The 72,089-nt window shown below is 43.6% G+C and overlaps 3 protein-coding genes and 1 long non-coding RNA gene across 9 annotated transcripts in view; 1 reads left to right on the forward strand and 3 right to left on the reverse strand.

Annotated features, from left to right (window-relative positions):
- Positions 1-5,252: 5,252 nt before the first annotated feature.
- Positions 5,253-8,234, reverse strand: LOC128116329 (olfactory receptor 10AD1-like). Its single transcript, XM_052747505.1, has one exon. The coding sequence runs from the start codon at positions 7,906-7,908 to the stop codon at positions 7,072-7,074; it is 837 nt and encodes a 278-aa protein (XP_052603465.1). The 5' UTR covers positions 7,909-8,234; the 3' UTR covers positions 5,253-7,071.
- Positions 8,235-9,354: 1,120 nt separating this feature from the next.
- Positions 9,355-19,062, reverse strand: LOC128116330 (uncharacterized). Its single transcript, XR_008220432.1, has 3 exons — positions 18,943-19,062; positions 13,587-13,707; positions 9,355-12,205 (listed from the first exon to the last, which is right to left on the reverse strand). It is a non-coding gene; the product is annotated as an uncharacterized LOC128116330 (long non-coding RNA).
- A 36,397-nt stretch (positions 19,063-55,459) lies between these two features.
- On the forward strand, positions 55,460-56,455 carry LOC128116182 (testis-specific H1 histone). Its single transcript, XM_052747384.1, has one exon. The coding sequence runs from the start codon at positions 55,460-55,462 to the stop codon at positions 56,453-56,455; it is 996 nt and encodes a 331-aa protein (XP_052603344.1).
- A 10,231-nt stretch (positions 56,456-66,686) lies between these two features.
- Positions 66,687-72,089, reverse strand: part of Znf641 (zinc finger protein 641) — a 10,323-nt gene continuing 4,920 nt past the window's right edge. For all 6 annotated transcript variants that reach the window (XM_052748829.1, XM_052748825.1, XM_052748827.1 and 3 more), the window contains 2 exons: positions 71,582-71,695; positions 66,687-70,758 (listed from right to left, as the gene is read on the reverse strand). In XM_052748829.1, coding sequence (XP_052604789.1) covers positions 70,004-70,758; positions 71,582-71,695 — 869 coding nt within the window. In that variant the 3' untranslated portion in view covers positions 66,687-70,003. The remainder of the gene's footprint in view (positions 70,759-71,581; positions 71,696-72,089) is intronic.

The raw sequence follows: 72,089 nt of genomic DNA on the forward strand, positions 1-72,089 counted from the left end.
GATATAATTGAGGGTTATCTGAGAAGAGGAAACTCAGCTGAGAAGAACCCTTCATCAGATTGCCTGAACAAGTCTGTATGGCATTTTTTGATTAGTAATTGATATGGGAGGGCCCTATCCTCTGTGGACAGTGCCATCCCTGGGAAGGGGTCCTGGGATGTATAAGAAAGCAGGCTGAGCAAGCCATGGGGAGCAAGCCAGTAAGCAATGTTCCTCCATGGATTCTGCTTCAGTTCCTGTTTCCAGGTTCCTGCCCTGGCTTCACCTTATGATAGAATGTGACCTATAAGCCAAATAAGCCCTTTCCTCCTTAAGTTGCTTTTCCTTATGATGTTTTGTTATAGCAGCAGAAAGCAAACTAATACATATAGACACTCAAATATCTCAGAAACAAGCTCATCAAAGCTCTTTAAAATGTTCAAGAACATCTTGAGTTGAAAGACGTGTCAACTGGTACAAGTAAGGAGCTCATTGCTCATGTTTCTACAACTTCTGTCAACCTTTCACTCACAGAATTCCAACCCAAACATGCAGCAAGATTCCAACCATTCCCCATGACAGTCCTTTCCTAGGAAATGCTGACTCAAGTAAGTTGTGGTTTGTCTAAAGGTTGCAGTGTTGAAATGTCACTTCCTTCCTTCTATCCACACCCACCTCCGACACTCCACCCCCCATCCATCCACCCATCTATCCATCCATCCATCCTTCCATCCATCTGTCTGTCTATCTATCTATGTGTTTTTTAAGACAGAGCCTCATGTAGCCAGCCTGGCCACACACTTGCTGTGTAACCAAGGATGAATTTGAACTCTGGATCCTTTGGCCTTTACTCCCGAAGTGCTGAGAGTATAGGCATGGAGCACCAGGTTTATGCTGTGCTAAACATTGAACCCTTATAGATACATACCATACATACTTCTGCATACTAGACAAGCTCTCTGTCAGCTTGGCTCTATCCCCAGCTCCCAAACATCACTTCTCACAGCAGATCTATTCGGTGTGTTTGGGGATGAAAGTGTAGTTATGTCAGAACAAGAATTGTTCAGAATGTGGTCTGACTCTAGTCCAAAGAACTGTTTGGATATATGTTCTGAAGTAAGTCTCCACATAGTTCCATTCATTTAGATTTTTATGGTTAGTGCCATTTTATAATTTTGAAATGCAGTTTTTTCTATGAAGAGTTTCCATTTTCATTAAAATCATTCCAATGTGATTTACATTTTGCATACTATTTAAAATGTTATCTCACTTATATTTAGAACCAAAAGCTGCATGGATGGAAAAAGAGGACAGAATAATGGTTACCAGAGACTAGAGAGAGAGAAAGAGAGGGAGAGCTAGGGAGAAGTTGCTCAATAGGCCCAAAGATACATGTAGCTGGAGGGATAAATGCTAGTCCCTAGTCCTAGTCCAAGGCAGGATGCACAAAGCCAGTAATATTGTATTCTATATTCCAAACTAGATAAATGAGAAATTTTAGAATGATTTCATCATTAAGAAATGATAGGGCTGGAGAGATGGCTCAGAGGTTAAGACCACTGACTGTTTTTCCAGAGGTCCTGAGTTCAATTCCCAGCAACCACATGGTGGCTCACAACCATCTGTAATGAGATCTGGCTCCCTCTTCTGGTCATACATGCTGTATACATAATAAATAAATAAATCTTAAAAAAAAAAAAAAAGAAATGATAGAACTGCATGGTGGTGATAGAGTAATCACTAGGATTTGATCATTGCATAATATGTACATGTATCAAATCATTACACATAAATATAATTATTATTAATCAAAACAATAAAAATGGCTCAGATAGTGTGGTGCACGCCTTTAATCCCAGCACTTGAGAAGCAGAGACAGGCAGACCTCTGTGAGTTCTAGGCCAGGCAGGGCAATATAGTGAGACTGTGTCTAAAAAAAATCCTTAAAATGTATATTTTCTACTTTTTTTAAAATAGTGATCAATTGGATTTTTGTGTGTTAATTTGTATCCAACAACATTTTGAACACCACTAATTTTAATGAACTGCATTTTAAGTTTCTTTCTGAAGATGATCATATTATCCATGAACAAAGACAGCCTTGAGACACAAAAGCCCCCTGTGAGGGCAAGGTGACCAGAGACAAGGTATTTTTACCACATGTTAGTGGAGGTGGGCACTGAATTGGTGGTAAGCCAGGATAGGGCACATGGGCACAAGGAGCCTCACCATGAGATGGCAGAGGCAGGATCTTCTGGGGGTGATCCAGCAGGCATGCCCTAGGTCTGGAGAGGTGGGATGTAGAACGGAGCAATGTCAAGTTCCAAGGTTCACAGGGGTGTGGAATTGCTGTGTTGACACATGAGGAATATACAGGCTTGACCTCACAGGACCACTGAGCCTACCAGCTTTCTACTCTGCTTGAGCAAAGTGCCCCAAAGGACAACGCTCAGTGTGTGAAAGCAGGAAGAGCCCACTGAAAGAAAAAACTTAAAACAATGTCCCTCCCGTGGGTTACCACTATGTATGTGTGACCGGGTTGGTGGGAGTGCAGGCATGGGTCTGTTTATTGGCTTGTAAGTATAATTTGGCTATAATTTTCTTTGTTTTTGTCTATTTTGCTAACACTTTAGTATGTTCATTTCTATTCTTAAGTGCTTGTTTTTCTCTCTTGAACTTTATATTATATTAAATGTAACTTTTTTCAATATTTTAAAATGAGTTCATTCTTTCATAATTTCATGGAGGTATATGATACAGTCTAATCACATTCACCCTCTCACCCTCTTACCCTCTTCTCCCACTCCCACACCACGCACTAAGTCCACGCCCCACTATTATCTGTCTGTTTTGTGGCCCACTAAGTTTAATCGGAGCTGCCCACCGGGGCATGGGTGTGAAGCTCTCCACTGAAGCATGGGTAGCTCACCAGTGGCTAGACCACTGAAGACAATGACTTCCCACTTTCCACAGCAGTCGTCAACTACCGACAGCTCTCAAGAAATAGCTGCTCATGAATGCAACAAACATACTTAGAAGCCATCCCATGGCCCTCCTCTCCATAGTCTGGCTGACATCCATTTCACATCTTTTGAGCCTTGGAAGGCAACATGGATGTTCTATGGAAGGATGAGTAACCACCAATCATGTACACTTAGTACCTTGAGCAGCTGTGTGTCTCTGCATCAACTACTATTTTCAAATAACTGCTTACAGCTCTGCTTAATATTACTGCCATCTCACCGAATAGCCCTGTGACTGTACCTCACCTTCCTACACCTGCAAAAGGTTTTTCATCCACCTCCATTTCCTATACCACCCTGATACTAATCACTAGTCCCACTGAGTTTTTTTTCCCCCTTTTTGGTTCTACTTATACCCACAACAGCTAATATGCTAGCACACAAAATACTACTAGTATTTTATATTGTACTGTACTCCCTAAAATAATTTGTACTTAAGTCGTGATTGTTTTGTGGGTGACTATTATTCTGTGTTCATGGTGAGTTAACTCCTGGATACTGACTACTGTTACAGAATGAAGCTGACTTTTAGAGGAAAGCCTGGCACCCCTGTGGTGATTTGAAAGAAATGGCCCCCAGTGGGAGTGGCACCATTAGGAGGTGTGGCCTTGTTGGAGGAAGTGTGTCACTGTGGGGGTGGGCTTGAGGTCTCCCATGCTCAAGCTACACCTAGTGACACAGTTCACTTCCTGTTGCCTGCACAAGATGTAGACTTCTCAGCTGCTTCTCCAGCACCATGTCTGCCTGCACGCCACCATGTTTCCCACCATGATGATAATGGACTAAACCTCTGAACTGTAAGCCACCCAAGTTAAATGTTTCCTTTATAAGAGTTGCTGTGGTCATCGTGTCTCTTCACAGCCATTGAAACCCTGACTAAGACAGCGTAGGACACCAATCTAATAGAGGAAAATAGCACTTCAACCATACCCTGAACATTGCAATACCTCCATTGAAAGACAACTTAAATAAATAAAAAACACCCACAACCATCAATCTAACACCAGATATAAAGGCCCCAATGCAGAAACAAAACTAGGACAACATATGTCTTTGAAAAATCACTCCTGTAAATATGGCCTCCGATGAAAGGGACTTAGACAAAATTCCAGACAAAGAATTCAAATAGCCGGGCGGTGGTGGCGCACGCCTTTAATCCCAGCACTCGGGAGGCAGAGCCAGGCGGATCTCTGTGAGTTCGAGGCCAGCCTGGGTTACCAAGTGAGTCCCAGGAAAGGCGCAAAGCTACACAGAGAAACCCTGTCTCGAAAAACCAAAAAAAAAAAAAAAAAAAAAAAAAAAAAGAATTCAAATAAATGATTACAAATATGTTCAAAGATCCCAAAGAGGAAATGAAAATATTCCAAGAGAGATTTCAAATTCTGAAAGCCACAGCTGCTCATGTAAGCCACAACACCCGGAAGTGTCTGCCGTAATTGAAGGCGAAACAAAAACGTTCCAGGACAAAATCGGGCTAAGTGGATTCATACCCACCAAGCCAGCTCTACAAAGGATGTAAGAAATACTTCAGACTGAAGAGAAGAGCAAACACATTTAGTGATGTGTTTTAGCATTTCAAGATGCTCCAGAGAAAAGAATGCCAGAGTAGTTTAAGCAAACGAGAATGAAGCAAAACCCACAAAATTAACAGAATGACAGGAATTAACGCGTACCTCTTAATAACCACTGAATATCAATGGGCTCAATTCCCTAATAAAAATGATCAAACTGACATATTGGATTAGAAATGAAGTTCTCTCCTTCTACTGCCTCCAAGAAACACAGTGCATCATCAAAGACAGATACCACCTTAGGGTGAAAGGATAGAAAAAGATATTCCAAGCTAGTGGAACTAGGAAGCCATCAGGCATCACTGTTCTAATACCTGATGAAAAAGACTTCACACAAAAAGTTCTCAGAAGAGATAAAACAGGGTCATTTAACACTAAACAATGAAACAATCTATGAAGAGGGTGTTACAGTTCTAAACGAGGGGCTCACCAAGCACCAATGCACCCAGGTTCATAAAAACATATACTACTAGCCGGGAGGTGGTGGCGCACGCCTTTAATCCCAGCACTCGGGAGGCAGAGGCAGGCAGATCTCTGTGAGTTCGAGGCCAGCCTGGTCTACAGAGTGAGTTCCAGGAACGGCGCAAAACTACAGAGAAACCCTGTCTCGAAAAACCAAAAAAAGAAAAAAAAAACATATACTACTAGACATGAAACTGCAGTTTAATCCCAACACAGTTATAGTTGTGTGACAGATGTAGGGACCGTCCTTTGGTTCTGGTCTTCCTGAAGGAGTAAAATCAGGCAACAGACAGGTCAAGCAGTGTAGTGAGTAAAGCTAAGGAGGGCGCTCTAAAGAAGGGTTCGTGTGGACTGTCCTACCAAGGGAGCAGCCTAGTAGGTCTGCATTGCTGATTTGGGAGCAAGGGACAGCAGCTGCTCCCATGGTACAGACCAGGAGTCAGAGCCCAAGATCTAAACCAGGACTGAGTATTGCCTTTACCACCATAGCCTTGGCCTCCCACTTCACTGTCTAAAAGCTCCAGAACCTTCCAAATAGTACCGCAAGTTGGGGACCAAGTGTTCAAAATGGGAGCCTGTAGGGGAACATCCCAGAGAGAAAGTATAATGAAGCCTTTAACTTATGGGCCTTTATGGACATCTAGGAGCCTAACTATAGCAATGTTCAAAATCAGACTTTTTTCTTGATTGTTTGGTAATGTTACAATTATATGCCTGTCTCAATATTTATAGGAATAGTTAAACTACACATTTAAATTTGTGCTTATAGATCATTCGTGTTTCCTATTTCTTCTTCAATCATGTCCAACCTTAAGGGGAATGGGAAGGGGACAGAGATATCTGTGACTCTGGGATCAAGGTTGCAGAACCTGGGTAATCAAAGGAGCCAAGATCAAATGGGTTCACACACTGTCTCTCCATCCTCCTGCATCCTTCCAGCAACTCTTCTTAGGCAAGGAAGGTATTGTGCAAGGAAGGCATTGTATAAGGAAGGCATTGTGCAAGGGAGGCATTGGGCAAGGGAGGCATTGGGCAAGGGAGGCATTGGGCAAGGGAGGCATTGTGCAAGGGAGGCATTGGGCAAGGGAGGCATTGTGCAAGGGAGGCATTGTGCAAGGAAGGCAAGTGTGTTCACTGAGATGGTTAATAAAGGTCCAGCTACCGGGACCCAGCTTACGAGGAAAATAAGGGTATTAAACAGTACAACCTATGGCCAGGATGGTGAGAGAAACTTCAGATAGAGCCGGGCCTGGTAGCTCGTGCACGTATCTTCTCTGTTAGGAAGCTGGGGCAAGGGGGTAAAAACAACATGTGACAACGTGTTAAAGCAGCCCTGCTCTATTGTTGAACGACTTAAGTTCCTCAAAGGCTCCCTGACCCTGGGACCTTTTGTGATACAGAGGGAACTCCCAGGTTATGATCACAAGCAAGACAAGCTGGTGCTTTTGGGCTTTGAGTCTAGTTCTATTCTCCCTCTTAAACATTAGTCTAGAATTCTGTGCCTCCTCTTGCTGGGTTTGGCAAGTAATAAAATTCCACTGATTGATTCCCCTTTTTCTCTATAAATTCCTCTTTTTCTCTTAAAGAATTTGTGGGCCACCACACAGGGATAGGACTCTGCATACCTCACACAATATTTCTCCAACCCACTGCCTCCACACTTTGATTTTCAAACTATTCTCTTCCCTAAGCAAAAGCTCTCCCTAAGCAAATCATTTTGGTTTTTACACCAATTGCTTTATCTTGAGAAGCATGCCTGCCTCTCCTCAGTTAGTGACACACACCCTAGTGTACTGCATTTGTCCCTCCAATCACAAAAACACATTACCAAGAGAAACCAGAGAGGCTCAGTCTGTGCTAGAAGTCAACTCAAGACATGAGCCTTAGGCATCAGGAGAAATGACTTCAAGGTCTGAGTCTGGTGCCAAGGAAGGCATGAATGTCCTTTCATAGGCCCTCCAGTGTTGGGGAGTAAAGAGTGGAAAAGGGACAAGCCTCTATTTACAGTAGGTTGAATCCCTCCAGGGAATTTCAGGCTAGACAGACTCTGCCTGGGCCAGGTTGCCTCTCCCAAGGGCCCTCCCCATGGCCCCCTTCATTTCCTTGTTGCGGAAGCTGTAGATGATGGGGTTGCACATGGGCGTGATGATGGTGTAGAGGAGGGAGAAAGGCTTGTCTTTGTCAGGCCCATGGGTGCTGCGGGGATTCATGTAAGAGAACATGGCTGAGGTGTAGAAGAAGATGACCACAGTCAGGTGAGAGGCACAAGTGGAGAAGGTCTTCCCCCTGCCTGAGGAGGAGGCTCTGCTGAGGATGGAGGTCAGGATGCGGGCATAGGAGGTGACAATGAGCACCATGGGGCTGAGCAGCACCACGATGGCATCAAGAAAGATCACCTTCAGGCTGAACTTAGGGTCCCCACAGGAGAGAGTAATCACTATGGGGGCCTCACAGAAGAAGTTTTCTATGTGGTTTTCTCTGCAGAACGGGCCCCGAAATGTCATGTAATCAAGAAGGATGCCATTGACCATCCCAAAGATCCAAGAAGTTAGCACCAGCCTGACACACACCTGCCGACTTATGATCTGGGCATAGTTCAGTGGGTGGCAGATTGCAACATAACGGTCATAGGCCATGAAAGCCAAGAGGATGCACTCGGCCACACCCACACCAAAGACCAGATACATCTGAGTCAAACAGGAGGCAAAGGAGACCGTGTGGTCCTTGGTCACCAGATGGATCAACATCTGTGGGATGGTGGTGGTGATGAAGCAGATGTCCAGGAAAGACAGGTGTCCGAGGAAGAAGTACATGGGGCTGTTGAGCCTGGGGTCAGTCCAGGTGATGAAGATGATGAGGCCATTCATGGCCATGGCGAGGCTGTAGAGAGCCAGGAAGAGGCTGAAGAGCAAAGCTCGGGTAGAAGGGGAGCTCTGCTCAAAGCCCACGAGGATGAACTCGGTCACTGTGCTGCTATTCTTCTGTAGGTCCACCCTTTGGAGTCTGCTTTGAGAGGGAAGGAAGGAAGGACGGGTAAGTGAACAGAGTATAGGAGTGATCTACTTTGATTTTCTGTTGCTGTGAAAATAAACAATGACTAAAAGCAACCCAGTGCCATGGAATAATCCTGTACACTGTGAATATGTATTGATCTCATTGTTAATAAAAAAGATGATTAGCCAGCAGCCAGGCAGGAAGTATAGGTGGGACAACCAAACTAAGAATGCTGGGAAGAGGAAAGGTGGAGTCCAAGGAGTCACCAACCAGGCACATAAAGAGTCAGACACATAAAATGGGATAGAGGTAAAAGTCATGAGCCTCAGGGCAGCATAGATGAATAGAAAGGGGTTAAGTTGTAAGAACTAGTTAGTAACAAGCCTGAGCTATCGGCTGAGCATTTACAATTAATATTAAGTTTTTGTGCTGGTTATTTGGGAAGCAAATAACTTCTGCCTACAACCTGGGAAGGCAAAGGTTTATTTTGGCCCTAGGTTAAAGTCCATCATTAAAGGAAACCAAGGCAGAAACTCAAGTCAGGAACCCATAGACAAGAACTGAAGCAGAGACCCTGGAAGAACATTGCATACTGCCTTTCTCTCCTTGGCTTTGTTCGGCCACCTTTTTTAATACAGTCCAAGCACATACTCCCAAACACGGCACTGTCCATGGGCTTGGCCCTCCTGCATCGAGTATCAGTTAGGACAATGCCCCACAGGTATACCCACAGGGCAATCTGATGGAAGCAATTCCTCAACTGAGATTCCTTCTTCCCTGGTATGTTTAGGTTTGTGTTAAAGACTAGCCAGTATAAGAAGCTATTTGGATAACCTACTTCCATAAGTATAGACTAGGGGTAAATAAACAAAAAGGGTAGCAAATTATAATTACACTAAATTCTATTAAAGGCACAGAAAATGTCAGGGCTATTGTAGACTGCAATACTGTGACTATCAACCATGGATTGATTGATTGTAGGATTTTGTCCTGAAATACCATCTTCAATCTCTCCTACTTATATACAGAGAGAAGTTCAAGACTCACAGCACAATTGAAGAGAGATTAAGGATTACCTTCAGCTCCCATATCAATATAGGCAAGAGCTCCACCCCACACTATCAACATCTCACAGCCTAGTGGAGCATCTGATGATTGCCGAGCCGACACTAACACACCATGGGCACCAACATCAACAGCTTACATTTCAGTTCTCTCTTGTTTGCTTTTGATGCTGTATATTCTGGGCATTGGAGAAATAGTGAGAAGCTGACCCCTAGAATATCCAGCCTAATTTTACTCACCCACTAATCTTCTGGTTGTCTGCTTACTCCCCTGCCCAGCCAACTACCTGACTGATATTTCCATAGTTTTCTGGTTTGTCGAAGTGGTCTTAAATTGGTGGAATTGTGTTTAGAGACAAACAGGATGGCACAGTGTAGCTAGAGTTTTCCTGCCTGGCCCACAGTCAGGACAAATCTCTCTCACCCACCAGTCCCAAGCCGCTCAAACCCGATCAAGTAAACACAGAGACTTATATTGGTTACAAACTGTATGGCCGTGGCAGGCTTCTTGCTAACTGTTCTTAAAGCTTAAATTAATCCATTTCTATAAATCTATGCCTTGCCACATATAATTTATTACATATAATTTGGGAATTTGGGCGTAGCTTCTCTTACTACTTCCTGTTGGAGGGGGGCGCTGTATCTTATGGGGAAACAAAGAAAATTTTAGGATTATGGAATAGTCCATGAGGCTGTATCGTCTGAGCCAGATGCCTTCAAACCGTTCTGGATGTTGGATCATCTGGGCCATGGTGTCATCGGAGACCTTTCAGGGGGTCTTGGCTGGTCAAACCTGATGTATCTTAATCTGGAACAAATCTATAGCCTCTGGCTTTCTGTGGAAACAAAAGAGACTCTTTTCCAAAGCAACACATCCTTATATCCAAATTTTGAAGTCAAGGTATCTTTAAAATATATATATTGGTTTAACTCAACAGCTTTTACAATCAAATGTTTTTCTGCAGTTAAAAATCCCAAAGACAACACAATCCAGATTTTCTGTGTAATATCCATTTTTACGTGGCTTATTTTTTATACTACCTTTATTGTCTCTTTAAAGACATTATTTTTTAAAACTATGTATTTGTTTCTATAACTGTATATATCACCTTTTTTGTCTCTTTCAAGCCTACGTATATTTTACACACATTGTAAACTATTACATCTGAATCTGTCTTATTGTGAATCTATTGCCTTAAACTGCAGCAGCTGTGGCTGCTGGCTCCGCCCACCTCAGCTTCCCAACATGGCTGTGGTTTACCGCCAGCTCTGGGAGCTATCGTGGGTCTATGCTTTTATCCAAGCAGCAAGTAGCCCAGAAACCCTTTTTTGTTTTGTACTAGCAAAGGCTAAATCCACCATGTAGCTTAATGTGCCACTTGCAGAGGCCTCATTCCCGCCATACTGCAGGTTGAGCATGCACTCTAGGAACCCACCAGTAGCTCAAACTGGTAGCTGCCGCTCATTTGAGAGAGACAATTAGGAAACTGTTTTTAGCTCCGTTTTAGTATCTTTTTTTTTCAGTTTTTAGGTGGAAACTCTTGCCCCACGTTGGGCGCCATTTGTAGCTAGAGTTTTCCTGCCTGGCCCACAGTCAGGACAAATCTCTCTCACCCGCCAGTCCCAAGCCGCTCAAACCCGATCAAGTAAACACAGAGACTTATATTGGTTACAAACTGTATGGCCGTGGCAGGCTTCTTGCTAACTGTTCTTAAAGCTTAAATTAATCCATTTCTATAAATCTATGCCTTGCCACATGGCTTGTGGCTTACCGGCACCTTCACATGCTGTTTCTCATCATGGCGGCTGGCAGTGTCTCTCTGACTCAGCCTTCCACTTCCCAGCTTTATTCTCTTCCTGGTCCCGCCTACACTTCCTGCCTAGCCAATGGCCAATCAGTGTTTTATTTATTGACTAATTAGCAACACATTTGCCATACAGAACATCCCACAGCAGCACAGATCTAGAATTACATAACAAACCATTGCAGGGGCCTTTGAAGTGAAGACGTAGGCAGAATCTGAGAGTTCTCTTAAAGTGTGAATAGGTTTCCCACCAAGAAGAGAGAGTTTACTTTTCCTATGTAACCTCAATGAGTACATCAGACTCCAACACAGCAAAAAACAATCATGCAACAGTGTTTTGCAAGATTCTAGGATCAGTTTAAAAGCAGGGAAGAAACGAGCATTATTATGGATTACCATAAATCATTAAAATTCATTGAAAAAAGATGAAGTTAGACTAATATCCTGAGTGAAATTCCTCATTGCTGAATGTTGTAAGTAGTTCCAAATGCTGGCTACATGTTATACTCTCCTGGAGAATTTTAAAAACACCGCATATGCCCAGACTGTTTACCAGACCATTAAAACAGTAGGTATTGGGAGGTATTCAGGCATCAGTGCATTAAAATTTGAATTGACAAATAACAATCATAGATAGATAGATGATAGATAGATAGATAGACAGATAGATGATAGATAGATAGATAGTTGATAGTTGATAGAGATTGATAAATGATAGATAGATGATAGATAAATAGAGAGCTAGAGATAGACAGTCAGACAGACAGATAGAAGATAATGTGTATGTGTATGTAGTACAATATGATGTTCTGATAAATGTTTGTATTATGGGATGAATCAAAATAACAGCATATCTATCACCCCTCCCCCCACACACATACACATGAGTAATTTTTAAAGTTCTGCAGGCGATTTTAATGTGCATTCAAGCCTGAGAATCATGAAAATAGGTAAAGGTGGCCAACACTAAGGTCCTAATAGCCCTAGCTTCTGGCAACTGCACAGGTAAGTCCTTTATATCTTGTAGCAAGTTTCATATGTTTTCCAAGGCTAGTGAAATTTGTGAAAATATAAATTAAAAAATCTTTAATATCTTCATAAAGCAATCAAGCTATTAAGAACAGGACCTTTGAGAGTATATGAAGGATATATAACCAAGAAAATGTACTAATGATGGTACAATGGACAAAATGAATCGTTACCGAATAGAATTCAGTACTGCACTCAAACAGGATCACACCATGGCCAAGTGGTGTTCATTGCTGGGATCTGAGTGTCTTCTAGTGGGAACGCAGCTACATGGCTCACTGTATTAATACATGAAAAGTTAAATCCTCTAATTACGTAGGTGTTTAGGGACATTTGATAAAATTAGACATTAATACCGACTTTAAACAATTCTTAGTAAAATAAGACTAGAAAGATGTTTCCATGACACTATCTGATTCTACATTAAAATAATCAAAACAAATGGTGCTGCACATTCCATGTTTTACACACACACATCACAGCTCCTTTAAGCTTTGAAATTATCCTATGTGGTTGGTAGTCTTTATTTCGTCCTTGCTTTATAGGAAGGATCAACACCTTTCCCGAGGTCAGACAGTAAGTAGTGAAGCTGAAATTCAAACCCAGAGACCCTGACTCTAGAAGTTTCCTTGCCTTTACTTATGGGCTTTGAATAGCCTACAAGTACTAGTCAAACAAAACAAAACAAAACAAATGAGTTAAAGCAGCGTTGTGGTGGCATAGTCTTAACAAAATGCTTTAGGGAGGGATATCACTCCCAGCATGATGTATTTCAAGCTGCTAATGTAACACTGCTACTTATGAAGAGGTAGACGTCAGGTCACCATTAAGTGATTTCCCCACCACATAACGATGCAAAGACTGAGAGCATAGAGCTCAGAAGATGGTTCAGTGGGTAGGGAGCTTGCTGCACAAGTGTGAAGAACCACCTGGGTTTGAATCTCTAGAAACCATGTGAAGTTGGGTGTGGCTCCAATCCCAGGGCTCTTGTAGGACTCTGTGAGACAGAGACAGGTGACTCCTTGGCATGCTGCTGCGCAGCTGCAGACAGCACAGAGAGACCCTGCTTCACACAAGATGGGTGATGAGGACCAGCAGCTGAGATTGTCCTCTCATTTCCACAAATGTGCCATGACATGCGCACACCTCCCCGCATACACCGATATTGAACACACATGTAAACACACATCATACACACACAGACACTCATGCACACACATCATGCATACAAACTGAAGGCATAGATGACAGTGAAATGCAGTGGACCAAACTAGGAAGTGATGATTTTTGAATGTTTACTGTGCTTGTTTTTAAGCATAATTTACTTAGTTGTAAATCAAATTATCTGTTACTAATGACTATGATTTGATTGCCAGGTTTCAGAATTCTTGACAATCAAATACTTAGCTCCTTAGAGCCGATACATCTGGCTCCAGGACAACACCACAATGAAAATGAACGAGAGCCATTCTACAAATGCTTTCCTTTGAGGAGAGTGCATTTCTTCCCTGCTTTTGTGGTTCTGCCTCAGTCTATACTGGGGATGCCAGAACGTCTGTCTAAAATTCGCCCAGAACAGGCAATAATTCTGATCCGCTATTCAGTTCTCTACACTATGGCACATTCAAAATGGGACTCTCGGAAGGACTCATGCCTTACCTCATTGTGTTGCCGTGACTAAAATGGTCGGTCACAGGATCACTGCAGCAGATAAGAGAGAGGACTCCATGACACCAGAAGCTGAGCTACACCAGGGAGAACATCTGATGTTGGATCCACTCTGGAAGAAACAGCTTGTTAACACAGTGCAATCTGGTGGGGCATTTTCTCAACGGAGGCTCCTTCTCCCAGAATGATGCTAGATTGTATCAAGTTGACATAAAACTATCCAGCACAACCTGCGATTATTTTGCTAAATGGACATAGTATCAAACTGTCTTCCAGATTCATCTCTCTACTCATAGACTAGTGTAGCTGTCAGACCTCATCAGAGAAATTTCCTTGTACAGAGGTGGCTAACTTAGAAACTCACAACTGGTCAAAATGCCAGGAATAGGTGTCCATGGGGGCTTGGACACAAACAGGACTTCTATATCTCAACCCTCCTCAAGGCTCTGGGATCATCTTGGAAAAGAGAGCTTAAAGATTGTAAGAGCCAGAGTTCTGGGAAGACTGGAGAGAAATGAGGTCGCCCAGACACACGGGGCTGCTGCACTCACAGCAGCCGTGGTTGTCTGTGCTTAACCTGCAGGACATCAAGTCTGTCAACATTCAAGCACGGAGGGGGAGGGTAATAAGTCCCTAACTGAGGTTTGTTGTCAGTTGATGGCTTCTAGGGGAGAGAGAGAGAGAGAGAGAGAGAGAGAGAGAGAGTCAGTCTCCCTTAAGAGTGTGGTCCTGGTAGGTCCACCCCACTCCAGAGTCTCGCCTCACACTAGGAAGTATACGGACATCACAAATTCGAGCTGATAGGTTATTAATAATTTTTAAAAAGGACAGAAAGTACAGGAAGTAGGGGTCTTGGAAAGCTCGGAGGATAAGGCAGGGGGCGGGGGAGTTGGAGGAGAATATGGTCAAAATACATGGTATGAGATTCTCAAAGAATTAATAAAAATACATTCATTCCTTTAATGTAGAGACCATTTACCACTTGGGAAGATCAAGGACTTGGATTTAAACCCTGGTTCTCCCACTTTACCATGTATGTGATTTAAGTTATTTAAGTTACCAGGTTTCAGTTCCCTCATCTCCAAAAACAAAAACAATAACAGTTCCAATATTATTGGGTTAACTCGAGGACAAAATGAAGAATTCTTAGGAAATTTTTGAGACAGTGCTTGGCACAGGATGACGTGACAGAAACTTACTACGTCTAAGTGGATGGATCCATTGAAAATTTCATAAATTACCAGTTAAGAATCTTTATACATGAAATTGTACATGCCAGCATTGTGTGTAGAGAGAAACTTAGGAACTATCGCATGGGAATTGTTACTTAGAAAAATGAATGAAATATTTTGTAGCTATTAAAACTATATTCACAAATCCATGATAAATATATAATTAAAGTGAAACAAAAAGCAAGGTGTAGATCAGTGTGTTTGGAATATTCATGGCTACATTTAATTAAAACGAAACTTCTTTGGCCTCAATAAAAGATTGCTTATAAAGAATGGAGCTATGAGAGGGTTATTTTTTTATTTCATTTTTGTGTGTGTGACAGGGTCTTGCTGAGTGGCTCAGATAGACCTGAACTCGTCACTTCCTGCACCAGCACCCCACACACCACCACCTCCATGCTGGCATTGCAAACATCAAAGATCTATTTTTAAATACTCTTCTCTTTTGGAAACTCAGAATTCTTAGCACATTAGTATGCATTTAACGTAAAAAAGATATTACGTGTAGTGACAGTTAAACTCACGGCATAGCTAACCAGAGTGCATCGAGCGTAACGACTCCTAGGCATACAGACTTTAGATAGCCATAAATGATATGATTTCTTTCAGTACTAAAACAAAAAGAAATAGATGTCTGGACAGTTGCAAAAAAATTAGGAAACTCTGAGAGTCGAAGCATTGTAAATCACCACATAGAAGATGTTACAGGTTTGATGAATAGGAATTCTAGGAATTTCACCTGGCCATTGTGGAAAGGAATCACTGGACCCGCAGATAGGTTGGTTATGGGATACTCTGAACCCTTTACATGTTGGAATCAACATTTAACCAATTGTTAGGATTGCTCCTGGAATTAAGGGACACGGGTGCTGAGTTCTGACTAAGTCCCAGCAACAGGCTTTCTGGTGCTACTCATTTTGTCCAGGCCTCAGCAAGGCTGAGATTTATGTTCAACCCTTTCTTAACTATGACTCAGACTAACCCTACAAGTTCCTTAAATATAATAATTTTAACAGGGTCACACCCCTGCTTTGGGCTAGGTTATAGGCTCTGGGGCAGAATCCAACACTATTATTCTGCTAAATGGACACCGTAATAAGCTTTCCCTTGTGTTCTTCTCTTTATACCCATAGACCCATACATCTCTCAACCATCAGCAAGCCTTTGGCAGTAGATGGTGATTGATACAGAGCCCCGCCACTGATTACCTAGCAGAGAAGAAGACACTGTGGCACACTCCACTCTAAATGGGCATCTCTGTCTCACCCCTTCCTCCCAAGACTCAGGAATCACAGTGACACAGACGGCAGAAATTGTTAAAGCCAGATGTGGTGGACATCTGCAACAAAAGAGTGCTTGCAGGACGTGACAGCACTGTCACATATGCGACCTGACAGGAGCTATGACGGCGACCGAGCCAGCCCAAACTGTCCACAAATAAAAACAACCAAACAAACCCAATCATAACTTCCTTCTGAGAATTACCCCCTCCAGGCTACTTAATGTGAAAGAACAGAAGACACAAAGAAAATCCCTCTTTACTAAAACATACTCAAACTCACAAAACCCCTAAGAGGCAAAGAGAAACAGAAGGAAAATGTGTCCTGTTAATACACGCAGAGAATTAGCCTCTAGATATAAAGGGTTTGGGTATGTGCACAGAATGGGCTTAGAAGAAATCATGAAGGTTTTTGACACTGATAACAGCAAGAGCAAGCATTACACTGGTTCTCTTCTGTGATCTCAGCATGACCGCGGTTCGTGTGAGGTCTAGCATCATTTGGGCCAACTTGAAATTGTGTACTGATTGCAGAGATGACTGACGTAAGCCAAGAGAACACGTAACCATATCTGAAAGCCTTTGAAAGAACTAAGCAGTTACCTGTTCAACGACACGGACAGAATTAGGGAGTGAAATACACATTTGTTTGAGACTCAGTATCTATGTGTGAAAACCATAGATGGGTATTGTAGATACGTGCCCAGAGCTCAGGATTTGAACTTAGATAAACCAAGTCAAGTTGAGCATCTCTTCCCTGAAATGCTTGACACAGAAGTGCTTTGAATTTCACAGTTTTCATACCTGTAGATGATGAAATAGCCTGAGGATGACCTCAAGTTCCAAAACAAAATTCACTTACATTCCATATATTCCCTACGCACATTGCCTGAAAGTGGTTTAATACAGCATTTTAAACGATTCTGTGTACTTTGAGACACCATAAAGCAAAGGGCTAGCTCAGTCACTCATGACAACATCTCTGAGAAGGTGTAGCCAGGTTGAAGGGGGCTGGAAGGGCCTTTTCTCCCCTCAGGGATACTGAATACGTTGTGATCTGTACCTGAGTTTTGAGGCAACTGGTTACCTGAAGTCAAGTGATTGATACGGACCCTCAACAAGTTTGGACTTTCAGCATTTTGTATCTTGTGTGTTCAGCCTGTGGATGTCCAAAACATGCTTATATCTCAGTTTTGCCACTTGCTAAGAGCACCCTGCTAAGAGCATTTTCACGTGTGGGTTGGTGGAAGATGGACTGATAACAGAAATACTAAAATCAGTGTTAAGTAATGAACAGTGGTTATCCAATGCATGCTCACAGCTGCTCCTCACCATTTCCTTTCCCTTTTCTTCTTCGAACCATATATGTTGGAAGAGATCGTTTAGGATTTTGATCTCAATAGTTTGTTTAAAGTCCAGTTTTCTAGGTCAGAGGGTTCTTAAATAGCTGCCATGTTCTTGTAGTTCTTTGTACAGAGGGGGCATCAGTTTGAGAGTGAGTAAAATAGGGGGACACAGGAGAGGTTGGAGGAAGGAAGGGGAGGGGAGAAGTGATATAATTATATTTTAATTAAAGCAAGTTTAATAAAAAAGAGAAAAAAACCTTGTCACATGCCTAACTCCCATTCTATTTCTTTTTAATTCTGTTAATTCTGTAGATCTTAGAGAAAATGGAAAGGCTGAATCTATATTCATTGTAATATATTCATAAGCCTCCATAAGACACTTGAACAACTTTTCTCAAATGGGCAAGAAAGGAAAATGCATAGACAACCAGGAAATCTATTCACTGGGGGAAACGGATTGAGAAAAAAGCACTGATGAGAAAGAGGGAGGGGAATGAGTTATGAGACAGCTCAAAGGGGGAAAGGCAGACGTGTGAAAACACGCGATGGAATCAAATACAGAAATGACTGAGAATGTTAGGAAAAGGGGAAACAAGACTAGATTGCAAAAACAGAACCATTGCAACAATGGTTTCTGTAAGAGTCCACGGTTTGCATTCAGTTCTGAGCATGCTCCTCACAGGCAAGGCATGGGGAGTGGTTTCAAAAGGTTCCTTGTGCATGACTTACGGGGAATGGAGCCCGGAAAGGAGAAAATGCACTGACTTGTCAGGTAGCCTCAGGGCAGAAGAGGCAAAACTAACTTTTGAGAGTCCTCAAATATCTCTCCCACAGAGCTACTTGATAATAAATTATTTAAACGGAAAAAGATAGAGAGGTAGGACAATACCCTTTCTGCTACTGCTGTGGAAAGATGACGGGGAAACGGTGCAAAGTCAAGATGATGAGGGACACAGGAGGCAGGAAGCTAGAATAATAGAAATAAAGAGTCTAGAGAAAATGCGTAGTCAAATGGACAGACTAAGATGTCTGCATAAGTATAATGGGACTTTTTGATGGTTTGATGCAGTCAACTTCCTGAACCAGATGTTTGGAAGGACCCACCGCAGCCCTCTGGCTGAGAACACAGGTCTTTTCATGTTCTTTCCACGTAGATAGGTCAATTCAAAAGGAGACTCATCCTGACAGTAACACACAGTCCATCTTTCTCTCACCAGAGCCAGGGCGGGTGGGTAGGCAGAGCCCCAGACGGCAACACAAAGCGAGACACAGAGGAGGAAGCGTGTAAGCAGACAGAGTTGGGATAGCAGAGACAAAACCCGATGTCTACAGGAGAAACAGCAAGTGCGGGGATTTTGGAGTCAGATCTGTCACCCCTCCTCTGTGGCCACTGTGTGCAGAGTACAGGTGTGACCTGAATGAGGGGTTAGGAAGCGCTCACTTCTGGGATACCCAGGTCAGCTTTCACATGGAACGAAACATTCACTAACCTGTTCCACGAGCTGAGACACGTGCTGGAGAAGTCATTGGTTGAGCTGATCTTACATGCAGAGCAAAGGTGCAGTGAGTTCTGTTAATGCAAACCCACGGGATATTTATAGGATCGTGAGCTGCAGTAATCACACGCACACATGCAGACACAGGCAGGTAGTAGGGCAGCCAATGGGCTTTCAGTATCAAGGAGGAAGGAGCTGCTTTTCACTGCTCACCAATGGGAATCTGATCATAACTGACAAATAATCTATTCTTGGAGTGTGTCTTAATTGGCTGGCATTCAGGAGCCCAGCTACATTACTGCACTCCTAGAATTCCCGAGGAGAGTTGCTCACTGACAAAATGCCCTGGAATTTCTGTTTGAGAGTTTTTTGGTTTTTTTTTTTTGTTTGTTTTTTTGCTTGCATCTTTATTTTTCTATTCTTTAAGAATTTCATACACGTACATAATGAAATCTCACCATTCCCTCCCCCATTTCCTCATAGCCCCTCTAACAGATCCTCTCTCAACTCCATGCCTTCTTCTTTTGCTTTGGAGTTCATGCCCATATGAGCATGCGTGGGGTCATGCCCTGGAGCGTGGAAAACAAACCAGTGGACACGCCCTCACAGAAAAAGAATTCTCCCTGCCCCTGCAACGATCAGCTGCCAGTAGATGCTTGGTATGGAGTGAGGACTGGAGAGCACCCTCTATAGCTCTGCCAGAACTTCAGACGGCTTGATGTCACACAGACAACCACATCCGTGCATTACAGTAGCTGCTTTGAGTGTAAGAGTCATGCCACGCCCGGAAGACAGCACTCTTCACATAATTCCTCTCCACCCTTTGGCTCTTACATTCTTTCTACTTCCTCTTTCTCTATGTTCATCGACTCTTGGACGGCTAATAAAGATGTTCCATTTAGAGATGCGCATTCACAATCTCTTATTCTTAGCACCTTGACCGGTTATTTGTAGCTGTGTTGACTGCTGCCCACTGCAAAAACAAAAACAAAAAACAAAAAAAAAACAAAACAAAAAAACCCCCAAAAAACAAACAAAACTAAGCTTCTCTGATAAAGGTTGAGATCATTCCAGGTCTTTGGATATAAGCTGTAAATATTTAGAAGACAATTTGACAGCATGACCATTTGGCAAAATAGCAATAGCATTTTCTACCCTATGGCCCATGACCTCCCCAGCCATGGACTGTTGACCAAGATTACGGCACTAGACATGAAATCCTCTCTTTTGGAGTGGTCCTCAAATACATGTGGAAATCAGTTAGTTACCCCGTAATAGTCACGCCACCATTGTATCAGTGGCCACACCTTGCTTGGTGGGTCAATATTGTTGCATGCAGGGTGCACTTGTGAGTAAGACCACTTATGTCTTTGTGTCTGCCAGCTGCCAGCCTAGCACCTTCGGGCAGTATGAGATCTAGATGGCAAGAACTTTCTTGGTTGGTTTGTGATTGATTTTTCTATGTCATACCCCCAAAGATTGTGGTTTCTTCAGTAATAGGTGCTGTGGGGCGGTCCTTCTGTATACCATGAATATGTATTTCTCCCATTGGTTGATAATAAAGTTGTTTTGGCCTATGGCAGGACAGGATAAGGTTAGGCAGAAGAATCAAACTAGGACTCAGAGGAAGGGCGGGATCAGGACAGCCACCAAGAGCTGCCTAATAAGCAGGATGCTGGAGGACCAGTAAGCCACGGACCACGTGGCACTAGCTAGATTGATAGGAATGGGTTAATTTAAATATAAGGGCTAGTTAATAATAAGTAAGTCTGAGCCATTGACCAAACATTTATAAGTAATATTAAGCCTCCGAGTCAATTATTTGGGAAGCAGCTGCTGGGTATTTGAGAGTTGCTGGTGGGACAGAAACTTCTGCTTACAAATAGGATCTTACTACATAGTTATGGTGGGCAACTAAGAGCAATGGCAGTAGCCTGTGTTGCTTTAGAGACTTCCTGACTGTAGGGAGGGGTGGGGATTTAGACTTCCCCCTTATAACTGTCTTCAGTGTGTCCCATCGATTTGGTAGGGTGTGCTTCATTTTCATTCAATTCTGCAGTGAATTCAAAATTCTAGGAATTTTTAAAATTTCCTTTTTAATTTCTTCAGCAACTCATTCATTGCTCAACAGTTAGTTAATTTTCATGGATTTGTGGTTTCTTTTTCTGTTGCTATCTAGCCTTATTCAATTGTGATCAGTTAGAGTACGGAAAATTCTTTAAATTTTCCTATATTTATTGAGAGTTGCTTTGTGTCCTAATATGTGATGCATTTGGGGGAAAAAGTCCCATGAGTCATTGAGGAGACTATCTATTATTATGTGGTGTTTGGGTTGAGTATCCTGTAGATGTCTATTGAGTCCATTTGATTTCTGGTGTCATTTAAAGAGCATTTTTATTATATTTATTTACTTTATATGTGCAGGTGTACATGTGGGTGTGTACATTCCACTACACATGGAAGGAGGTCAGAAGACAACTTACAGGAATTGTTTCTCCCCATCATGTGGATCCCAGAGATGGAACTCAGGTGGGCCAAGCTTCCTGCAAATGCTTACAGTGTCGTTTAACTCTGACGTTTCTCTGTTTATTTGTTTTGTCTGGATGACCCATCTGTTGGTGAGAGAGGGGTACTGAGGTACCCACGAGTGCTGTATTGGGGTTAATCTGTGGCTTCACATTAAGAAATGTTTGATTCATGAAGTTGGATGCAGCCGTGTGTTTGCTGTGTGCTCATAATTCTAACCCCTCCCTTGATGAGTATGATGTCATCTTTTCTATCTTCTAAGTAGTTCCGATTTGGTTTGTCAGGCATTGGAATAGCTAGGCCTACTTTTTTTCCTGCTTCTATTAGCTTGAAATCCCTTTTCCCACCCTTTACCCTACGTTGGTACCTATTTTGGATGGTGAAGTATCTTTCTCAGAGGCAGCAAAAATCTGAATCCTGTTTTCTAATAGAATCTGGTAGTCTATGTCTTTTTATTGGGGAATTAGGACCATAAATATTATGAGTTTTATTACTGAAAATTTTTATTAATTCTTGTTTTGTTGATTTTTTTGGTGGTGTTTTCTTAGACTTCTTTTTGTTAACTGTCCTGTTATTGCTTATTTTTCCTGTGAGACTTCTTGGGGATGTTTCTTTCTCTATTCTGAAGTATTTCTTCCTCTGTATATAGCTGGCTTGCTGACCATCTATTCCTTTAGTCTGTTATTATTATTGATAGTTTTTTATTTATCCTTCAATTTTAACAGATAGTTTTGCCAGGCATCGTAAGTTGGGTTGGCAGTTGAGATCTTTCAGAACTTGGACTAGATTTTTCTAAGCCCTTTAAAAATTTCCATCAACTAATCAGCGGATACTCTAACCCACCTTTATATGTGACTTGGCTTTTCTCTCTTGCAGCTTTTAATAGTCTTTCTTTTGTTTGTGTTCTTAGTGTTTTAGCTTGTAATATGTCATGAAGCATTTCTTCTCAGGTTTTCTTTGGTATTTTCTTTCTGTAAGACTTTTAAAATTGGATGGGCAATTCTCTCTCTCTAGATTTGGGAATTTTCCTTCGATGACTTTATTAAAAATATTTGCTGTGCCTTTAGCCTAGAATTCTTCATCTCCTATGTACATAATTAATATGTTTAGTCTCTTCATAATGTCATAAAGGTCCCATATATTCCATTTATTAGTGTTTAATTAGAGTTGCTATTGCTGTGATGAAACACCATGACCAAAGCAACTCGGGGAGGAAAGGGTTTATTTGGCTTACACTTCCATATCACTGTTCATCATCAAAGGAATTCAGGCAGGAACTCAAACAGGGCAGAATCTGGAGGCAGGAGCTGATGCAGAGACCATGGAGGAGTTCTGCTTACTGGCTTGCTCCCCATGCCTGCTCAGCCTGCTTTTTTTAAATAGAACCCAGGACCACCAACCCAGGGATGGTACCACCCACAATGGACTGGGCCTTCCAACATCAATAATTAATTAAGAAAATGCCCTACTGCCGCATCTTATGGAGATATTTTTTAAATTGAGTCTCCTTCCTCTCTATCTGTGTCAAGCCGACATAAAACTAGTCAGCACAACTGACCCTTTATCAACTTGACACACACACATTACTGTTAAGCCACAACCTTTCCTTTCTTGTTCATCCCCAAGTCACACATTAATAAAGACATCACAATGTAAAACATTTTTTTAAAAAGATTTATTTATTTATTATGTACACAGTGTTCTGCCTACATGCATGCTTGCAGGCCAGAAGAGGGCACCAGATCTCATTACGGATGGTTGTGAGCCACCATGTGGTTGCTGGGAATTGAACTCAGGACCTCTGGAAGAACAGCCAGTGCTCTTAACTGCTGAGCCACCTCTCCAGCCCTAATGTAAAACATTTTAGAAACATAAAAAGTCCCACAACCTTATAAACTCTAACACTTTAAAAATTGTCTCTTTGAAAAAAAACCCAGTCTCTTTAAACTCCAAAATTTCTCTCTGTCTTTTAAAGTTTAAAGTCTCTCAAATGTGGGATCTTGTAAAATAAAAAATAAATTAGATACTTCCTTACTTCAAGAGGGAAGAACCAGGGCACAGTTACAATCAGAACAAAGCAAAACCAAACTCCAACAGTGTAAATAACTCAATGTCCAATAACTGGGATCCACTCGTGATCTTTTGGGTTCTTCCAAAGGGCTTGGGTCACTTCTCCAGCTCTGCCCTCTGCAGCACACACAGCTGGTCTTCTAGGCTCCAGCTGGCTCCACTTCCCACTCCTGCTGCTGTTCTTGGTGGTCATCGTACGGTACTGGCATCTCCAAAATGCTGGGGTCTGTTGCTGCAACTGGGATGCACTTTCGCCAATAGCCTCTCATAGGCTCTCTTCATGGTGCCAAGCCTCAACTTCTCTGCATGACCCCTTCAGTCTTGCCCTTCAATTGCCACTGAGGCTGCACATTCACCAATGTCCTCTCCTGGCCTCTCACATTGCCGAGCCTCAGCTGCTCTCCATGACCCTCTCCATGCCTTCAGAACCAGTACCACCTGGGTGACTCTTACACATTACCAAGTTCAGCTGCCAGCAAGAAGTACGACCTTGGCCACCTCTGAACACAGCTTCTGTGTGCTGACCCTGAGGAAACACTTCCCAGAAGACTTCACCTCAGTAATGTTGGTCTCTTCTCACTCACTGCTAATTTCTCAGCTCCGGCTGGCCAGCATTAATTGTCTCAATGATGCAAAGGTTTCACTTCAGTGTTGCCAGTCTCTTGTTAATCATGGCAAATTTTCAGCCCCAGCTAACCAGAACCACAGAATCTTAAATCAAAATAACAAATGGCCCTGATAGAGTCTTTAAACTTCCCTCAGAAACTTCCCAAGCCAGCCCTCCATCATTTGCAGTGCCCTCCACCTTATACTCCAAGCTCCTACAGAACAGTTCACTGAGCTCTTAACACTCATTGGCTTTTTCAGCCTAAAGTTCCAAAGTCCTTCCACAATCCTCCCTAAAACAATATGGTCAGGTCATTCACAGCAATGCCCCACTACCCTTGTGCCAACTTCTGTCAGTTACAGTTACTATTGCTGTGATGAAACACATGACCAAAGCAAGCTGGGGAGGAAAGGATGTACTTTGCTTACACTTCCATGTCACTGTTCATTTATTAAAGGAAGTCTGAACAGGAACTCAAACAGAGCAGGAACCTAGAGGCAGGAGCTGACGCAGAGGTCATGGAGGAGTTCCACTTCCTGCCTTGCTTTCCACGCTTGCTCAGCCTGCTTTCTTATAGAACTCAGGACCACCAGCCCAGGACTACCCACAATGGACTGGGCCTTCCAACATCAATGGCTAATTAAGAAAATGCTCTACAGCCCCATCTATAGCCCCTATGAAGGCACTTTCTAAATTGAGGCTCCTTCCTCTCTAGCCATGTCAAGTTGATGTAAAACTAGCCAGCACAACTGACCCTTTGTCAACTTGACACACAAACACATCATAGGGCAGGAACCTGGAGGCAGGAGCTGAGGCCATGGCAGGGCGCTGCTTACTGGCTTGCTCCCCATGGCTTGCTCAGCCTGCTTTCTTATAGAACCCAGGACCACCAGCCCAGGGTTGGCCCCATTCACAGTGGACTGGGCCCTCCCACATCAGTCACTGCAGAAATGCTATGGGCTGCAGGACTATATCATAAGAACTCAGCTGGTTATGGCAAAGTCACTACCTGAAGGGCTCAAGGAATTCCTTCAGAGGAAGCCAAATTCCAAGGAGCTTTTGGTGTTACTTGGCTTGTTATATATCAGCTGTCTTCTGTTATGAAAATCATGTGTGCCTTCATAGTTTTCCCAATTGATTTTTCCCTAAGAAGGGCTAACAGTGTGGACTGATCACTCTCTGGACATACACATTCCAGGTATTTGGAGAACAGCCTCAGAAAAGGCTTCCTTCCCCCCAGCTCATCTGTTTTTCCCCTTTCAGCACTGAAATCAGAAATCTCCCTTAGCCACTTTCAAGGACTAACAGTAATAACAGTCCACATGCTAGTCTCCTGATTTAAGGTAAATTCCACAAGGAGACACCGCCTAGGTCAGGTGGACATTAAGTAATAGCTTTACACAATTTAGTTCGGACCCTCCTTTCTTACAGCCTTACTAACTTTATAGACCTCTAACTCCTTATCTAACCACTTCTAGGAATATTTAGATAACCTTCTGCGCTGACAGCTATGCTCAGCCAGAGCCCCAGTAATTACCATCATTGGCAGCATCCAGTCAGGTCCAGCTCTAGACGGAAGAAAGTGCCTTATCAGAGATACCTCTGTACTCTCTAAGAACAGACTTAAGCATCCAGAGTACCTGTTTGAGAAGGCCTGACGGATGTGCCAGTTAATGTAGCTAGAGTTTTCCTGCCTGGCCCACACTCAGGACAAATCTCTCTCACCTGCCAGTCCCACAGCTGCTCAGACCCAACCAAGTAAACACAGAGACTTATATTGGTTACAAACTATATGGCCATGGCAGGCTTCTTGCTAACTGTTCTTACAGCTTAAATTAATCCATTTCTATAAATCTATACCTTGCCATGTGGCTCGTGGCTTACCGGCATCTTCACATGCTGTTTGTCATCATGGCGGCTGGCAGTGTCTCTGACTCAGCCTTCCACTTCCCAGCTTTATTCTCCTCCTTGTCCCGCCTATACTTCCTCCTGCCTGACTACTGGCCAATCAGTGTTTTATTTACCAACCAATCAGAGCAACACATTTGCCATACAGAACATCCCACAGCAAGTTAAGCTTAACTACTTCCTTTCCCAAATCTTTCCTCTAGTTCCAGATCTCCCTTCAACTATCACCAGAGGCATCTAGCTGTACACAGGCAACTGAGCACACTTTCCCCCACCCTGCAGCAAAACGGCAGACAGCTTGACCGGATAGGAGCCACAGGAAAAAAGAAGGGAGTTTTATTTTCTCCCATTGACCTAGCAACGTATAGATTCTTAACATTTTCTACCAATCATGTTTAAGATTATAGTTGAGCACATAAGATCCTTCTTCTTAGATATTACCCGAATTTAGCCTGTAGTTAATTCATTAGTCACTTCCCTTTGGGGTTGCAAATGATAATTAACAATTGCTGCCCCTCTATATGATTCTTGTCACCCCTCCATTTGACCCTGGAAGCCTGACAATCACTGCCTGAGGAAACTCTTACCTGCCTTAATGACCACACAGGAATTCAGGCCTGGTGACCGGGCTGGAGGGGAGGATCGCGATTGTTTGGGTATGTAACTGTAAAGCTAGAGACTGAAGAGAGAATTAAAGTGAATGGACTAAAGAGCTCGGTGTGCTGAGATTCTGATTTCCCGAAAACAGTCCTCACTGTCCATAGTTTCTCTCCTGAGCTCCTGGGATGTATAATATTAAGGCTGGTTCCTCTAATATTACACAAGACAGAAATGCCCTACAGGCTTCCTGCAGCCCAGTTTTAGGGAGGCATTTTCTCAGTTGAGGTTCCCTTCTCTCTGAAAATCGTATTTTGTGTCAGGTTGACATAAAAGGAGCCAGAACAATTAATGTTAGAAAATTTATCAGTTTATTTGCTTGATTATCCAGTTCTGTCTGTTATACACTCCATTCTGATGTTGAGGCTGTCTATTGAGCTGTTTATTAGACTCTGAGTCTTTCCATTTCCTCTTTCATTTCAGGTTGGGTTTTCTTCAGTGCTTCTATCTCTTTATTGCATTTAATTTTCGTATCTTGCATCGTCTTCATTATTTGATTTAGTCACATGTGTTTTCTTAGACTTCAATCAGTTTATTCCTGTCCTCTCTTTCATTCAGGCGTCTATCTTTGTCCCCTTTGAATTCTTTGAACTCACTGAACATGTTTATAATTGTACTTTGAATTCTGTATCTTGAATTTCATTTAAGTTGTTTGTGGGGACTATTACTACAGTATTGGTGATTTGGGTGGGATATACATATATATGTATGTGTATATACATACACATACTATTTGTGTTTTTGTGATGGGACTTAGGCATCTGGAGTTAGGGTATCTTTTAGCCCATATATTTAACACATCTCTTCTTTGTTGTTTGTTTGTTTGTTTGTTTGTTTGAGACAGGGTTTCTCTGTATAGCCCTGGTTGTTCTGGAACTTGCTCTGTAGCCCGGGCTGGCCTCTAACTCACAGAGATCCACCTGTCTCTGCTTCCTGAGTGCTGGGATTAAAGGTGTGCACCACCATCTCCCAGCTTATTTAGACCATCTGGATGGAATCCAAAGGTTGAGTGGCAGGCTAGACAGCCTAAAGAGTTTAGAAGAGGCAGAGCTGAGGGTTTCTTCTGGGTTCAAGGCTGTAGTGATTACATGAAGTGGTTAGAGCCATCACGTGGAGTGACTGGGCATGTGGGTCCAGGGGCAGGAAGGGTGAGGTGAGCCTGATGTTGGGGCAGGTTTTCTTACCCAATCCAGTCTGAAGCTACAGCAATTATGTGGAACAGTTGGTGTGTTGGGGTCTAGAGGCTGAGGGAACAGGGAACTAACGTGGGGGTGGGGGTCTCCTCCCCTTCGTCCCAGATACACATCTGCAGCAATGGCATGGAGCAGCTGGTGGGGGGGTGTTAGAGGAAGGCAGGGCAAGGGCAGGATTTCTTACCAGGTCTTGGTCATGGCCACATGTTCTATATCTTCATAGGAATGTTGACTATTCAACTAAATACATTTTGCCCAAACTTACTGAGTTGTTTATTAAGATTTAACTATTCTTCTGTATGTATATTAGATCTAAATCTTAAAAAATAAGAAATATTTTAAATGATAAAAATAAAATAATAATAATAGTTAAGTAAAGGAAATCAATTTCACACACAAATATAGAAATACCCACTTGGAGGCTCACAGATCCTGAAGGGAATCCCAGGTAGAATGCACAGGACTGAAAATTTGGGCATGCATTATATTATCATTTCATCTAATATGCTGAAATTTATCATCTTATTTTAAACAAGAAAATACACACAACAAAATACAGCAAATCCTGTAAACTACCACAAGAAAAAACTTCCTGAGATTAAAAAATGTACTTAAAACTACATTAAAAGGAGCTTTTCTGTATCAGAGAAAATTGATTCAGAATGATCAATATAGAGATAAGTTTGTTAAACTATACAATTTTAAAATTTTGTGTGCATGTTCATGTGTGTGTGTGTGTGTGTGTGTGTGTGTGTGTGTGTGTGTGTGTGTGTGTGTATGTGTATGTGTGCACACATGTATGGAGGACAGAGGTCAACCTCAGGTATCAGGTGCTATTCATCTTGTTTTTGATGCACGATCTCTCATTGGCCTAGGTCTCACGAATGAGGTTAGGCTGGTTGACCAGTAAGCCAGAAGGATACAGCTGTCCCCAGCTCCCCAGTGCTGGGGTGACACCCTTGTGCCATCATGCCCAGCTTTTTTATATGGGTCCTAGGGAACTAAACTCAGGTCTCTGTGCTTGTAGTTAGCACATTAACAACAGTACATCTCTTCAGTCCTAAAACTATAGGATTTTAAGCAAGATGAAAAGAAATTCTTCTCTCAAAAGAAATCTATCATTAATATACACTAATAAAAGCTTCTTTGTAAAAAAGGAATACTTTGGGCATCTAAATAAATAGACAAAATCATTTATAAAGAAAAATACATCAGGTTGTATCAGAGCTTCCATAGTAAGATCACATACCAGAACACAATGGAGTAATATATCTTAAATATTCAAGACAGAAAATGTGAGCCATGAATTTTATATTTAACCAAACTGACTGTCAAATTTAAATACCATAGACAAATTCATAAGTAAGTAAGAACAAGTGGTTATTGTTTCTGGGAAATCTGTTACAGTAACAGGCTTTAGACAATCAGAATGTTTAAGAAATCTTAGCACAAAGACAGAAAAGCAGCTCAGTTTCCAAGAAGATCTTTCTCTAATGACAAAGATAAAAATAACAGAACCAGATTATCAGCAGTTTGTAATCCACAATGAATTCATATTCCTAGAATTGATCACTAGCTAATATGAAAAGGGCCAGATTGCAGATGTGTTATTTCTGGTGGAAGCAGTCAACACCAATCATAAAGCAGTTCTTGGAGAAACAAAGCCAGCATGAATCTGCTGTCTCAAGATCTAAGCACCAATCTATGGAAAGTACAAGGGACAGAAGAATGTGTGAACAATGTCACATATACACAGTCAGCAAAAACAAGAATGAGAAAAGTCATTCAGAACTCCTTTAGCACAACTTAGGAAGAGGGGTTGGTACAGTAGAGTATGTAATGCCCCACACTGGCTTTTATGTTGAAACTTTAGAAGCTGGCTATGGTGGTGCACGTCTATAATAATCCAGGTGCTGGGGAGGCAGAAACAAGAAGATCACCAGAGCATGCTGTCTAGCCAACCTAATCAAATCAGTGAGCCCTGGGTTCAATGAGAGACCCTGCCTCAAAAAAGAAGGTAGAGAGGACCTGAGGAAAACACCTAACATGGATCTCAGGCCTACATACACACATGCACACATGTGCATGCACACACACACACAAAACAACAATAACACACACTTCACAGACTTCTGGTTGGAATCAGTAAGAATTCCAATATAGTAAGAGGCATGATGTTAGAGAGTAAGTCAGTTATAGTACATAGGTGCTTACTGTGTCCCAGGTCTTATGACACACGCTAACTCAGCCCTTAGAGTTAGGTGAGGTAGGTTCAGTTGTGCTTCCCATTTTCTATCTAAGTTCTCAGAGAATTCAGTTACTTGTCGCTCAACTATTAAGAGGTAGGGTTGGAGGAGCGAGAGCTATTGCTCAGTGGTCATGTTGCCTAACATGCATGAGGTCCTAGGTTCAGTCCCCAGGATTGCTACAAAAATGGGAAGTTTTTTAGTGGAGCTGGAGAGATGGCTCAGCAGGTAAGAATACCCATTCTTGCAGGGGATCCAGGTTCAATCCCCAGCATTGACATGGTGACTCACAATCATTTATAACTCCAGTTCCAGGGGATCTGATCCCGCTGTCCTCCAAGAGCATCAGGCACACATAGGTTATGGTACCCTAATCATATATACGGGCAGCAAAAACACTCATACACAGAAAATATCTCTAAAAACGGTTGAAAGAGAGCCAGGGACATAGCCGGGAACATGCATCTTTACCATGAGTCACTCGGGTTCAAAGACAAGAGCAGGTTATTTCGAGGCGTGTAAGGCAGCAGTGAGATGGCTCGGGTGAGAGAGACATGGCAACAGACGGTGAGCATCAGCCGGCCTGCTGAGAGGCCACACAACACACAATGCTAAGATGATGCCAATGATTGAGGAGGAGCAGATACTCGGGTCTTTCCTTTGGCGTTTCTCTTGGTAACCCACAGGCCCAGCTGTGAATGCCAGCCCCCTGGCCCCACATGAAGTTGTGCATGCATGAGCTCAAGCATGAAGAAGCAGTGTCTTCTTCTTCCACCTGTCAAAACACCTCCTTTCGCCTGTATCTGGATCATGGCATACACCCCCATGAAGGTGATCTCTCTGTGACCAGAGAAGATGGAAGAAGGATCTAGAGAAGGAAGGGCCAGAAGAAATATTGAATATTCTACCCAAAAATGGCAACAGACCCTCCCTTTTCATTCTTATTTTAGAAAATCGGCATTGAGTTTATTCTATTTAATTCAGGTAAATTTAATCCTAGCAGTGGCTTATGTATAATCTTAGGGGATACCACCATTCCAAAATTTCTTAGGGGTCAGGGAGAAGACAGGAAAAGAATGACCACATGATGAGTGCCCACGGAGACAGGACTCTCAGGAAAAGCTTAAGAGAGTAAGAACCAAGGTGAGCCATGAGGGGGCACATAGGATTGAGTCAGCTGCTAGATCTCTGGCTGACTTTTCCCGAATTAAAAAAAAATATGAAGATGTGTTTCTGTGAAGGTCACAAGCAGTAACTCCAGTGAAGCAAACAGTTCTATCAGACATCTGGTCTACACCAGCCCTTTTCCCCAGATGCACCCTTGAGCATCAGTGATGTGTATTCTTCCAGATGTTTGCATGTGTGTGAGCCCATGTGCAGGACGGAAGGGAAGCTCTGTCACGTACAGGCACACTTTTGTATCACTGATGCGATTCAGTCTATTATTCTGCTATGCACACTGTTCACCTCACAGTCTGTCTCAGAGAATCTTCCTTGCCATTGCTCTTTTGTTTTTATGCAATTCACTGAACAATCTTTCCTATGAATGGGTAATTCATTCAATTATTAGCAGCATGCCAGTGGTTTTCAGCATTCTGCCATCATAATCAGTGCTGAGTGAAATCTTGGTCCTTCATATATTTATGCTGTTATTTCTTGATAAAAAGCATCCCGAGGAAGATTTCTGCATGGAAGGGTACGCTTATTTAAAAAAAAATAGTAGATACAGTCAAATTGTCAGCATGTGAGACTGCTTCCTATAGTTATTGTTAGTTTTCATTATATTTTCCAAAACAGCCTCTAATTGTGCTAATTTGCATATCTTTAATTACTTGTGTCTAAGAATCTTTTCACATGCTTGCTTGTTTCCTATACATTTTCACTCAATTTTCAATTTTATTTCTGCTGCCTTTTTTTATTGGGTAATGTTTTCCTTCTTACTAATAAGCATTAATTATCTTGATCATAAGCAAGCTATTGCAAATGTTCTTCCAGGTAAATGATTTGTCTATTTTGATCATTGTGTCTTTTTTTTTTTGACATAATCGATGCATGGTCTTAAACTATGGATTTTGCATTTTGTGTCTTTGGAAGGTGTGTTTTCCAAGATCCTGGTTAGATTATTTTCTAATAGCTCAAGTGAGTCTATTCTATTGTTTCTTTCATTTCCTTCTTGTTTTCAGTGTCTGTGCAGTGGTAGGGATTACATGGAGGTCCTTGTACATGCTAAGCCTATATTCCACCACTAAGTTCATCCCTAGCTTCCGTATTTGGTTCTTCAATAAGCTTAGACTTTGCCTTTAAGTTGGTAGACATTTTACTTTCTTAATGGGATAGCTAATTGCCCTGATGTCATTTATAAATTAACCTTACTCAGCCTGCTTTCATATAGAACTCAGGATGAACAGGAATGGCCCCACCCACATCAACCACTAATTGAGAAATGCCCTACAGTTTTGCCTAAAGCCCAATCTTACAGAGGTGTTTTCTTGATTGAGACTCCCTCCTCTCAGATACGTAGCTAGTATAAGTTGACCTATAACTACCCAACACAACCTTCTATAGAGACTAGCCATTCCTTCCCCCTGTGATGTACACAATAAATACACTGAGATTCCGTGTTACTGTGCAGTTGGTGCATCTCCATCAGAGAGTGCATGGGCCACCTGAGCATCTCAGGGGAGGAGGCTGTGGTTGCTAGGTTTAGCACACACTGGTTGATGTGCATGAGCTTGTCTTTGCACACACTGTTAACATGTGAACTCAGCCCAGAAGGAAGTTTTGCCATTTCTGAGCCTGACCCATCCAGGAAAGGCTTTGCCAACTTCCCATGGGTCTGAGGCCTTGATCTTTGACATGAACACATTCATTCAGGACTTCACTAACTCCCTACACTGACTGGGAAGGGAAATTGGTTTCAAATACTTTGCTTTTTGTTTTAAGCTGCTTTCTTGTGATATGATTGAGACATAAAAATTTGCAAGTGTTTAATGTACACACCTTAAAAGGCTTGAAGATTAATGTGTTTCTATGAAACCATCAACACGATTGATGTCAAAAACACATCTCTGTTGTTTCTTATTAACTTTTATTTCTGTGTTCTGATTGTGTTTCATTGTGGTCAGTAGATGGGATTTGATTGGTTTCTGCTTGAGGAAATTGCTGTTATTTTCTGTCTTGCACATTTTCCGAGACAATGACTGTCATGGTTACTTTTCTATTGCTGTGAAGAGACACTAATCAAGACACACTTAAAAGAGAGTTTATTGGGGTTTATGGTTCTAGAGGGTTAAAGTCTGTGACCATCACGGGGTTGGGGTACAGCAGTAGCGATGTAGGCATGGCACTGGAGTAGTAGTTGAAAGCTCATTCTGATCCACAGGTGTGAGGCAAAGAGAGCTAACTGGAAATGGAATTGGCTTTTGAAATCTTGAAGCCTACCTCCAGTGACTCACCTCCTCCAACAAGGCCACACCTCCTAATCCTACTCAAACAGTTCCACCAACTGGGGACCAAGTACGCTGGGTAGTGTTATGTCAACTTGACACAAGCTAAAGTCATCTGAGAAGAGAGTACCTCAATCAGGAAGATGCCTCTATAAGACTTAGCTGTAGACAAGCCTGTAGGACATTTTCTTAATTAGTGATTGATGAGGGAGGGCTCAGCCCATTGTGGGTTGTTCCATTCCTGGCTTGGGGGTCCTGAGTTTCTATATGAAAGCAGGCTAAGAAAGCCATGTTGAGCAAGCCAGTAAGCAGCACTCCTCCATGGCCTCTGCATCAGCTCCTGCCTCCAGGTTCCTGCTCTGTTTGAGTTCCTGCTCTGACTTCCCCTCAGTGATGGACTGTTACCCGCAAGAGTAAGCTGAAATAAATCCTTTCCTCACCAAGTTGCTTTGGTCATGGTGTTTCATTAAAGCATTAGAAACACTAAGTAAGATATCAAGCATTAAAATATATGAGACCATGGGGGCCAGTCCTCATTCCAACCACCACATTCCATTTCCTTGTCCCAAAGGCTTATGGCCATATTATAATGCAAAATGCACTTAGTCCAACTCCAAAAGTCCCCATAGTTTTTCACAGTCTAAACACAGTTTAAAAGTCCGAAGTCTCCTCTGAGATTCAAGGCAATCTCTTAACTGTAACCCCCTACAAAATGAAAATCATGTTAGATAGTTCTAACATATAATATCATAGAATATAAATTACCATCCCAAAGGGAATTGGAGCATAGTAAGGAAATATTGTACCAAAGCAAGACCAAAACCCAGCAGGGCAATCTTAAAATTCTGTAGCTATATATTTGATGTCCAAGGGTTTAGATGGCTGCATGTAGAAGAATCTAAATAGATGTATATTATCACCCTGCACAAAACTCAACTGTAAATGGACCAAAGACCTCAATATAAAATAAGTTACACTGAACCTGACAGAAGAGAAAGTAGTGAATAGTCTGAACTCGGTGGCACAGGAGAAGACTTCCTGAACAGAGCACTGACAGCACAGGCACTAAGATCAACAATTAATAAATGGGACCTCACGAAACTTAAAAGCTTCTGCAAGGCTAAGGACACCTTCATTTGGACAAATTGATAGCCTATAGTTGGGAACAGATTTTTTACCAACTACACATCTGATAGAGGGTTAATATCCAAAATATACAAAGAACTCAAGGAACTATATATCAAGAAAATAAATAACCCAATTAAAAATGAGGAGCAGGAACTGGAGAGATGACTCAGAGGTTAAGAGCACTGGCTGCTCTTCCAGAGGTCTTGAGCAACCACAGGCTTACAACTATCTGTAATGAGATCTGGTGCCCTCTTCTGGTATGCAGGAATACATGCAGGCAGAACATTGTATACATAATAAATAAATCTTAAAAAAAAAAAAAAGAAACTAGGAAAAAGTGGGGAATCGATCTAAATAGAGTAGTCTCATTACAGGAAACTCAAATGGCTGGGAAACACTTAAGGAAATGTTCAACATCCTTAGCCATTAGGGAAATGCAAAGCAAAACTACTTTGAGACTTCATCTTTTTGTTTGTTTGTTGTTTTTTGTTTTTTGTTTTTCGAGACAGGGTTTCTCTGTGTAGCTTTGTGCCTTTCCTGGATCTCGCTCTGTAGACCAGGCTGGTCTACCACCTGGTAGATCCACCTGCCTCTGCCTCCCGAGTGCTGGGATTAAAGGCATGCGCCACCACCACCCGGCTTCATTATACCCATCAGAATGGCTAAGATTAATAACACAAGTGGCCGGGCGGTGGTGGCGCACGCCTTTAATCCCAGCACTCGGGAGGCAGAGCCAGGTGGATCTCTGTGAGTTCGAGGCCAGCCTGGGCTACCGAGCGAGTCCCAGGAAAGGCGCAAAGCTACACAGAGAAACCCTGTCTCGAAAAACGGAAAAAAAAAAAAAAATAACACAAGTGACAGCTCATGCTGGTGAGGATGTGGAGTAAGGGGAACACTCATCCAATGATGGTGGCAGTACAAACTTAGAGGCACTGTGGAACAGTGTGGCAGTTCCTCAGGAAGATAGGAATCAATCTATCTCAAGACCCAGCTACACTATCTTGGGCATATACCCAAAGGATGCTTCATCCTGCCACAGAGACATTTGCTCAACCATGTTCATTGCTGCTCTATTCATAGTAGCCAGAAATTGAAGACAAGCTAGATACTTCTTAACAGAAGAATGAATAAAGAAAATGTGGTGTGTTCACACAATGGACTGTTACTCAGCCTTAATCAGAAAAGCTTCTCTGCAGTGAATGGCAAGGAATGGAATTAAATTGGAGATTCTAAGCTACCCAAGATGCTAAGACTAATGACAGCTAAGGGCCTAGACCCAGATAAGATATTATACCACCCCTTCTGACCTCTTTCAACTTGACACACAAACACATCAGTTAAGCTACAACCTTTCCTTTCTCATTCATCCCCAAGAGCTCACATTAAAAGCTAAATAACTTTAAAAGTCCCATAGTCTTTATAAATTCAAATACATTAAAAGCTCAGTCCCAGCTGGCCATGGTGGCACACACCTTTAATCCCAGCACTCAAAAGGTAGAGCCAGGAGGATCTCTGTGAGTTTGAGGCAAGCCTGGTCTACAGAGCGAGTTCTAGGATAGCCAGGGCTGTTACACAAAGAAACCTTGTCTCAAAAAAAAAAAAAAAAAAAGCTCAATCTCTTTAAAATATTGAACCTCTTTAAAAATTCACAATCTCTTTAAAAGTTCAAAATCTCTCAAGTGTTAAATACTTTATTTCCAGAGAGAGACACCAGGGCACAATCACAATCAGATCAAGCAAAACCAAGACTGTAGATAATGGGTTGTCTAAAGTCGGAGATTCACTCGTGATCTTGTGGGCTCCTCCACAGGCTTGGGTCTCTTCTCCAGCTCTGCCCCCTGCAGCACACACAGCTTGTCTCCTCAGCTCAGCTGGCTCCACTCCACCCCTGCTGCAGTCCTTGGTGGTCTTCCCATGGTATTGATATTTCCAAAATGCTGGGGTCTTTTGCTGAAACTGGGCTGCATTTCACCTATTGCCTCTCCTGAGCTCTCCTCATGGTGCTAAACCTCAACTTCTCTTCATGACCCCTTCAGTCCTGGGCTTTCCACTGCCACTGAGGCTGCACCTTCACCAATGGCCTCTCACAGTGCCAAGCCTCAGCTGCTCCCCACGACCCCTTCGTGCCTTCAAAACAAGTTCCACTTGAGTGACTCTTACACTACCAAGTTCAGCTGCCAGTGGAAGGTACAGCCTTGGCCACCCTTGGAACACAGCTTCTGTGTGCTGACTCTCAGGAAACACTTCCCAGATTTCACCTAAATGATGCTGGTGTCTTCTTAATGACTTCTAATTTCTCAGCTCCAGCTGGCCAACATCAAGTATCCTAGCAAAGCAAGGGTTCACTTTAGTAGTTCTGGTATCTTGTTAATCAGACTGATTCTTCAACGCCAGCTAACCAGAACCACAGAATCCTAATTCAAAATAACAAATGGCCCTGATAGAGTCTTTAAACTTCTCCTTGAAACTTCACAAGCCAGGCTTCTATCTCTACACTGCTCTCAACATTCTTACCTTCCAAGCTCCTACAGAAGAGCTCACCAAGCATTGAATACTCGACGGCTTTTCTTGCACAAAGTTTCAAAGTCCTTCCACAATCCTCCCCAAAACATTGCCAGTTCTCTCATAGCAATGTCTTATTCTTGGTACCAACTTGTCTTACTTAGGGTTTCTATTGCTACAAGGAGACACCATGACCAAAAAGCAAGTTGTGGAGGAGAGGGTTTATTTGGCTTACACTTCTGTATCACTGTTCATCATCAAAGTAAGTCAAGACAGGAACTCACACAGGGCAGGAACCCGGAGGCAGAAGCTGATGCAAAGGCCGTGGAGGGGTGCTGCTTACTGAATTGCTTTCCATGGCTTACTCAGCCTGCTTTCTTATTGAACTCAGGGAGAGCATCACCCACAATGGGCTGGGCCCTCCCTCAGTGATCACTAATTAAGAAAATGCCCTACAGGCTTGCCTGATCTCATGGAGGCCCTTTTTAAATTGATATTCCCTCCTCTTAGATGACTTTAGCTTTTATCAAGTTGATATAAAACTATCCAGCATACCATCTAAGTTTCGGGAAACATTATCAAAGAGAGTGTGGGAAAAGTAAGGATAGGGAGAATGGCTGTGAAATTCATCCACATTGTTGTGTGTATTTGTGTTATTGAATATATATCATGATGTGAGTACACCATGATTGTATTCTCTTGCTACTGGCTGTATGGGTTGCCTCTGCTTTTGACTATAAACAACACTGCTACATGCTTTTGTGAACAGGTCTCTTCATTTTTCTTAGATACTAAAAGAGGAATTAATTTTTGGATCAAGCGTGGGAGTATGTTTCATTTTCACAGGAAAGTGTCAAAAGAGTTTTACGATGTATCAAAACAGATAAGAAGTGGTACCTTGTCGTGGTTTTAATTGGCATTATTCTGATGACATATTGAATAACATTTTTATGTTTAACGTCTCTGTATTTTACGAAGTGTCTCTTCAAGACTTCTGCTCGTGTTTTAAAGTTGTTGGCATTTTAAGAATTTCTGTGAGTATTCTGGTTACAATTGTTCTATTTAATCAGAGTTGCAAATATAGTCATTAGATCCCCAGTTTTCTTTTTTTAAGTGTATCTTTAAACAGATTTCAGTTTCAGTCTGAAGACATCTGATTTATAAATTTTGAACTCCTATGTGTAATTTTTGTGTTGTAAGAAATATTTGCTTCCCTCAAAGCTTCAAGACATTCTCTTGTTTCTGCTTAATTTAAAAACTATTTTAGGCCAGCCAGTGGTGGCGCACACCTTTGATCCCAGCACTTGGGAGACAGATGCAGGTGGATCTCTGTGAGTTCAAGGCCAGCCTGGTCTACAGAGTGAGTTCCAGGACAGCCAGGGCTACACAGAGAAACCCTATCTCAAAACAAACAAACAAACAAACAAATAACCAAACCAAACCAAAAATTATTTTAGATTTACTCAAATTTTATGATTCATGGTGAATTAAATTTTTTCCTTCCTTCCTTCCTTCCTTTCTTCTTTCTTTCTTTTTTTCCTTCTTTCTTTTTTCTTTTTCACAAGGGTCTCTTGTAGCCAGAAGTTTCGCCAGTCCTGCCTGGCCCCGAGATCCAACAGCTGCTTATAAAATAATCACTCAGAGGCTTAATATTAATTACCAATTGTATGTCTTATGGCAGGCTTCTTGCTAGCTAGCTCTTATATAACTTAACCCATTTCTACTAATCTATAAGTTGCCACATGGCCTTGGCATTACCAGTCTGCTGGCATCTTGCTGCTCCTTTGGCAGCGGCTGGCATCTCTCTCTTCTCCTTTATTCTCTCTGTATATCTGCTTGGATTTCCTGCCTGCCTCTAAGCTGCCTTGCCATAGGCCAATGTAGCCTTATTTATCAACCAGTCAGAGCAACACATATTCAGAGCATGCAGAAAGACATCCCACAGCAGTCTCTCTATGTAGTCTTGGCTGTACTGGAGATTGCTACATAGACCGAGATGAACTTAAACTCACAAAAAAGTGGTCTGCTTCTGCTTCCCCAGTACTAGGATTAAAGGTGTGTCTCACACACCTGGCCTTAATTTTTAATTTTTGACCTGACATTAACATTGGCCCTAAGTTAGTTTTTTCCATAATTTGTCAAATATCACAAGTTTATTTTAAATAGAAAAATTTTTCTTTCCCCAATGAAGTGACTTAATCTTTTGTTGAAAGTAAGTTAATCATCTATATGTAGGCCTCTTCCTGAATTCTTTGTTCTGTTTCTTTGACACCAGAATCCAGTTTCTTACAGCTTCTTTGGCCTTTCAACACGGATTGAAGACCAGCAGCTCTCCAGGAGTCCTCCAGGTCTTCAGTGCCAGAATAGGATTGCTGAGACCTCCAGCCTGGTGTACAAGCAGCCACTGAGCCTCTCCAGTGTGCAGACAGCCACTGGATTATCCACCCCTGTGACGTGAACCAGTCTAATAAACCCACTTTCCAATACACGTTCATTCTGTTGCTTCTGTTTCTATGGAGAATCCTGACAGCCACTAGAGGTTTTTAAATTCCTCACTTCTTTACTGTGGGGAGCATGAGTGAATATGTAAAAGAGCAGATGAGGTCCTGAATCAATGTGTATTGACTCAACCGTGTGTATAGGCACAACCATGTCAAGGACTTCAATGCCTCAAATACACAGGAGTGGCTAAGTCACCTCTTTGCCCCTTCCCGGCTCCCTGGAGTCAGGTTCAGATTGACAACAAAGCCTTCCTCTGGTCCAACTGGGAATGATGGCAGTATATGCAAAAGCATAACAAAAGCACCGAGGTCCCTGGCTCTTCCCTTTCTTGATGCTGCTCCATCAGAGCAAGCACAAACCACCACCCTCAGGTCAGTTTTCTGTACATGTGTCTGTATGTCTGTCCTTTCTTCATTACCCAGTCAGCATTTCAGGACCAAGCTGAGAAGGACATAGTGCGTTAATTCATTAATCTTTGCCTTTAACTTTATTTAAGTGTATTTCCTTTTATTTGTTGTTCTAACCTCTTGAATTCAGCTGATGTATTTGTTTATTCTTTCATTTTATTAAGCATTTAAGGGATGGAATTTTCTCCAGTTACTGCTTTAGATGCATTTCACAAATTTTCTAATATGCCTTCATTGTAATTATCTTTTGTATTTATTTATTCATTCATTCATTCATTTGTTTTTGGTTTTTCAAGACAAGGTGTAGTTTTGGTGCCTGTCCTGAATCTCGCTCTGTAGACCAGGCTGGCCTCGAACTCACAGAGATCCACCTGCCTCTGCCTCTGGAGTGCTGGGATTCAAGGCTTGCACCATTGCCAACCACCTATTTATTTTGGTTGTATAACTCTTGTTATCTTAGAGTTGTTTTAAAAGGGCAGAAGTACTTTCTAGCAGGGGGAGTTGTTTTAAAAATGTTATTTCTAATTAGAGTGTGTGTGTATGTGTGTGTGTGTACCAGAAATCAGCATGTGATATTTGTCTGAGTACAATATTTTTCTGCAAGTAAGAGGATTTTGTTCTGTTAATCTCACTGAATGAGAGCGAAGCCCAGAGTTTTGGTCAAATCAAGCAAGTTTTATTTTCTGTCATACAGGGATATCTCCCTAAAGCAGGGTTTGAGAGAGTAGCATTGAACATAGGAGCAAGCGGGGCTTATATATCCCCCAAACTGCAAGGGTAGGGCATTTACAAGGACTTTTGGTTACGCAGGAACTTGACGGAACATCTCGAAATTATTTGGCGGAACATTTAATCACGGTGGTCAGGGTACGGTCAGATTATAGGGTGTGGAAAACAGAAGACAGTAATGAACTTACTTTGACCTAGTAATAAGATGGCGTCAGGCTGGTCCACCCGTTCTCCTTTGTGACTTTTTAAATCTCTGTATTCCATTTTCTCCACTTGTCCATGGGCGTTTGGGCTGACTGCACACCTGGCTGACTGAGTACACGTCCAAGCATCTCTGCGGTATGTGGTCCTTCAGGCACACACTCGTGAGCGGTATGGCTGTGTCTTGAGGGAGTTCTGTTGTTGGTATGTTGAAGAACCTCCACGCTGTGCTCCAGAGGCAGGACTGATCGTTTTCATCCCCAGCAGCGCATGAGGGTTCCCTTCCCCAGGTCCTTCCTCCTGGCATTTGGCTAATCTTTTCTAAGCCATTCTGACCGAGATGATGGGGAACCTCAGTGTTGCTTGATTTCCATTTCATGGTCGGCTATAGATGTTAAACCTTTTCATCTTTGTTGGCCAGCTGTAGGTAGTCTTCTGAGACTCGAACCGCATGTGTGTTGAAGTCTTCCACCTTCCCTACACTTAATCCCTATGTCTACAGTGGGTTTTTTCCTTTGCTTTATTTCCATTTTGTGGGTTATTTTCTTTCCTTACCCCCATTGCATTTTATGTCACACTATTAAACAAAGGCAACTTGTAATTTTATTTTTATGTTTGAGACCATTTTTGCCGTTTTTGTTACATTCCTTTGTTCGGGTCAATTGATTTTAACTTCATTTCTTCCTATTTTTCTAAAGTTTTAGAAGTTCTGATTCAAGCTTGATTTCTTTCTCTCTGTGTGTATGTGTGTATACAGGTGTGCATACACACGTCTGCATGTGTGTGTGTAGAGTAGTGACCAGTGCCAGGTGTATTCCTTAATTGCTCTCTACCCTGTATTTTTTAGTTCTTTTATTTTTACTTTTATTCATTCTTTGAGAATTTCATAACTGAATATAATATATATTGATCATATTTACCCTTCACTTCTCACTCCTGCTCTTCCTAGGACTCCCCATCACATCCCCTTTCTAACTTCATACACTCCTTTTATAAACGTTTTTAAAATTATTTTTTATTATACAATATAGTTTGATCATTTCCCCTTCCCCAGCTCCTCCCCACTTCCCTACCAACCTAATTTTATGTTCCTCCAATCTCTCTCTTTATTCTCTCTCAGAAAAGCCCAAACCCCAAACAAACAAGACAAATAAGACCAAAAAAATGCCAAAACAAAACTAAACAAAAAGCCCCACCCCCACCCACCAAAAAGAAAAAAAAAAATGGAGTTAATTTTGTGTTCTCCAACCAGTCCTAGACATGGAGCCTGTCTTGGAGTGTGATTGGTATACCCTGACATTCCGTTGGAGAAAACAAATTCCCCCTTTGCCGGTAGCTATCAACTGCAGATAGCTTCTTGGTTGGGGGGGGGGGACCCTGTGTCCCCTTCCTCCTATCAAGGCCGGGACCCAGTCTGGCTCGAGCCTGTGAGGTCCTGTGTGTGGTGCCACAGTCTCTGTGTGAGTTCGTCCATGCATCAGTCCTGCTGTATCTGGAAATCATTCGCCATCTTTCTGCCTCTTCCACATAGACTCTGAGCCTTGAGGGGAAGAGGGTAGTGAAGACATCTTCTCAGTTAGGACTGAGTGTTCCCAAGTTTTAAAAACATCGTTTTCATTGGGGTGTGCGTGTGTGTGTGTGTGTGTGTGTGTGTGTGTGTGTGTGTGTGTGTGTTTAACAGTGTCTCAAAGTCTTGACGACTGCAGTCTTATATTAAGTACTGAACACAAGCACCAAGCACTGGTAATTGCTGAGTCCCCTCTCCTGCCTTGATGCTGAATACTGAACCCAGGGTCTGTCTACGCACCTGCTCTTCCAATGAGCTACGACTCCCACCATGGGCCGTTGTTTATAAACTAGGCCTTCTCCGATTCCCCTTTGTAAGTTGGTTCGCTGCCGTCCTCTACTTAACTCATTTCAGTCTAACATGACTCTGATTTATATGTTCACTTATTCCTTTACTAGAATATAAGCTACATAAAGACAAGGGGCCTTTCTAGGTTGGTCTCTCTCAACATCCTCTCTTGGCCTTCACCCTGGCACTTTGGGGAAAAAAGTGTTGGTTGAATGGATAAATACGGTAACAAAACTCTGATCCAGGATATCGGGCCTGGGGAGGGAGAGAGAAATTGGAAACTTTCAAGACTCTGTTAAACTTCTAATCCCTTGAGATCCATCTTCTCTCCAATCAGAAAGTGAGCATAGTCCCCAGTCTCTGGACACCTTCCCATTTCTGCTTGTCTGTGTTCCATCTGTGGGCTTAACATACCTTCCATCTTCTTCCGATTGTTTGGAAATGAATCTTTGTCCCTGCTGGGCTTTTATCTATCTGAAGGCAAAGGTCATTGTTACTCATCTCTTTCCCACAATAGCCACCAGCACGTGCTTGGCACCCAACAGAACGAAGACATTTTGAATGAGGGGATGACGTGAAGACTTTGCAGGTGTAGGGACCAGGTAAAGGATCTTCACAAACTGGATCCCTGGATACTTTCTACGCTCGTTAGCCTTTTGGAGGGGGTCCCAACCTGCTTTACAGAGTCTTCCGATCTCATTGCAAAGGTTCTTGGCCCAGATGAACAGTATGAGCTTTCCATGCCTTACTTTCTGAGGGAGACAAAAGAAGGCCACAGATGACTCCATCTTTTCCGATATTTAATCATCTCCAGTAAGGGCTTTCATCACACAGGGCATTGCCTGGTACCGCTAGTTAGGTCTACAGAAATGACTTTGTATTTCTGAACTTTTCTCCCAAGGGAAGCCAGGTAGTAGTGCCTGAGGTAGTAGTTTGAGGAGGCCCCTGAGTCCCAGCCACTCTCTGCCCAGTCAGGGCTCCTTCTCCTCCCCATTTCCCTGATGTCTGAGGAAGTAGGTCTTCTGGGGAGGGAAAGAAGGGGATTTAAGCAGAGGCTCTAAGGACCTCATTAGCAGTTGCTACCTAGACATTCCCAGAAGTTGCAAATGTGGAAGTCTCCACGGGCAGCTTTCCTTCAGCTCAATTAAGAGCAGCCTGAGTTTTGCTTTGACTCTAAACGAGTCTCAGTAGATTAGTTATTGGAGATGCCTACAGCAATTCTCTTAAGTGACAGACTCAAAGGATTTGGAGCTACTGGGTTTTATTAAATGAGTGGGTGAAGGGTCAATGCCAGCCGCTAATGTTCCCTAGAAAACTTGGCACTCGGGCCCCCAGCTCCTGTGTGCTCCAGAGCTCTCTATTGTCACGCCAATGACCACAGGATCGGCTCTCCAGCAGCGTTGGGTACTAGGGTGTACTAAAACACTGTTTTGCTCTCAAGAAAATTGTTCCAAAAGAGTGATGGTTACTGTGGTGTGTGCTCCATGTACACAATTCAAAGCATGTCGCAGAGGTGAGGAAGAGAGTCATGATAAGCCCTCCCCCACTCAGGAAAATGGCAGTTTGCGGCTGCCAAGATGGCTCAGCCCAAGAAGGAGCCTGCCGTCAAACATGACTGCCTAAGATTGATCCCCAGGACCCACATGGAAGGAAAGCTATCCTCTGACCTCCACACCGTACCATGCTACACACACCCTCCCACATCACACACAAAACACACAAATAAAAAGTGTAAAATAATTTAAGTGGTATACATTAATTTCTGATGTAACCTAGATTTGCAACAACAAACACCAATTTTTTCTTTAATATCCATTATCTATCTGCAAAATTAAAATTCAGATGAGTTAGAGAGATAAACTTTAAAAATATTAAAATGTGGGATGCTTTATTAATGACCTAAGGTGGAGAAACAAATTGTGAAGCTAAGAAGCCATCGTAAGAGAAGACTTTTAAAAACCAACAACATAGAGTAAGAAACTTACCAATGACAGAAAATACCATAAACAGGGTTCGGTGATCACAAGAGCAAGGAGAAAATGTCCCTCTCATGCCTGACAGCCAAGAACTTATGTGTAGATACCCCAGATATCAGAGCAAAGTTGGGCCTATTGTTTATTGCACAGAGAGAGAGAGAGAGAGAGAGAGAGAGACAGAGAGAGACAGAGAGAGACAGAGAGAGACATGGAGAGAGAGACATGGAGAGAGAGACAGAGAGACAGAGACAGAGAGACAGAGACAGAGAGACAGAGACAGAGAGAGAACACCACGGGGAATCTCAGAGGGTGTCCCAGGAAGGAGATGGTAAAAGTGTTTTGTACATTGGGCCTGTGCTAAGTGAGAGGACAGTAAGCAGGACAATCTGTGATTGGATGTCTTAACTGTCATCTATGCGGTTGGGAACACCACAGAGCAAAAAACTAACAAACAAAACAGCAGCAAGTCCTCATGTTAGCTGAGAGAGGGGGCTCTTTGGTCATTTTTGTGAATTGTCCAGTGCTCCTATCTGCCTGTGCTTAGACGTGGTCACAAAGTGTCTGTAATGTAGTTTTGAAATGATCCGAACATTTAGCCTGTTATGATGTTTTTGTTTTGGGGTATATTCTCTTTCCCTTCAAGAACATTATAACAGATCCCACACACTAGAACTAACAATGATTTTCCCATCCTCTAAGTGATAGGACATCAAACATTAACAGAACCCACACACATGAGTTACTGTCCCCAACTACTAGACTTCAGATTATATAGAAACTCAAATCTGACCATCGCTTGAGAGGTGAGTGTTGGGTGATATTTGATCACACTGTGTGAAGATGTGTCTCTGTCCTTTCTTGACTGCCTAAGGCACCTTCTGATTGGTTTAATAGCAAGCTGAACAGCCAATAGCTAGGAGGAGAGGATAGGCAGGATTTCCAGGGAGAGATAGGAACTCTGGGAAGGAATTTGAGGTGGGGGATTCACCAGTGAGACTCAAAGGAAGTCAGACATCCAGCACTGAGGAGAGGTAACAAGCCACGTGGCAGAACGTAGATTGATATAAATGGGTTGATTTAAGTTTTAAGAGCTAGTTCCTGACTTCTATGCTTAATCTAGTGGCTGGCTTTTTCCTCTGATCCCCAGATAAGCTTTATTGGGGTGCACAAACAAAATATCACCACACTAATCCAGTTTGGAAAAGTTGGCTAACTGGTTACCCTGTGCTTTGGTCCATCATAGAGGTTTGGGCATCATGTGTGATACCAGTTCCTTACCCCTCAGGAAGAGGTTGGGTTTAGGTTTTTGTTTTTAATTTTAAGGTGGTGTGCTCAGAGGTAGCAAGAGAGCATATTTTGTATTTTCTACCTGGTCTAACTTAGATCTTTTCCCATTCATCCAATGTCTAAGTTTTTTTTAGCTGAACTTTGTCTTTCCCTGGGGAGAATGTCCCTATGCCTTGGTGTTCACTGCATGGGTGTTGAGGGGAAGGACATCAGAAGGCATCTACTCCTCCCACATGCTGATGTCACTCTTGGTCTTGGGATTTTTAGAAAGTTATTTAATATTTCAGTTCCTCGGTTTTCCTTATCAAGAAGGTAGTTATAATAATACTCATGAGACGTTGTTGGTGTGACAATTATGATAAATGTTGAAACCCATTTGGAGATTTGTCAATTCAGAGCAAGAATCATGTCTGACTTGTCAATGCCTTATTCTCAATCAGAACAGTGCCTACCACCACACATTTGAAGCCCAATAAACATCAGCAAATGGATAAACACAGAGCCCTTAGAGATAAAACATTCTCTCTCAAAAGCCAGGTTACCACATTAGCCATGAAAGAAATGTAAATTAAAACTACATGGAGATTCCACCTCACTCCACTCAGAATGGCAATCACTAAAGAAACAAATAATTAAAAATGCTGGCAAAGATATAGACAAAAAGACAAATCCAAAAACCTACATATGCTGCTGATAGATGCTGTGGAAGTCAGTTCTGAGATTTGTCAAAAATTAAAGTAGACCTGTCGCATGAGTCAACTATATAAAGATATTCATCAGTGACAATTCACAATAGCTAAGATCTCGAACCAGACTAACTGTCCATCAAAATGACTAAGAAAACTGTGGTGTGTACACACAACGGAATATTTTCAACCACACAGAAGACAAGGTTATGTTATTTGCAGGAAACTGTATATAACTGGAGAAGGTCATAGTGAGCTAATTACATGTCTCGAAGAGACAAATATCATATGTTAAGAGATATTTGCACACTGCGTGAAGATGTGTCACTGTGTTTGGTTTAATAAAAGGCTAAATGGCCAACAGCTAGGTAGGGAGAATAGGTGGGACTTCCAGGAAAAGAGAGGAACTGGGGATGAGTCTAAGCATGCAGAGGAGACACCAGGAGACACAGAACAAGCCAGAGGTACAGAATGAAAGGAAGGTAAAAAACTACGCAGTAGAACATAGATTTTTTTTTTAAAAAAAAAATGGGTTATTTTAAGATATAAGAGCTGGTTAGGAACAAGCATAAGCTATAGGCTGAGCTTTCATAATTAGTAAGAAGTCTCCATGTCATTTTTTTGGGAGCTGGCTGGTGGGACAAGAAAGACTCATTACAATCATATGTTTTCTACAATTTGTGGTTCCCAGATTTTATATAGATACATAAAAGCATAAGTGTGGCTGGAGAGATGGCTCAGTGGTTAAGGGCACTGGCTGCTCTTCCAGAGGTCCTGAGTTCAATTCCCAGCTACCACATGGTGGCTCACAACCATCCATAATGAGATCTGGTGTCCTCTTCTGGCCTGTAGGCATACATGCAGGCAGAACCCTGTATACATAATAAATAAATATTAAAAAGAGCGTAAGTGTATGAAAGTGGATGCAAACTGTCTAGGGGAACGAAGGAAACTTATAGAATGTATCACAGTATTATGTACAATTTATATACTCAATGAAACATTTTAACATTGGGTTATCTATTCATAATTGCTATCACTACTGTCATTCTCCTACGAGGTTCAAATGAAGTTCACACCATGAACTATTATTGTTCTTTTGTTTTTCACTAGCAGTCTTATATGTCATCATAGTTATGCACGGAATCACTACAATGAGCCCTTGAAGATAATACTATGAGATACTTATTAAGTCCCCCCTTGAACTCTACTGTGCAAGCTCTTTCCACCTTGTTTCCTGGTTACAGCCCAGCCTCTTCTTTAGTCGACAAATGACCTCCCAGAGAGCCAGCCACTCTTTGGCTAGCCTTGTGGCACCAGGCAAGTCTTTGTTGTGCAAGAGTGTGTCAGTATAAAGTTCCCTGGTGGTTCTGCTGCACCCCTGGGAAATCCACCCCACCCTATCACCTTGCATTTAAAAATAATAAACATAAGGATTTCGAGAAAGTTAACTGGAATTAGCTTCAAGGGAGGAAGGTTAAAGAGAGGGCTGTTTTAAATCACATAGACTAGAGGTTAAACCAGGGCTAGATAGAACATTCAATTAAGGTTATTAAAAACTGCTGGGGGATGTCCTTCTGTATGCTGTGAATATGTGTTGCTCTCATTGGTTGATAATAAAGCTGTTTGGCCAATGGTGAGGCAGAATAAGATTAGGTGGTACAGTCAAACTGAAGACAGAGATGAAGAAGGGCAGTCTGGAGATGCTAGCCAGTCACCGAGGAAGCAAGGCAAGTAGAAAATGAGGTAACAAGCCACGAACCACATGTCAAAGCATAGATAAGAAATATGGGTTAATTTAAATGTAAAAGCTAGCTAGTGCCGGGCGGTGGTGGCGCACGCCTTTAATCCCAGCACTCGGGAGGCAGAGCCAGGCGGATCTCTGTGAGTTCGAGGCCAGCCTGGACTACCAAGTGAGTTCCAGGAAAGGCACAAAGCTACACAGAGAAACCCTGTCTCGAAAAACCAAAAAAAAAAAAAAAAAAAAAAAAAAAAAAAGCTAGCTAGTAATAAGCCTGAGCCATCAGCCAAGCATTTATAATTAATATAAGCCTCTGAGTGGTAATTTGGGAAGTGACTGCTGGGTATAATTGGGTATACGGGACAGTAAGCGCCACCTCCGGTTGCAAAAAACCTTGCCACAAATACAAGTTTGGTGACCTTTCCATCCTTTTCATAGTCTATGTGGGTCTGTGCATTACTGATTTACATAAAATTAAGATTTTATTTAGTTTATAAAGATGTCTGCATTTGCTTTGTGAAAAGTAGTAATTACTGGTAAACAGCAGCAGTCCTCCATATGGTGGTTTCTCAAGAAGGTATGATCCTTGTCTCAATTACTGTTTTCAGTATCATCCAGTCATAAGACTGCACAGAGTCACTCTGTTGATGGCCTTATCATGTATGCATAATCATCAGGAGAAGTGGCCTGCTAGACTAACTGCTGGAATGGAAATTTTCTGATACTGAGATGGATTATATTCACTATAATAGTCACCTTCACCTTCTTCATGTGTAAAATAAAAGCTTTACATTTCCCCCAATTTAGTATAACGGTGATGATAGGTGTGTTATCCATGGCATTTGAGACATGCTCCATCCAGTCTTAGTTTCTTCAGGACTTTTATCATGAAGGTTTGATGAACTTTGCCAAATGCCTTTTCTGTGTCTTTAAGATGATCAGGTGATTTTTTTATTTATATTATGTTTATTGATTTGTGTTTGTTGAACCACCTCACATTCTGGGATGAATCCAACTTGAACTTAGCCTACAGTCTTTTTCTTTTCTTCCTTCTTCCCCACCCCCACCCCCAGAGTCTCAGTATGTAGTCCTGACAAGCCTGGACCTTGCCAAGTTGATCAAGCTGGTTTTGAACTCACAGAGTTCCACTTGCCCCTCCCTCCAGGATGCTGGAAATAAAGGCGTGCATCACCATGTCCAGCCCAGCACAGTATCTTTTAAATGTGTTCTTGAATTTGGATTGCAAGTCTTTTCTGGAGAATTTTTGCATATATATATGTGTGTAGCACAAATCTTAGCAGGTCTTATTAATAAAATCAAACCTGGGCCCAGTTATTGGGGTGAAATGCTGGAAAATCAGAGAACCAGAACAAGCCACAGCTAACCTTACCTGGCCAACTTCTCAGCTGGTCTTGTTTCCTCAGACTGGAAGCCTCTGTGTCCTCATATCCGAATGGCTCTCAGCTGAACTGCTGCTAGAAGCCTAAAAGCTTAACCAGCCAAATGCTTCTAGTTCCTGGTCCTCATGCCTTATATACCTTTCTGCTTTCTACCACCACTCCCTGGGATTAAAGGCTCACTTCTTGGGAATTAAAGGCGTGTGTCACCATGCCTGGCTGTATCCTTGAACAGATGGATTTCTGCCTCTGGAATGCTAGGATTAAAGGCGTGTGCTACCACTGCCTAACTTCTATGTTTAATATTGTGGCTGTTCTGTCTCCGACCCCAGATAAGTTTATTAGGGTGCACAATAATTTGGGGGACACAATACCACCATATATATATTTATCAGATAAGTTAGTCTGTAGTTTTTTGTTGTTGCTGTCTTCAGTGTTTGTCTTCGGGTTTTTTGTTGTTGTTGTTTTGGGGTTTTTTTTTTTTTTGGTTTGTTTTTTCCCCCCTGCTGTGATAAAATACTCAGACAAAAACAACTTCAGGGAGAAAGGGTTTATTCTGGTTTGCGGTTTAGAAATACAGTCTATGACGTCAGGAAAGACAAGGGGGCAGGGGTTTAGAGCGCTGGTCACAAACAGGAAGAAAAGAGCAGTAAATGTTCTTGTTCAGCTCCCTTCTCACTCACCGTGGTCCAGGAACCCAGGCAGGCAATGGTGCTACCCACAGCAGGCAGGTCTCCCCACCTCAATTAACACAACAAAACAGTCTCTCATAGGCACATCCAGAGGACCGTCTCTCAGGCAAGTCTAGATTCAAGCTGGCAATCAACCATCCTAGTAAAATACCGACTTCATAAACTGCATTTGGGGATGTTACTTCTCTTACTGTTTTGTGGAATGGATTAAGAAATATTGGTCTTCCTTGAAAGTTGGCCAGAATCTTGGGATTATTTTTTAAACTGAACTTAGGTTTTGACAATTTCACACATGCATAAAGTGCATTCAGATGACTGCAACCCCCACCCTAATTCCCCTCCTACCAGCCATGGTTCCCTTCCAAACATTCCTTCTGGTTCTTTTTCAGTGTTTTGATTCCCTTGGTTTTTCCTCCATGTTTTCAAAATTCTCTTCTAAATGACCATTTTCTTCACTTTTGAGGCTGTCATCTGGTTCCTGAGTTGCTTCTAGTTTGTTATTTTGCTTATCCGAGTTCTTGCTTTGGTCACTAATCCTTATTTACAGTAGAGCTCTTTTAATTTTTTTTCTACACATACGGCTATCTCAGTGACCAAGTTGTGGGGTTGGGGATGTGTTCTGTTGGGTGGCTGGTGCTTGTTACCCTTCTTTGCAGTGGTTTGTACATCCATTGGAACTGATCTATCTTCTACTTGTAACTTTTACCCCCTCTTTTGGTTTGTTGGTATTGTTTTATACTAGTCTTTCTACAGCCTTGTCTTCACTAGGAATTACGTTTCCTGCTGCAGTTTAGGAAGGAGATGGACAGTGACATTCCTACTAATTTCCTAGCACTACCGGTTTCATATTGCTATAGGAGATGTCTGTGTACTCCATTTGTGTGTCTATTAAGGTTCAGGGATAGGGGTGTTAGGGTGCTAGTTGGAAAAGGTATAATAATTACTATTTGTTAGAGACACTATCTCATCCTGTATAGGTCAAGCTCTCTCAGAACTCCTTGTGTAGCCCAGGCTGGCCTCTAGCTGACTGTGATCCTTGGCCTCCCAGGTTCTGGGATTACAGGCATGAGTCGCCATGCCCAACAGAGAAAGTGCAGTTTATAGATTGGAGATAAGCTGTGGGTTAATGCTCTTGTACACTGTAAATATTTGTCACTCCTGTTGGTTTAATAAAATGCTGATTGGCCAGTAGTCAGGCAGGAAGTGTAGGTGGGGTGAGCAGACTAGGAGAATTCTGGGAAGAGGAAGGGAAAGATGGAGACACCAGCCAGATGCAGAGGAAGTAAGATGAGAATACCGTACTAAGAAAAGGTACCAAGCCATGGGGCTAAACATAGACAAGAATTATGGGTTAATTTAAGCATAAGAGCTAGTTAGTTATAAGCCTGTGCAACAGGCCAAACAGTTTTATAATTAACATAAGCCTCTGTGTGTTTATTTGGGTCTGAATGGCTGCAGAACCAGGCGGGACAGAAACTTCTGTCTACAGAGATAAGGGTATCAATATGCAAATAGTAAAACAGGTAGGTAAGGGGAAAAGGAGGAGAGAGGGAGTAAAGTATGAATGAGAAGTAGCAGAAGGACAATTATAGATGTATGAGAATAAATAAAAAGAAAAATATATAAATAAATTTTATTACTTTCTCATTAAAAAATAAATATGCTAGAAATTCTTAATGGTGTAGAACGGCAAGGGACACTCATGAAAACCTTTTTTTCTTGGTGAGATCCAAGTTAAAACACAGTAGCTTAACATATAAAACTGTAAATGATAGCAAAAATATAAACAAAGTGCAAAAAAAGTTAAATAAACAACAGAAAATCAAAGCAACTAAAATGTGAAATTAAAAGAAAGAAAAGCAGTAACGTGAAATAGAAAAGATTCTGCTCCTAGTCTGATTTTTTTTCCTCAGTGAAACAATGTGGTTCCTCTGCCTCCTGGGACTGCCATATTCTTCTGTGGGCTAATGGAAGGACAGCTAGTCTCAGCACGTCAGACAAGTCAGCATGCCCTCCGAGATGAGAAGGACATCTGTGACAACAGACTGCTTTCTGCCATTATTTTACTATCCAGAGTCTCATCTTGCCCGGTTACAAGCTTGCTTTCTCAATTCCTTGGGCAGGGCTGCCTGTGAAAGGAGGCCTGCCCACCTGGACATCCCTGTGTGCTGGCGGAGCACTGGGCAGGGGAGGATCACTCTCTCTCGCTGCCCAGGTTTCCTTTCTACACAACTTTAAATTTGTTCTCATTTCTTTCCTCACCAAACTGCGCATTTTTCACATCTTTCTGCTCCACCTTCTGCTCTTGGTCACTGTAAGTATGGCTAAGAGTGTTGAACCATAGGTAGTCCATTGCCTGGATAGTGTGCTTTCTGGAACTTTCCTCCACTAAACACAGTAATCCATCACCTTTGAATTCCCCGTTCTCAGGACATGAGCAGAAGACACCCAGGTTCTTTGCCAGAGTGTAACAACAAGAATGGCTTTTAGCTTGTGTCTGAATAGAGGCGGTGTTTCCCTCTGAAATGTATACTCACAGTCGTTTCCATGTTCACTGTGGTTGGCACTGTCGTTGGAATGGCCCCCTCATTTCTGCTCATAGCGCTTTAGGGCTTTCCTAGCTCCCAAACTCTTCCACATTCCTTACGCAAATCAGTTTATGGCCCGAAAACCACACGGCAGGGTTTTTCAGGGCAATAGTGCCGTTTCTTGGGCTAATTTTCTGTGTTGTCTTTCCTGCCGCTGTGACAAGTACTTGACACAGCTTAAGGGAGGGAGTATTTGTTTTGGCTCATGGCTTGGGAATGTATTGCATCATGGTGAGGAAGATGAGGCAGAGTCATGGCAGTGGGAACTTTCGAATCTCAGAGGACCAGGAAGCAGAGAGATCAGTAGGAAGATCAGGCTATATAATCCTCAATGCCCTGCCCCCATCCCCAAACTCCATTCTTCCAGCTGGGTCTTACATCCTAAAGGTTCCACATTGTCCCCAAATACCAACACTAGCTGGGAATCAGGTATTCAAACATATGTGTGAGCCTGCTGGAAACAGTTCGTTACGAAACACCATGACCAAAAAGCAAGTTGGGGAGAAAAGGGTTTATTTGGCTTACACTTCAGCAATGCTGTTCATCACTGAAGGGAGTCAGGACAGGAACTCAAACAGGGCAGGAGCTGGGGCAGAGGCCATGGAGGAGAGCTGCTTACTGGCTTGCTTCCCCTGGCTTGCTCAGCCTGCTTTCTTACAGAACCCAGGCACCATTAGCCTAGGGATGGCCCTACTCACCATGGGCTGGTTCCTCCTCCTTAGATCACTGTAGTAGTTTGAATGTAATTGGCCCTTATAAGCTCATAGGGAATGGTATTACTGGGAGATCTGGCTTTGTTGCAGTAGGTATGGCCTTGTTGGAGGAAGTGTGTTACTGAGGAGGTGGGCTTTGAGGTCTCATAAATGCTTAAGCCATGCCCAGTATCTCAGACCACTTCCTGTTGCCTGCGGGGATCAAGATGCAGCTCCTTCTCCACTCTCAGCTCCTTCTCCAGCACCATGTCTGCCTGCATGCTGCCATGTCCCGCCATGATGATAATAGACTAAACCTCTTAAACTGTAAGCCAGCCCTAATTAAATGTTTTCCTTTATAAGACTTGCGGTGGTCGTGGTGTCTCTTCACAGCACTAGAAACCCTAAGACAATCAATCACTAGTTGAGAAAATGCCTTACAGCTGGATCTCAAGGCATTTTTCAACTGAGGCTCCTTCCTCTCTGATGACTCTGCCTTGTATCAAGTTGACATAAACCAGCCAGTAGAGTAACACACAAAAGCAGAAAATCTTAGGAGTTGCTTCATCATAGTGAAGCTTTTGGTTTTCAGTTGGTATTTTAGCGTGAGGTGTTGGATCACATCTTCTGTGTTACAGCAGCAGTCTGGGTTTAATATGCGCCTATGTCTCCCGACCAAAATCCAAGGTTTTTCTTTCCTAAAACTTATTACATGCATTGTACCCTTACACACCAAATTAAACACAAAAAGGTGTAGGATTACAGAAATAATTGAGGTTGTGGTAATTAAGACATGAAGGATCAATTGATTTTTAAAGAGCTTCAGTTTGGGAAAAAAGGAATTTTAGCAAGAACTTGAAAGCAAAGTTTGTCTAGGGAGGGAAAGAAGTAGAAAGTGTTTTCTGGGGATTTGAAACCTGGTCGGTCCTGGCCCACCTGACTATGGAAGGAGCCCTCTGACCTTCCCATGGTGGCAATCGGAACAGCAGGGAGACCACAGTAGTGCCTGCTTTTTCCTGCTCTGGAGCACCTTCCACTGCACAGCCAGGGAGCCAAGAGACATAATTGCAGAGTTGGCTTTGGGGGGAGGGTAGGGTTGGGGGGTGGTGTGTGTTTTGGGGTTCTTGTTTCTTGGAGCCCCTCCCTTACTTTTTACAGACATGATACTGCTTGTTTGGTGTGGGATGAGGGAGCAGCTCCTTTTTTCTTGGGTGGGTGCTAGCACAGCCCAAGAAAGATAACGGCCTCCAGCAGGAACTGACCCAGAACAAACCCCTGGAGATGAGAGACACAGTGACGCTGAAGAATTGGGGTGGCCCAGAGGTCAAAGGAGGTCAGTCTGCAGACGGGCTTCGTCTGCGCTGGGGGGCCGCGCCCCCCTCTGTGACGTGGACGTGCCAGAGACCCACACTGGGCGAGGCCAGGGTGCAGCTCAAAGCAGGTGGCCCCGCGGCGGGGTGGCGGGGAGCGGGCCCATGGCTGAGGCGGCCCAGCCCAGTGGGGAATCCCAAGGGGCAGAAGTTACGCTCCAGATCCAGCAGCCGACGGAGCGAGCCCTGAGGACACCGGTCCGACGGGGCCCGCACTCGGTGCTCAGAGTGTCCCAGCTGCTGCTCAGGGCCATCGCGGGCCACCAGCGGCTGACGCTGGCGGCGCTCAAGAAGGAGCTGGGAAACGCCGGCTACGAAGTGCGCCGGAAAATCAGCCGCCACGTCGGGGAATCCACCAGGTCCGAGAAGGGCACACTCCTTCGGGTCAGTGGCAGCGATGCTGCGGGCTACTTCAGGGTCTGGAGAGCCCCAAAGCCGAGGAGAAAGGGGGCACGGTCCCGGCTGACGCTGGGCCGCCGCTCCTCAAAGAGGACCCTGCCCCGATCCCCCAGACCGCGCAGGCCCCGCTCGCGTCGCAAGGCAGCCAAGAAGGCCCGAGAAGTCTGGAGACGCAAGGCCAAGGTTTCGAAGGCAAAGCCCAGGGGGACCAGATCAATGGCCAGGTCAAGAGTCAGGTCAAGGACCAGGTCAAGGGCCAGGTCAAGGGCCAGGTCAGTGGCCAAGTCTAGAGCCACAGACCAGGTGTGTGCCAGGGCCAAGGAACAGGCTTGTGCCAGAGCTAGGGAACAGGCTCGTGCCAGGAGCAGGGCACAGGACTGTGCCAAGGCCAAGGAGGAGGAGTGCGCCAAGGCCAGGGAACAGGCATGTACCGGAGCCAAGGAGGAAGCCAGGGTCAGGACAATGGACAATAGCAAAGTAAGGCCTTCAGGGGAAGACGCCAAGCCTCAACCTAAAGATGAGAGGAAGCCAAGCTCGAAATCCAGGGACGAGAAGAGGCAGGAACCCGAGAAGCTGGTAAAAGGAAACACGCAGAAGCCAGCTGTGGCCAAAGCTGACAGTGCTTCTTCCAGCGGACACGGAAAAGCACGCACGAAGTCTTCTACCAAAAGTGAAGCTCCTGGGTGCTCAGGGAATTCTTAATGTCAGAGCTGTTCCTCAGGGCACTGTTTCCAGACAGGCTCCAAGGAGAGCAGCTGTCTTTCATTGAAGCTATTTACAAGACCTTCCTGTGTCTGTGTTTTCTCTGGCTCGCTAGCTACTGGAAGGGAAAAGAGTGGGTGTTGAGGTGAGACCCATAGCAGGGCCTTGGAAGGGGAGGGGAGCGCGAATTGAGAGTCTGCTATTCCCACAGGACCTCTCTTAAAGAAAGGAAACAGGAAGAGGGACATCACCAGGGTTACTCAAGAACACCCATCAAGGGCGCTGTCCAGTCGTCCCTGCGTTTTTGAGAGGCGGGCAAGAGAACAAACACCTTTGAATGTCCTATTAATTCAGATGTGGTCTTAAAATTAACTTGGGGGTAAAACTTGATTACAGTGAATTTGTAGCCTTTATCCTGAATTACAGTATTTGAGTTGAAAAACACAAAATCTTGGATGGGAATGGTAGGTCAAATGATGTCGTGGGCGAAAGCATTCCGCATAGGGTGTGGCGCAGTGTAGGTGTTCAGGGACAAGTGCTAAATATGTAGCTGCTGTAGAGCAGAGCAGGACTGGATGGGGACTTAGAGAAATCAGGGTTCCAGTCAGAGTTCTGCTCTTCTGACCTGAAGCCATGCCATTTGCTTAAGCACCTGTGGTCTTGGATTGATTGTCTCTCAATGTCAGTAAAACCAGGACCAAGCACCACAGTGTGGGCTTTGCTTAACCAAATTCAGCCAAGGGGACTGATAGCTGAGAGAGCGCTAACTCTTGGAGGGGAAAACTGCTAATGTTGACTACACGCTTGTAAGAAACATAGGCAAGGCAACCAGAAAATGGGCACTTCACTTGTGCTCCTTTCTAGAACAAGTCTACATGGGGTACAATGAGCTATTGAGCAAATGCATGGTTTAGTTCTGGATGCCAGGGTGAAGGGTAGCAGGAGCCATCCTCATGCCACAGGCCGCGACTCTAGCTTCTTAGATAGGTAAGACATTAGGGTGAACACAGATTGGCGGCCTCCAAAGGAAGCCAAGTAAGTGGGAGAATGGATGCTTCCAGGGGTGTTTTTTTTTTTTTTTTTTTTTAAATTCTTGATAAGAGGTCATAGTGGACATGGTAGCTTTCCCCAGATGTATACCTGACCATGTTTTTCCCAGGAGAAGCATTATCTTCCACAAGGGAAATGATGATATGCCTTTCAAGCCATGTATTCAAGTGATGTGTATTAAAGCTTGCTACTGCTGACTTTCATGTATGGGAATAACTGTTTCAGTGCCACTGAAGCCAAATCAGAAAGGCACCGGCAGTGTGTCTCATGTGCCTGTGAGCTGAACTGTGGAATCCCCTACACCCTGCAGTTCTGTGCACTTGAATGTGAGGGGCAGAAGGAAGCAAAGGGAATTGGAGGATCATCTGGGAAGAGGAACTCAAACATTGTCTAGTGTTTTAATTAACCTTATATTACCTTGTATAGGACCAGTAGCGAATAGGAGATCCAAACCCTGAGCCTATCTAGACAAAAGTGATTACTCCACTTATTTTCATTAATAAACTCGGGAGTAGCTGTATTTTAGGGAAATACAGGAAATCATGAACTCAATTTAGGCTATCCAGCTCATTGGACTATCTGAGCACTCTGCCAAAGGAACTCTTCCTCCTCCTCCAAACATCTAGTTATATACCTCACATCCAGCCATTAATGCAAAACTTTGGGACCTATCCTGAGAACACTAAAATGGATACATCACAATCCCCACTTTGTTTTTTAAATACATTCCATGGGAAGCGTTGGTTATTTTAATCAGAGCAAATAAAATGTCCCTAACCTCAGTTCTTGGATTTCCTGTTACCCCACTTGTCTAATACAATGCTAACCAGATTATTGTTGGGAATAAAGTTTTAGGGAACATTTATGTGAAACTATTCCTGGGAAGACATGAATAAATATCTGTTTACCCCAGATAAGGAACCATGACAGACCAAAGTGAGGCTACAAACACGTCCAGATTGGTGAACCGATGAGGTTTATTGGACTTACACTATGGGTAAGAGGCCACTGATGGGAGAAGAAATGAGTCATGCCCAGCCCTGTGTAAGACCATTCATAGCTCTGTGTACACTGTGTAAGGCCATTCATAGCTCTGTGTACACTGTGTAAGGCCACTCATGGCCCTGTGTAAGATCCCACTCACAGCACTGTGCACACTGTGCAAGGCCACTCATGGCCCTGTGTAAGATTCCACTCACAGCACTGTGTACACTGTGTAAAGGCCACTCATGGCCCTGTGTAAGATCCCATTCACAGCACTGTATACACTGTGTAAGACCACTCATGGCCCTCTGTATGATCCCATTCACAGCACTGTGTAAGGACACTCATGACTCTGTGTAAGATCCCATTCACAGCACTGTGTAAGACCACTCACAGCACTATATAAGAACCACTTCTTGCTCTCTGACTTCATTCCCTGGGAGCTTTGCTAAATCTTGTGGCAGACCCAAGTTTTCTTCTTCCTGTAGACCCTTCTAGACCCCCTACTCTCCTAGTCCATGCCCATTCCTTTTTGCCAGCTCCCAATATCTAGAAACATATTCTGCCTGGAACCCTCAGGGACCACACCTGGCAAGGGACTCAGAAGTACTCCCTACCAGGCAACCCAGAGTCATCACAGTTTCCTCAGATCTGGAGAAGGCAACAGAAACCAAGGAACAGGGCACTCAACCCAACAAAGACCAGATGGCAACACCTACAATCACAACCATCACAGACCCAGAAGCCTAGATGCCACTGCCAAAACACAACCATACCACCATAAACAATATGCCTCCACCAGAACCCAGCAACTCTCCCACAGTAGGCCCTGACAAGCAACACAGCTGAAGCTCAAGACAATCACTTCAAATAGTTCTTACAAATATGCTCAAGGACCTCAAAGAGGATGTGAATAAATCCCTTAATGGAGTCTGTGAAAGCATAAACAGTGGAAAGAAATGAATAAAACAGTCTAATATCCAAAGTTAGAAATAGAACCTCTAAAGAAAACCCAAATTGAGGTAAAACTGGAGAGGAAAATTTTAGGAAGTGAAACAAAATCTCAGAGATAAGTCTCACCAACAGAGTACAAGACACATGTCTTAGTCAGGGTTTCTATTGCTGTGAAGAGACACCATGACCATGGCAACTCTTGTAAAGGAAAACATTTAATGGGGTGGCTTACAGCTTCAGAGGTTCAGTCCATTATCATGGCGGGACATGGTAGCATGCAGGCAGACATGGTGCTGGAGGAGCTGAGAGTTCTACATCTTGATATGCAGGTGACAGGAAGTGATCTGAGATACTGGGCCTGGCTTGATCATATATGAGACCTCAAAGCTCACCCCCACAGTGACACACTTCCTCCAACAAGGCCATACCTACTCCAACAAGGCCACACCTCCTATTAGTGCTACTCCCTATGAGCTTATGGAGGCAATTAAATTCAAACTACTACAACATACAAGAGAAAATCTCAGGTATTGAGGAAAAGATAGAAGAGATAGATTCCTCAGTCAAAGAATATGTTAAATCTAAAAAAGAAAAAAAATCCAGGAATAAAATATTCAGGAAATCTGAGACATTATGTAAAGACTAAATCTAAGAATAACATGAATAGAGGACAGAGAAATGCAGGTCAAGGGCACAGGAAATATATTCAACAAAATCATTGGAGAAAATTCCCCTAATCTAAAGAAAGAGATGCTTATCAAAGTATAAGAAGCATAATTAGCACCAAATAGACTAGACCAGAAAAGAAATTCTCACAACACATAATCAAAACACTAAACACATAGAACAAAGAAATTTAAAAGCTACAAGAGAAAAAGACCAAGTAACAAGGCTTTTATATGTTACTTGGTCTTTTTCTCTTGAACATCCAAGAAAACACAGGAATAAATAATCCCAGAAAGCTCTCAATTTCTCAATAAAAAAGACACAGACTAACAGATTGGATTATGTAGCACAAATTCTAATGAAAGCTGAAAGATCAGAGAAGCAGAGCATCCAGCCACTAGAGAGACTTCTTACCTCTAGGAATCCTCAGACTGAAAAAGGACCAAGCTCCTGTCTCCATCCTGCCTTATCACTTCCTCTCTCTGCCCAGCCATATCACTTCCTGTTTCCTCCTCCCAAGTGCTGGGATTAAAGGCATGTGTTTACCAAATACTGAGATCAAAGATATGAGATCCCAAGTGCAGGGATTAAAGGTGTATGCCACCACCACCTGGCCTCTAGTGGCTAGCTCCATACTCTGATCTTCAGGTAAGCTTTATTTGTTAGAACACAAACAAAATATCACCTCATTTCCCCCTTTTTGTCTAAAATAAAAAAAGGATGTTATAATTAATATAAGGAAAACTATATACAATAAGTACAATAACTATATACAATATATGCAGGCAATAAATACATCAATAATGTCTAGTCCATTAGCATTTGACAAATTCAGAGAAAATACCCCAATATCTATCCTATCTTGGTGAGTCCAAAGTATTGTACCTAATTTACCTCCTATCCTAATTTGCATTACCAACCCAAAACTATCTTTTGACGTCTTTCAACCCTGTATACTTTATACCTCTTTAGTGAGTTTCTTTTCTGAGCCTGGTAACAAGGAAAACTATAACTATCTAGTCTTCAACCCCATCAGAGACCTGAGAAGGAATACTATTACTTGAGTAAGCAGGAAGTGCAAGCAAGCAACTTCCAAAACATGTGAGAAATGACAGAAACAACTGGCTGCCTGTCACCCAAGTTTCCTCTGAAATGGTGGGGCAGCCATCTTTGGCTTACAGGCCTAGAATATCTGCCAGACTCATCTGTGAAGCAGGATTTTCTGAAGGGCATTCCTACCTTGTCTTGGCAAGGTTCAGCAGTCCTTTCTTTTGTGTCCTGCTTGTCCATTTGGACAGCACACTGTCAGCAGTCGATATAAGGGCATTGGCTTACCCAGTGGCTAACTTTTGCCACAAAGAAAGTAAACTCCATATAGAATTTCTTCAATGTCCATCATCTTCTCCAAAATAGTTTGGTGCTGCCAAGAGCAGACATGTCTTATTGTCATAAAAAAAAAGAATTTATGTTATTAAAACATCTTAAATGCCATATTCTGTAGATCTCTGAAGTGTTTGAAGACCACCTATCTACCTAAAATATATCAATGACTTAGCTTTCTTTCCTAATTCTTCAATTCTGTTCCAAGCATTCAAGGCTGCTGCATGGCATAAAGCCAGCAGGGTGTGGTCATCCTATAGAGATTGCATTTCTACATTAGAATAATCTCCCTCTCTAAGAAGTTTGTCTTCAGAAATTTCCATACCTCTGACCCTACTTTGTTGTTCAATGGTCTTAGCCTCATCTTTCCACCAGGTCCTCCACGGTATCTGAGGACCAGGCTCCAAGACTGCTGTAACCAAGTCTCTCTAGACTTGAGGGCTAATTCTATTACAAGTTGGCAATGAGTTTAACATTTATTTCACAAAAGGTGAATGCACGCCATATGAGACTATCGCTTTCTTCAATCTCCTCAAATCTAACGTTTGCACAGGAGTCCATTTAGCTCTTACATAGTCTTGGGGATATCTATCATTTGGAAGTTCCTGTAAGGCTACTGGATAAATTAAGGCTGGCTTTTTGAAAACCTTATGCTGTTCCTCTGTAACCTTATAATGCAATGCTGAGATTGGTTCTCTTTTAAGTTCCTCTGTCTGCGTCTGAATATCTCTATGGTCTGTTTTAATAAGTTTTTCTAAAACTTTTATCTTGGCACTCATTTTAACCAACTTTTTAAATGATAAAACAAAAATGATCAAACAGATAATATTTATAATTGATTATGTAAATCCCATCTAAATTAACTATCCTCTCATTTAATTGCTCCATTTTCAAGCTGTCCAGCATATTATCATACAGAGACCTAACTCCCTCCACTGTAATAGTGTTTCCCACTTTTTAATGTGGGGAAAAACTCTCTCCTTTAACTATTCCTCCCTTTAAGAATTCCCAATTGTCTCACCAAATCGGCCAACAAAGACGATGAAGATGTGAGGCTGACGGCTTCTGCAAAGAACAGTAGAAGCCTGAGCAGGTTACCTAGTGTGGCAGCCTTCTGAGGAGGGGGTCCAGGGAAAGTCCACAACCCACTAGGAGAAGAGAAGCCAGCCGTCTGCATGGGGGAACGTGAGAAAGTGCCTAACTCCTGCAGGGTTTGGGGGCCAAATGCTTGTGTGTGGAGTTTGCTGCAGAGAGGCTGCAACAGAAGAATCCCAGACTCACTCAGAGGCTTTGGACAAAAGAGAGAAGAACCCAGCCAGCAAGGCAGTGACTCCAGCAGGAGCTCCCTGTGTGCAGGTCCTGGTGTGTACCAGTGGCTGCAAAGCCATGGGCAAGAGGCTTTTTCGTGAATTTATGCCCCACAAATTGGACGCCAGATGTAGCACGAATTCTAATTGGTCTTAAAAATAAAAACCTGGAGTCAGATATCTGACTTTTAAAAGCTGAAAGATCAGAGAAGCAGAGCAGCCAACCAATAGAAAGACTTCTTACCTCTAGGAATCCTCAGACTGAAAGGGCCAAACTCCTGTCTCCACCCCACCTTATCACTTCCTCTCTCCACCCAGCCATATTACTTCCTGTTTCCTCCTCCCAAGTGCTGGGAGCAAAGGCATGAGATCCCAAGTGCAGGGATTAAAGGTGTGTGCCACCACTGCCTGGCCTCTAGTGGCTAGCTCTGCGCGCTGATCTCCAGGCAAGCTTTATTTGTGAGAGCACAAACAAAATATCCCAAGATTATGTAAAGCTATTATTGAGAATGGCGTGTGTTGGTCACTCCTTTTCCCCGTCTGTGTTCATAGTCTGATTTTGTGTTTCAGTAAATATAGCTTCATTAGCTTTCTTTCTGTGGCCTCTTTACTGTGTTCATTTTCTCTCTTCAGTCTGCACTATTACTTTCAGTATTCTCTGCAGGGCCAGAAGAGAGAGAGAGAGAGAGAGAGAGAGAGAGAGAGAGAGAGAGAGAGAGAGAGAGAGAGAGAGAGAGATTCTCATCAAAAGTTTTTCTTTATGTTTCAACTGTGGCAGATAGCTTTGCTAGGTAAAGTGGTCTGAGGTGGCATTTGTGGTTATTGTAGAACTTAGAGTACATTGATAACTTCAGTCTCTTCTGGTTTTTGCAGTTTCTATTGAGACTAGGCTGCCAGCAGACGGTGTGGCCCAGATTAAAGGTGGATCTCCCCACTCCAAAGAGCTGAATTAAAAGTGGGTCTTCTTACTTCAGGTGATTTAATTAAGAAAAAAAAATGTTAGCAACGTACCCGGCCACTTGGATTTCAGAGTTCATTCCAGATGCAGTCATGTTGACACCCAAGAGGGGCCATCACAGCGTGACTTGGGATTTTTTCTCTTGAAGCTTTCGATATCCTCTCTTTGTTGTGTGTATTTAGTGTTGTAACTACTTTTCTGGTCTGGTTTCTTTGGTGTTCTGTGTGCTTCTCGAATCTACACCCAAAGGGTCTTTCTATAATGTGCTTATTTATATTGTTTCTGTGTGGGTGAAGGTCACGTGTTCAGAACCCACTTCCACACAATGTTTCCATGTCAGGGGTCTCAAAACAGCAGATCTCTCCTGCTCTCACCCTCTGGGGAACTCCAACATGGCAAGCCGCCTGGTTGAGCCGACTCTCATTTAAGCCAGAAGCTAAGCACCTAGACACATGAAAGCTGCCAGTCTGAGGACTTAATACAGGGGCAACATATCAAGATCCAAAGAGGAGAACTGAAAACTGAGGAGGTGTGAACACGAAAACTTGGATGGCGGAGACAGCATGTCAGAATTTCAATAGTTTGTTGAAGCCGGCTGCAGACACAGGCGCCCCCATTGAATCCAGAATCAATTCCCTAACCTCTGTTTTCCCCCCTGTGTGGTAGAAAAGACCAGATAGGTTAAAAGTATTTCTCAAGTGGTTGAGGGGAAGTGAGAGTGAACAAGGAGACAAGAGAAGCCCAGAGGCAATCAGCCTGGGAAATCCTCAGAGGCCTCTGAGGCACATCCCTTAAGCAGGGGTCCGTCTGCAGGCCCAGGGGCTTGGTCTCAACAGATCAGCGGGTCAGCCATCAATCAGCCTCTGTGTCCCCCGCCCCGCCCCGCTCAAGGCAACCCCAGAGCTAGCTTCCTCCCGGTCCTAACCCCACCAGTGCCCACTTTACGCTTCATTTAGCTTCCCGAAAATGTCTAGTTTCTGTGAACTTGCCTAGAGGTCAACTGGAGGTGGACATCACCACCTGGGGCTCCATACTCTGGTCTCCCAAAGGTAGGGTGGGCAGAGTGGCCCTGAGACTGGGTGGAGGGGTGGGGTGTGCGCGCGCGGGGGGGTGGGGTGGGGTGGGGTGGGGTGGTATCCAAGGTCTGTCCTCGTTCTTGGGCCCCACCCACTCTGTCCCCCGCTGCCACGCCCTCTGGAGCTGGTCATTGGCCCAGCAGCACTGGGAGCTGGGAAGCGTGCAAGTGTGTGTGTGTGTGTGTGTGTGTGTGTGTGTGTGTGTGTGTGTGTGTGGCGGGGGAGCTTGTTTCTGAGGCTTGATTTGGAGGGGCGACTGGGGGCTGGTCGAGATTGAGACACAACCTCCCCTTCAATCTTTCACCTCACACCTCAGCACATCCTCTGTCATGGCTTTAAAAAAAAAAATTGGAGCCATGAATGGGGAACAGAAACTTAGAGCAGGGCGCGTTACGTCATCGTCATATGGCCGCCCTACCTACCCGAATTGAGACAGTTGGAGGCTCAGGAAACACAGGGCCAATTACCCCCCCCCCAAAAAAAAAGGTAGAATGTGCATTAAGAAAAGTATCTGGGGAAAGGAGTAAAGGGCTAGATCCTGCAGGTGGAGGCAAACAGTGGGATGGTGGTGGCGCACTGTGGATTTTGAATACAGTAGAGAGAAGAGGGAAGGACATGGAGAGAGAAGGGAGCGGGGAGAAGAGTAGCTGTAGTCGAGCCAAGAATTTAGGGAAAGGAGTGGAAAGATGGGTGGACCACAGCGCGGCAGAGAGTTAAAGATGATACGGTGCAGTAGGCAGAGGGACAGAGGGGAGCATGATGGAGTGGAGTTAGCCGGAAACTTGAGAGAGAAACTAGGATCTCGGAGACAGACACAGGGCGGAATGAATACCTTTGGGAAAGGGTGGGGTTGCTCAAAACAAAACCCAACCAAACAGAAGTGAGAAGGAGCAGGGAGTGTGCGGCTTGTGGGGGACAGAAGTGGTGATAAGAAAGAGGGGCGGAGCCTGAGGTGTGGACCCAAGCGGTTTTTGGTTCGTTCGTTTGTTTGTTTTGTTTTCAGTGTGAAATAATGAGATCTTGAAATCCCCAGTCCCAGTCAATTACGGGAGGTTGGCGTTTCAGGTGTTGACGACTAGCTCTCGTTCTCTGGGAGCGAGGGAAGAAAGTAGGGGCAGAACCCAGACGAGCCTCCTGAGTGTGACATTCCACTTAAAGGGTGAAGCGTCGCTGCTTGGATGAAATCTTAATCTCCAGCCAATGGGTCTCAATTCTGGAGGGCATGCTAAAAAACCGGTCGTTAACCTCAAAGACTACTTTTTCGAGACAGGGTTTCTCTGTGTAGCTTTGAATCCTGTCCTGGAACTCACTCTGTAGACCAGGCTGGCCTCCAGCTCACAGAGATCCTCCTGCCTCTGCCCCCTGAGTGCTGGGATTAAAGGTTACGCCACCACTGCCCAGCCAAAGACTACATTTTGAGAAGCGCAGTGCGGTAGAGCACACAAGGAAAGATGGAGTTTTACCAGCCCAGTCTCACCCAGCCCCATTCAGTGTGATCACCTGAAAAGGGGACAGAAGGGACCTCTAGGTCTGGGGCAGGGTTCCTACTGCCCTTGGTGGAAAGAGGAAACAGTGGGTTACTTGTAGGAGTGTTGGGAAGGGAGAGGCTTTGTCCGAAACTGTGGTCCCTATACCTCCCCTGAAAGTATAGCATCTCTCTAGCAAGACACAAACGCTACCAATGTGGTTTAAAATGCAAAGAGCCTTGGGAAGGCAAAACCCCTTGGGCTGCAGTGTGCTGTGTGAGGGTTCTCCAGGAGAAGGAAAAGGGGCAGATGCCCAGAGTACTGAAGACACACAGCAAATGACAAAGCACAACAGCTCCTCCAGACAGACCACCCTATTTTACAGCTGGCCCAGAGAGAACACTGAAACGTTTTATTTAAGAGGGCTAGTGTGGGGGTCCGGAAAGATGGCTCCACCTTTAAGAGCGCTTGTTGCTCTTGCAGAGGACACAGATTCCATTCCCAGCACCCACGTGGTAGTTGGTTCACAATCATCCATAATAACAGTTCTGGGATATCCGTTGCCCACGTCTGACCTCCGAGGGCATCAGACATTCAGACATACATGTGGTGCACATACGTACATACGTTCATACTCATATACATAAAACTTTAAAAATTTAAGGGGATAGTGTGGTGATGAGGCACAAGAGTGGAGAAGGTGAAAAGTTTGAGGCTGTGGAAAGTTTCCTGGGGGCGGGGGTGCGGAACAGACATAGTCACTCATTTAGTGGCTGTTGCTTGTTTTATTATTTGTCCAAAGGAGGTGGTATTGGACCGAGGTAGAAAAGATAGCAACACATCCGAAATGAGCCAAAGGACCCTTCCTATGGCACAAAGCCCTTCAATCCCATGCCGCCTTGCAGCGGGGTGCTGTAGCCGCACCTACACTTTGAGGGCTCCACTTTCTGTCCCTGCAATTACTAAGACAGAGAAAAGGTTGGAGGTTCAGTGTGGTTATCACAAGGCATAATCTGATAGGACGGAAGGTAACTGCCACACCTCCTTAAAACCAGGTGTGCGAGCGGAGCTGTGAGTGTGCCAGGGTTCCCTAAGAACAGAGTGTCGTGTAAGCAGATCCCAGGCATTACAGGCCCGGCTCTGCCCTCCTCTCTTGGTGCCTTCTAGTGTTTCAGTCCTTACAGTATTTCCTGAATCTTGCCTTGTAATTCTTGGCATGGGTATCTATACAACAATCACGAGTCAGAAAGGAATAAATGCCTTCTGACTTTTAAACAGGATCCCACGACATAGCCTTGGCTGACCTAGAACTTAGAGATCCAACTGCCTCTGCCTCCCAAGTGCTGGGATCACAGGTGTGAGACACCACAATGAGCTTTCCCCCTTTCTCTTACTCCAGTTGAAAGATTCCACGGGCGGAACTAAGTCCGCTTAATGCACATGCAAATGAGTGAACCGTAAACGTCTACTTTTCTGCAAAGTAAATTCTGGTTTCCATAAGATGCTCAATGGATCCGTAATCTGAAACATGTTCTGTTACAGAGGGCTTTGCACAGAATTGACTTATCTTAAATATTTGTATTCAAGTGGGAGGTTTTTCTCATTCTCTTAATACTGACTCTAAACCGATCCCGTTCCTGGAGCCTAGGGTAAGGCCTGCTTGCAAAGGGCTGTCCATATTTTGCTTAATTTATCAGAATGTAAGCAAGAGAAACACATTCCAGTTCAAGAAGGAAGGCTATTCTCAGCAGCAGGAGAGAGTCAGGGGCTGGGATGCTCAAGTAACCAGAATGCCTAGTCAGCAAAATGACTTCACCCAGCTCTTCCTGAGCAGAGCCCTCATTAACTAGATTGCTGCAAATCACTTCCTCCTGCTTCTCTGGCTAATTCCAACTGTGTTTGAGAAATGAATATCTTGGGGGGGGGATTACAAAACCCAGCATATAAGCCTTGAAGAGAAAAATACCCACTTTCACGCTCTTTGCTCTTCTTCCCCCCTAATTCCAAACTTCTCTTATATGGAAGATCAGTTGTACGTTGTAAGATTGGTATTAATACAACCACCAAAAAGACAAACAGTGGCCAACTCATGAACCGACAGAGTTGGTAGGAGCCCTGGTGCAGGCAGCGAACCTTAGAGTCAAGAGTCTCGGTGTGAAGCCCTTCCCAGAACAAGGAGGAACACTATTGGAAAGCTCGTTATTCTCATCAGCTGCCCAGCTGAGCTACAGCCCTTTGCCCTAAAGTTCTTTTTCCTGGGAGAATGAGATGCTCAACACCAGTTTTTCCCTTTGATGAAGCTATGAAATTCAAACAAGAATGATGGTAGTAACTTCCAATGCTGCGATTCCTGTCCTAATTTTCTAGCACTTAAAACAAGACAAAATTGCACTCAGCACAAGCCTCCGTCACCTCCCTTGAAGTCAACAACAACAACAAAACACCGTGTGTCTTTCCACCTCTGCAGGAGAAAATAATTTCATCTCAGAGATTCAGACCTAGATACACAAATCCACAACTGTCTATATCGCGGGAATACTGGGGAAAACTTCGTACACAACTTAAGCCATCATGGTACTATTCTGCCACGACTCCCTTTACCACTCAGAATACCTTTAAACAAAACCAAAACTCACACCATCCCCACTACTCTTATCTCTAGAACACAATTCCTAGAAAACCTAGCTTGTACAGTCTGCACTGAGCATGCTCTCTTTAAAGACCCTGCACCCGTATCCACACAGACACCAAAACAGGAAGGGAAGGCTGTGTTCAAGGGGACAGTTTTTTCCTTCGTGTGGGCCTGGGTTACTTGGGGGTGTAAGGTCCATCCTTTAGCTTTGTAACCTGATCTCAGCTCTGTGTGTGTGTGTGTGTGTGTGTGTGTGTGTGTGTGTGTGTGTGTGTGTGTGTGTGGTGTGTGTGTGTGTGTGGTATGTGGTGTGTGTGATGTGTGTGTTGTGTGTGATGTGTGTGTGTGTGTGTGTGGTGTGTGCAGAATGAGTGAGTGGTCTAGGAATAGGGAGTGAAAGGTCACTGTATTTTTCAGAGGTAGGGTGAGAGGCATGTAGTGATGGGGAAGGTGACAGACCCACACAACAATGTTGTCCTCCTTGCTTTCATAGATAAAAATGGGGACTCTGAGCGCCTAGTCACCGTCTCTTTCCTGTTTCCTCGTTACTTTTTTAACACAGTGCTTACAGAAGTACGTTTCACAGAGTCACATGTGAGGATATGAAATAGATACTGAGGCCAGATAAATGTAGGAGACATTGCATTAACAGACACTGAGCAATTGACTATGGAAGTTCTCAGAGCCCTTGGTATACTGACATGGCCCCTTTCACTCTCCCTCTCTGTAGAGGGAACACAATCAGCACACAAGGGTGATGTGTAAATATTTAGGAACTGATACGGCATAGACTCCAACCAATGAGAACGGACCTCACCCCTCACTGCTGGTTCCACTGGACCCTTGACAGTGGGTTCAAACTGAATAGTCACACACACGCGCGCGCACACACACACACACACACACACACACACACACACACACACACTTTGCACTGTTCCCCAAAATTTTGCCCAAGGAATTCTGTTTTCATACGAACTGTCAAGACACACTCCGGCCACCAGAGGCAGCTCTGGCAGTGGCTGCTGGCAGCACCGGCTGACAGATTTGACCATAGCTACAGAAGACACAGGTTTCAAAAGACAGATGTCCCTCTGTCCCAGCTGCTCCCGGGGCTCTGTCCCTGGTGGGTCAGCAGGTGCCGGTCCAGGTGGTGCTTCCGGCCAAAGCTCTTCTCACAGCGCGGGCAATGGAAGGGTTTCTCCCCGGTGTGGGTCAGCCAGTGTCTCACAAGGTGGTGCCTTCGGCCGAAGCTCTTCCCACATTCGGTGCACACGTGGCACTTTGGCACTGGGGGGGCAGGCTGCTGTTTCCCAGCTGCAGGGCTCTCTCCGACCTCTTGGCCCTTGTAGGACTTGCCTTCCGCGTGCACTCTCTGGTGACTGGCCAGATGGGAGTTGCATCGAAAATTCTTGCCACACTCAGAACACCTGCTTGGCTTGTCACGTAGATGGGTCTTCTGGTGCCTGATCAGGTGATGCCTTCGCCCAAAGCTTTTCTCACACTTGAGGCAGCTGTAGGGCCTCTCTCCAGTGTGTGTCTGCTGGTGCCTGGCGAGGTGGGAGCCCCATACAAACTGTTTCCCACACTGAGGGCACGTATGGGGCTTTAAGAGAGAATCCATCCCCGAGCTACACAGAAGGCTTGAGAAGCTGTCTTCCTGAAGAAAGGGTGGTCTTAGGAGCATTCCCCTGGAGCCCCTGGGCATGGACTCCCAGCTCGGCTCCTGCCCTGGATTCCAGGGAACAGTATCTTCAGATACACTGGATAACATTCTGGGAGGTTCTGCCTCTAGTTCAGGAGTATCACCCTCATGTTCACTTCCGTCTCCTATGGGGAAGGAAGAATACCATTCTTAAAAGTAGAGTCCTGGGCCAGGCTGTGGTGGTGCATGCCTTTAATCCCAGCACAGAGCCAGGCGTATCTCTGTGAGTTCGAGGCCAGCCTGGTCTACAGAACGAGATCCAGGACAGGCACCAAAAATACACAGAGAAACCCTGTCTCAAACCACCTCCCCCCAGAAAACAGACATATTTAGAAGACATCTCTACAATGACTTGGATGCTGACCAACAATAACAACTCTCATCAGGTGCCTCTTATGTGCTTTGACAACCTTTTGCTCTCAGGTGTTAACATATTTAACTGTAATCACTTAGAAATGAGGTCTCACAGGTATGGCCGACTGTAGTGGGTAGCCATTCCAGCTTTGATCGGGAAGTTCCAACCCCCATTGAGCCTTCGGTAACTGTCACGCCTACAAGGCGGGGCCGAGAGAGCACCCTGAAGACCCAAGATCCGGATGCGACGTCTCTCTTGGTTTCTGGACCCTGGACGCTGGAGGTAGACCGAGCAGAGTTCTCCAGAGAATACCGCCGGACTGCGCCACACCTTTCCCAGACCCTGTTACCTATCCCTTCACTTGTGAGTTACCCCACAAAATAAACCTCCCTTTTAACTACATGGAGTGGCCTTAATGATTTCACCAATAGCCTATGATTCAAGCCCACACAGCCTGACTTCAGAGTCTGCCTTCCACACCTTCTGCACCCCAGCCTTGCTTTTGGGAAAAAAAAAAAAAAAAAGAACTCTGAACTTTTTGTTTAGAGACACAGTAAAGACGACAGGGCAAGAGAGAACTTCTAGGTCCTCACCTGTGTATGTGACCTTCAGGATATCCCTCCCTTCTAAGTCCTGGGGGTCAGGGACCCATTGCTCTTCTCCTCCCTCTAGCTGAGAAAGCATGTCCAGTTTGGGGATCGGAAACCCTGCCAATGGAAAAAGGGAACAGACACGCGCCAGCTTAGTTCAACAGCAATTCTGTACTAATGGACAAAACCGCTTCCTTGTTCCTCTTTGGGATGCCAGGGCAGAAGAGTCAGACACAAGCCTCCCGTCACTTCCGTTAAGTCCCTCTTCCTTTCCCTAGAAAACCCCATGCTCTTTCTCAACGAACCAGGTCTCTCCCACTCAAGTCCTCCCAGGCCATGTCCATTCTGGTCATGACTATCCCTCAGACCCACCGTAAGTTCCACCTGCAGCACCCTCACCTCCCCAGGGTGATGCTCCTGTTCCCAGGGACCTAGCTCCAACTGTCCCTTCTCTGCTCTCTAAGAAGCCTCACATTCCTACCCAAGATGAACTTCAAGTTTTCACTCCATA

The sequence above is a fragment of the Peromyscus californicus genome, unplaced genomic scaffold, assembly GCF_007827085.1.
Source record: "Peromyscus californicus insignis strain IS unplaced genomic scaffold, ASM782708v3 Scaffold_20__1_contigs__length_68692818, whole genome shotgun sequence".
Taxonomy (NCBI): Eukaryota; Metazoa; Chordata; class Mammalia; order Rodentia; family Cricetidae; genus Peromyscus; species Peromyscus californicus.

What these genes read in the sequence shown, in the direction of transcription:
- LOC128116329 (XM_052747505.1), bottom strand. Translation starts at nt 7,908, where the DNA reads ATGGCCATGAATGGCCTCATCATCTTCATCACCTGGACTGACCCCAGG.
- LOC128116182 (XM_052747384.1), top strand. Translation starts at nt 55,460, where the DNA reads ATGGCTGAGGCGGCCCAGCCCAGTGGGGAATCCCAAGGGGCAGAAGTT.